Here is a 64,511-nt window from a genome sequence, read left to right as displayed (position 1 = left end):
GCACCCAACCCTCTGCCCCAGCCCTGAGCCCCTCCCACACTCCAAACCCCTCGGCCCCATCCCCGCCACATGAATTTTGTTAAGTGCACCAATATGGAGGTGATGTGTCACACATCACCTCCATATTGGTGCACTTAACAAAATTCATTCCACACGTGGGTGGGAAAAATTAGAGGTAACACTGTCAGATATCCAAGGATTCATAACAGTTTTGTTTAGAGGCCTGCTAAACTCTGCATCTGGACCTCCTAAACTTCATAAAATGCCCCTCCAATTGTAATCTAGCATGTGACTGCTGTTAAGGATATTAACAAATGTACAGCACGCTGTATACTTTTACACATTCAATAAGTGAAGAGCTAGTTCTCAAAGATATTGACCTTTGTTGTCACTCTTAAAATGTCTGCTAGCCAAAGAGAGGTGTATATTACGAACATGTGATTTGTCAGTGTTGCACTGCATGCTTGAAAGAAGGTCACCTGCCAAGGTCAGTAAAGTGCAGAATTAAAAGAGTATGTTCTATAGCTTGTCTAATTGTTTAATCATCATGTTAAATGATCAGTAGAACACTAGAACTACCTCCCACCTAAATATTTTCATTTGACCTCAATAATCTCCATAGCAAAGTAACAACAGGCATGTGGGGGGATACCCACGTGAAGAAGTGTTCTTATAAATAAAAACATTGACTTTCCTGTTTCGCTGAAAGTATTTCAATGAATGTTTGCAGAGGAAGTGATCATACATTAACCCTAAATTTTAAATTTATATTAAGAAAAGTTTGCACGTGATTGGAAACATTTACCTGGTACTGAAAGAGTTTAAGGATTGGAATGTCCCTAATGACATTACAGTGGACTAACACTTTCGTCCAAGGCTCTGAAAGCACTTTTACACATAATTACTTAAACTCACAACTTCCCTGGGTAGTAGATGTATATTATTATCCCCACCTAAGAAGGGGCAAATTGAGGCCCAAAGAGAAATGAGATACACCAAAGTCACACAGTGAGGGCCCAGTCCTATAAACCAAAATTCACTTGAGTTCAGTGGCAGCTCTGCACACAGAGTACTTAGCAGATCATGCCCCACGTCAGTAGTGCAGCTGTCCCCGCACTATCCTACCAAACTTTAGCTGGATAGTTAAGTAAAGTCAGTCCACGCACATTTACCTCTTAGTTGAAACAGTCAGTTAGTGCCATTTGTGATGGCAGTTTTATGGTGAGGATGTATCTCTAAAGGGAAATAGATTCAGTTCACCAGCTCACTTCAGAGAAGATGCAAAACAGCGATCAAGTGATAATTTTTGGTCATACTTTCTACAAAGCTGGGCTGAATTCCACCAAAGCCCCGGTGGACATCACCCTGTCCAGAGTACAAGATTGGGGAAAAAAGAGGTGCTTTTCCAGGCAAGTGGAGGAAACCCAAATGTCTATGTCAAGGAGGTTTTGGGGTGGCTGGTGGTTGAAGAGCATATCCTGAGTGGAGAAGTTGAGTGAGATACCAGGGCAGTCAGAGTAAGTTTGCCCTGCCAAGGAATCTGACTGACAAGCTGCAGTACTTTATATATGAAACATTTTCAAGCATCACCTTCCAGGAGTGGAAGAAAATTAAGGTGAATATTAACAGCATACTGCGTTAGGCTGCTGAGAATTGCCATCAGCAGAGTGCACCTCCCCCATCCTCTCATCCTCCCCCTGCCTGTAATGGACAGGTTGCTGCAAATGGATAGAGCAAGAGAGATAGACACTGAGGACAAAAGGACCTTTGCCACATCTTGTGGCCCCGGGGATTTAGAATCTATGCTGTCTCCTTTAGGACAATGATGTGGGACAATGTTTTGATAGGCTAGGTACAAACATATATAATCAGATTGGTGTGACTGGGTTACTAAAAGGCAATATATTTATAAATATGTGTTCGTGTTTGCCAGACATGCAGTCCTTTAAATATTGTGCTAATATTTACTGCAACAATACTCTGAAAGAGCCACTAATGATGTGTGTAATTTCCCCTCCACCATGCATCCATGTGACTGGGGGAAGGGACAGGCACAGGAAAGGGGGGTTATGGGAATGCATAGTTTCCACCCGCAATCAAAGCTAAACACACCCTACTAGCATGCAATATCCTCCATAACAATAATTTTATTGGTCATGACCAAGAAATCCCTCCTTTTTAAGACTATAATTTCCTACAATACTAACCAAGACAGTGGACAGCACTTACCATGCACAGATCTGACCCCCAGCTGTTCACCGCACCCTCCCCAGGCTGTTCCACAGGTCTTCCCCCAAACAGGCCCACAGATAATTGCCTCTGTATGGCCATTTGCCTGTCTGCCCACATGGGCTTACCCTAAGCTTCCAGTTCTCAGTTTCATACCGGCTCCACTGGTCTCTCCTCCACTGCTATTCCCCCTTCCTTCACTCTGTAAACAAGACCTCCCTCATGCAAGATGGTGACCTCTTTGCTCAGGGTGCTGGCAAGTGGGTCCAGCTCATCACAAAAAGAGTAACTTGTCAGCGCAGTGACCAACCTGCTGCTCCCTTCCTTTGCTTTTCATCCAGCTGCTTCAGGTGCTTCATACACTCCCAGTCCTACACACCAGGCTGGTGGGTGCCCAGCTCTGCCTGCCTCTTTGAGATGGTCTCATAGAGGTGGATGTTGCTGGAGCTGTGGATGTAATCATGATCTTTGGAGTATTCACACCAACAGTAAACTAGAACCCTGGGGTGCTCCTCCATCTAGCTAGCAGCATGCTCTGTGGCGGGTCTCTTGCTGTTTGGCAGAGATGGGCTGAGCTGTGCAGAAACTGAATTAAACTGAATGGGAAAAGACAGGTTAAATGCCATGTAGCTGCTGGTACACAGAGGGCAAGTGAGAAGTGAGTAGGTAGAAGGGCAAGAAGATACAAGTTCAGGGAATTGTGGCAATAGCTGTGTAGGATTATGTTGGCTCAAGGTCAGGTGGTACCCCCTTTGCTATCTCCACACTGTAAAGTGGGAAAGTAGGTAGGGATGGGTCACTGGTCAACATGTGTTCTGCTCCATACTCCGCTGGATGAGTATGTGAGGGGTTTGGGCAAAGGTGCAGGAGATAACACACAGCAAGCCTGCAGTGTAGACAAGTCCTTAGACATGAAAGGTTCTGTATCCCATTACTACTGCTCCGAGCCATCCATTGCTAACAATAACATGAATATGCCAAATATATCCATAAGCCCATGCTAGTAAAGCTTATACACCTTTTGTCCATGAGACCTGACACCGAGAGGATAATTTCTCATGCTAGATACTCTTGAGCACTATTGAAAGAATCCATCTTTCTTTTCTGGACGTTGCTGTGAAGACATTCTTGGATTATAGCTAGAGCATTACTAATGGCTGGAATCTTTTCATCATAGAACATGTTAGCTGAAGTGACTTAGTAAATGAAAGGAAAATTTTTTTTAAAAGATCATAATTTTGCAAATGCTGCCTGGCGATTTCTAGTGCCATGTGACTCTGTTACCGTCTATGAATTATGCATACAGTTCTGTCATATGAGGTGGAACAAAGAAAATGTGCAAAATAATGTGTTTTGTGAACCTTGTGAACTGTAGTTTGGGATAAACTACAGTTTTTGGCAGAAAAAAGGGATAGTTTGCAATTTGTTTTTATCAACTCTGCTAACTTCTACTCTGTTACATTGGTAGTCCTTTGCCACAGACAGTATAAGTGAGAGTACAATTCTGCCCAGCGGTGCTAGAACAATTTGTATAGTCGGATTGCTGAGAGCCATTGAACCAAACTGTAAACCCTGTATATAATAGAGACCACTTCAAGCCTGGGGGTGTGGCAGCACCCCCAGCACCCCTAGTTCCAGCACCTATGAGTCTGCCTACAATATAAGAGCCAAATCATGCAGTTGACGCATGGTAAAGTGACAATGTAGTAGTATTAAGGCCAAAGCCTGTAATTTTTACTGTGCCCTTACTCCCACAGAAATACATGGGGGGGGGGGTCCTGCCAGAATAAGGACTCTTGAGGTGCGACCCAGTTCTGTTCCCATTGAAATCAATGTCAATAGGAGAAGGTCTCTGCTGTTAATGTGTAATATAACGGCCTGATCCTGCAAACCCCTGCTTACTGAGTAGTCCCATGGCCATCCCTACTTGCATGAGGAAGAGCCACTCACGTAGGGAGTGCTGCATTGTATCTTTAGGCCCTAATCCTGCAAACATTTATGTATGTGCTTTGAATAGTGCCACCAAACTCAAAGGGACTATTCACAGGTTTCAAGTTAAACATGTGCCTAACTTTTTGCAGGACCAAGGCTTTAGTTTGTAAAAGGCTTTGGGATTCCTCTAGATTAAATGTGCAATATGTGATACCATTATTAGCATGATGAATTCGAAGAATTCGTAACCATATGGAAGAGCTAGAAATCATAAAAAAGTGGCTAGAGTCCTGAATATTTGGAGATGGTTTAAAGAACCACAAAACCAAACTACTTCTGTAATAACACATTTTATTTATAGCAGGATTTTCAGAATACCATGTATTCCCAGCCTTTGACACTTTCAGTTGCTTTTATTTTGAGAACCCCCGGTCCCCACAGAAATACTGACGTGCTTACAACAAAAAGCATCCCATGAATGGAAATAAACTATACAGCATTAGGCAACAATGTTTTCTATGTATTTCATACATTTGTATCTGATGAGACGAATATGTTTAATGTTGTTTGCAAGTGAGCTTTTACTTGTTTTGCTGTTTCAGGTGAAATAAAAGTGCCTCCTCTAACCAAGAACGTTAAGAAATACCATTATGAAAATATAACGTAAGCATTGCTATAAAAACTTTGCAGGAAGCCACTTGTTACAGCCTTCTGTTTACTGCGTACAATGTTTACGCTAGACAAAAAGCTAACCTGGTAACAATATAATAAAAAGTCCAAAAAAGTACTAAAATGTGTCAAGAATGCTTTAGTTAAATACATCTCGCAGCAACATTATTCACAAATATACAGTTTAAAAAGCTTTTCCTTTATATACATAGGTTGAAACGCGTGGATTCCACGTGCATAGTTCATTCTCCGAGAGGCACGGCTGTTCATTGCGTGAGTTTCTTTCTCCCCACGTAAAAGCAGTGGATGGAGTTGGTTTCAAGTCTCAGAGCTCATAATACGTGATAGATGAGCCTGGAATGAGGAGGGGTCCTAGGGGTGCCTGGCTGGGAATCGAGGCTGGCGTTTGCAGGGAGGGAGGCGGTGTCCCGAAGCGGCAGCGCAGCTTGATCGGAGGTGGAAGAGATGCGATCCACGATACTGGATAAACAGTCCAAGCTGGACAGGGTAGTGCTTTTGTCTGTGGAACAGAGTAAGGCGAAAGTAATAGATAAACACTTACATGCATCAAGAAACGTGAATTAGCTCACTAATTAGCTACGATTTAATTTCCAACTCATGTACCTATCCCCACCCAGCCCTTTGGAGTCCAGACGCCGACACTCAGCACACCTCGTCGTTTGTAAATATCACCGCCTGGCATAGAGATCGGGAGTGTGAAAACTCATGGCAGATGCTGCCTCTCCAGCTACATCGATGCCACCTTACTCACGCCGGAGTTGCGCTATTAAGAAACTAGCTGGCCCGAGCCCTGTGTTCATGCTTACCGCTGTGTGGGTCCGGGCAATAGACAGTGTCAAACCTGCTGTTCCGCCGGGACCAGGCAGGGCTGTTGCATTCGGCCTAGAACAAACAAGAAATGAGCGCACAGAGCTTATGGGTGCGCGATTTTGCCCGCTGACTTCCAACGGGCTGAGCCTAGGGCCCTGCTAACTCCGCAGTGGGACCCTAAAACCCCACCGCGCCTTCGCGCTTCCCCGGCACATTTGCTCACATTAGCTCAGTTTCCAGCGGCTCTTTGCGTGAGGGGCAGCGTGGCAAAAGGCGAACCCATCAGCAATGTGCACCGCGTTAACCATGGAGAATGGATTGGTAGCAGGCGGAAGGCACAGCGAGTCAGTAAGAGGACACTTTCCCAGAGCTAAAGCACATTAAAACCTGGCACTGATGGAGCAAACGCGCTCGGGAAAAAATGCATCCACAGCCCCTCTGGGCCAGGCTTCAGCTGGGTGGGTTCCCCTCTATTTTTTTCATGACGACTGTAACATTGCTGGGGGCTGGGGAGCGAGGGGGTAAGCAAAGGCTTCACTCCCTAGTCTCAGTTCTCCATGGTCCATGCGGTACTTCATAAGAGCTTGGCTACAAAACACGAAGGAGAATTGACGGGCATTGAATGGTGAATGCTATGATCACTACCCAGGAGCTTGTTTTCTAGTTATCTTCATCCCCTGCAGGGCGACAAAGCTGCCCCCTTTGCACATATGAAGTCCCCCACCCCCACAACACTGCAAGGCTGTTTGCATGCAGAACCATGTGAATTACATCCTGGAAAGGGACCATTTCCCTAAGCGCACTTAACGTTTCCGTGGGATCTTAATAAACGCATCCCGCTTTCACTCTTCTACCTTACAGCAGAGCCCTGAAGTAACGGAGTAACCTGCCTATGTCGGCACGTTTACAACCCAAAAGCCTTTTACGTGATCGAAATGTCCCTCTCTTACCATCCCGTCGGAGCAGCTGGAAGTTGGGCTGGTGGGTTCAGAGCAACTCTGTCCTGGCAGGCTGTAGTAGTTCTCTACCTGCTCTCTCAAGACCTCCTGCAGGCTTTCGATGTACCTGATGGCGTTTCTCAGGATCTCCACTTTGGGGAGCCGTTGGTTGGGGTTGGCAGTGGTGCACCTCTTCAGCGTGTCGAAAGCCTGGTTCACTTTCTTCAGTCGCCTCCTCTCGCGCATGGTGGCTGCCTTCCTCCGGTCCATGGTAGTGGACTTTCTCTTGCAGGCTTTGCAAGCCCACATGAGGCAGTGGCCGGCTTGATGATGCCCAGTGGGGGCTCTGACATGCTCCTCTTCGTCGGACCACGGGCCGTCTGTTTGGTGGGCTCCGAAGGCAGCCAGCCCGTGTTCGAAATCATCCCCGAGCTCGCCTTCCGGGGAAGAGATGCAGGAGCTGTCATAGAAGAACTCGGATGGAGAAAACTGGCAACTGTCCATCACCTCCATCTTTCCAACAGCTAATACAGAGCGGTGCAAGGTCTGGGCTGCAGCGAGCCAGACTCGGCAAGTCACACTGCAGTTTTCTTGGGCAATTGCCTAAGTAATTAGGGATGCGAGACAAAGTGCCCTTTCTCTGGGGCACGGGGCTCTTTATATATACATGTTGTTATGGGAGGCTGGTCCAGAGAGGCTAGTCTTTATTAGCATATCCCTCCACAACCCCTACTGGGGCTGTCTGGGCAAACCCCCTCCAATCCCCAGGAGACAACTTGCTATGCACCGCTCCTTCTGACTGTCTGATGAGTTTATTACATTTTAACATAAATTTTTTCGAAGTAGTGATTGCAACAACTCAGAAGTTAGACTAAAGTAGGAGATTCGCAATTTGGTGTGAAAAATAAAGAGCAGGAACGGTGGGAAAGAAACCCTAAAACGTGACATTTCCTGCATAAAAGCATCTTCCAACACATTATGGAGTAAATAGGATACAGTCTCGCCATATTCACGGGAATTAAATGGTGAACGTTTTTAATAATTTGATTTTCTCACAATCAGTGCTACAGTTCGAATCAGACTGGCTCACTTTGTTTTTATAGGTGTGATCCGTTTTCTTCATTTTCCTGGGGGCTGTTTTGCCCTTTGATTCGATTAAAAGACATATATATAAAAGACATAAAGCTAGAAAATCATCCCTGCGAAACAATAACATTGTCAGTTAACAATGAAAGGGGGGAACATTTCCGGTAAACTCCAGGTTTTAGTGCTCCCTGATCATGTCAGAAACAAGACAATTGTATTTGTTTGCCTAAGAAAATCTCTCTGCCCCCCCTTTGCTCTCTTCCCTGTGGCCTGATGGTGCTAGAGGCAATAGTAAAGCAGTGCTTTGCTAATTTTCTGCTTTCAGACAAACTTGTACCGTTACAGATGCGTCCCAGCTGTCAGTGCAACAAACCCCTCCTGGAAGTGTAAAATTTCTAACCCCACAATCTCTGAGTAACTTTACACAAGTCGGTGACAAAAGCCTTCCAGAGACCTAGTAGCAGATCATTGAAACTGTTAAAGGGCCATTAAAGTGGTAATGAAGCCATTTAACAGGCATTTGCCAAAGCGCAGGAACCCTTTGGCCACATTCAGCTGGCTTTTATATGTTAGGAAAATGTGTTATTCGGGTTAAATAAAACGGTTTCCAAAAGGCTCCCTCAGAAAAGCCCAGGGTATGCGAGTTATTCTCAGTACCCAGCAGAAGTATTTTTGACTAACCTCGCTCAAGGAGCAGCAGCTGACATAGCCAGTGAGTTTACTTCTTGGTCTAGTCATTTTATTCAAACCCCCTTTAAGTAAAGGAGTCTGGCGGGGAATTCTGTGTAAGAAAGGTTATTGAACTACTGCCTTGATGCAGGCTGTGAACCTCAAACACTTTGGAAAAGGAGAGATTAGGCTTCAGTTTGGAGCAGGTAGGCTGAAAAGCCACGTCTCTCTTTATACAGTATACCCCGAGCTCCAAGCCACCCAGAGGAGAATCCATCTGATAATTGATCTATAACTGTTCAGTCCTCTTAGGGGAATGTTGTTATTGCTTTCAGGTGAACCCCCACTTTAAAATATATCAGAGGAAGAAATAAAAGGTTGAATAAATAAAACCCTGCCCACACCCCTTCAAAAAGTTGGTATATAATTATCTAAGCGGTTGGAAAGGCTACATCTGTCCTGTTCCAGATATTTAGGGCCATAAACGGGCAGCGAGCCCCCTTTGAAATGAATACTGTATTAAAGCCATAGCGCTGATAAAGGAATAGAGTTACAGAAAAGGAAAGCTCTGAATTTCAGCTCTCTCTAATGAAGTCCAGGTTGACATTCAGCTGACCACGTTTGAAACGTTGCAGTTCTCGGTGGTTTTGCAAGAAATCATCAGCCAAATAAAGCGGTTCTGTCAGCGGTAACTTGAAGACTTTCTTGGATTGTATCACACGGATATTTTAATGTAGCATGTTCTCGCTGGCTGAAATAGACCTGTTTACAGATTTATGTTTTGCGCACAAATAAACTTGGTCTTTAAAGTGCTAGGTACACCGTTCTGATCACCTTTCGGTGATTTCTCTCCAAGTGTGTACAATATATCTTGTAGTAACAATGCCCACTCCCTTTGGTATGCCTTACAAAATATTGTCTGTGTCTCTCCTTGCATTCGAATCTGTAGCTCCTTATTCAGAGTGTTTGAGGTTGTTTAGAAATGTGCCCTTCCCAAGAGTCTTAGGGGAATTCTGAGGATTGTTTCCCTTCTTCCTGAATCTTTGGAAAAAAGATGCTGTCACTCAGGAAAATCTGTAATTAGTATCCATTAGAGGTGCCAGCTTCCTTTTGTAAAGTGATCTCAAAACAAATTTGCAAACGTGCAGCAAGCCGGCGAGTAGAACTAAAAGAAGCAGGAAAAAACACAAACGACAAGGTTGGTTAATGAGGCTGCTGCGAGCGGGTCGGGGTGGTGGGTTTTTGAGATCTGGGGATTGAAATGCCGACAATGGGACAACACAACTTTCAAACTCTTGTTAAAACAGAGAACAAAATATAGAGATTTTTTAAAAACTAGCAAGAAATCTTCGCAGAAAAAAAGAACACAGCATTTCAAAGGCGTCCCTCAGCCAGTAGGAATCGCACTGTTATAGTTACTTTTAAAATATATATATTTCAAACACATTTCTGACTAGTTTACGATTATTTCCCCCCACCATAAAAGAAGGAATCGTTTTTTTTTAAAGAGCAAAATTATTGATCAGCAGATTTTATTTCGTGACTTTTCTCCCCTCTTCTGAAATGGCTTGACTTTAACTTTACTTCGAAAAACGGAACAAAACAATGAAACACCAAACCAACCAAGGGAAGTGTTACATAGTTCAATTGACAAAATGTGAGTAGAACGTTTAGGAATGAAATGTAAATATCGGTGTATGAAAATATGATCACATACTGCTACCATCTTTGCAGATATGACCCAAAGTTTAACCACTGAGGCGTGTGAAGTGAAGAAATTGTGTGCCAGTGACTGTGGGGTACTGATTGCAGAACACAATTTCCCTTGTTGGGGCTGTATTAATGTTGTACTTTAAAAGCACCAGATCTTATATATAATTAATTGTAAAGACAGCTGAAGCCAAGAGGCAGTTACTGTAGTCTCCACTTTAAGCAAAACTCACATTGAGTTTGCCTGAGCAACTCAGGGGTCAGGACTACAAAATTTAACAGCTGAGTCTAAACTTATTGAGATTTTATTTTGGGGCATCCTTTATTAAAAATACACATTACAACCCCAGCCAAGAAAATACAGAGGAAACTAGCTGTTCTCGAAAATTCAGACAAAATTCCAATTGGGGTCGGTGGAACTTTTGCCTGAGTGTAGACTGCAAGATAAGGATTTGTTCTAGTGTATATCAATAATGGTTTGCAGGATTTATTTTGTGACGTGTTATTCCATTAGTTCAAATTGCTTTTAGGAATGCTAAATCCGTGGAAGTTTTAGCTCCTGGATAAATAGCCAATTCAGTAATAACCTGCCATCCCAGCTCTCCTTCAGCAATCCGCCTCCAGAACTAACTAGAACAAAAACTCTTTCCCAGTTGGACCTGTATTAAGAGGACTCCAACAACGTGCTAAACTTTTGGTTCCAACAAGCTCTGGGAACAGCGCGCACCTAAGTAAACACATTAGTACCTGCCAGAGCTGCGGGAAGGATTTGTATAGAAGCCAGCTGAAGAAGACATTGGCCTCTGCTTGCATTCTGAGACTCCCAAGAGAGATCAAAGGGACACGAGGGTTTTTAGCAGCCTTGAGAATGGGAAAAGTGGCTAGTTCCTGCTGCTACAGAAGGGGAAACCCAAGCGAGCACATGGCTGAGTTATTCAAGCCCTCCCACACACCTCCATCTCTCTCTCCTCCCGGTGAAAACAGCCACACTTGCCATAAAAGGGCAAAGCTCTGGCAAAACGCTATCCTGGGTCCCCACAGCCACATAACGATCCTATCAAGTGCTTCTTATGAATGTTCGAGTGCTCGGACTTTCCCCTTTGAATATAGCTGCATCGCACCAGTGTGCATTGGTCTTCTCGGATTTCATCAACAACGCTGGAGCCAATCCCCGTTCTGCTACTCTGCCCCTGAAGTTGGTGGCAGTTTTACCCGACCAAGAAGCGGGCCCACTATCTGTTCATCTAAATATATTTCATTTCGTTTCATCCTTTCACTTAGGAAGAGAACACTACATTTGTCCTTCAGTAGTTAGTGGGGATTTAAACCCAGTCTCATCTACCTTTATCTTTCCCCACTACAATATCCACATTTCATCTGTTCCATTCCACCAGGGTATTCTAGTCCCCAGGGGAACCTCAACTACAATGATTGTCTATAGTGCACCAAGTGAATGACCTCACTGTTTCATTCCATAGTATATTACAATGGCTGTTGGATCCGTGAAATGAATGGGCCCATCAAGTCCTCCTCCCCACTACTCTCAATATAAATAAATACACAGGCTATGAGTTAAGCAATACAGGTGAAGCTGCAGGAGCCAGGCCTTACAAGGGACATTTGGGGAGTCATGTTCCAGGAGCTTTGTTCCACATTTAATAAAATGTGGGCAGAAAATCACTTTCATTAGTTTAAACCTGATAACTTTGCGCCCAACTCCCTCTGGAAAGAGGCTAGATTAAATCACAAACTGCTTATCTTTACCGAGTTATTACCTCTTGATTTTGTGCTTCCAGGGCCCTGTTTGCTTTGGCTTTAGACTTAGGTAAAGATTATCGTTATTAATATCAAACAAAAACATTTTAATTGCAAACACACTGAGGACTTTCATTGGGAAGCCTTGCATGTCAGCGACAGCCATTGAGGTCACAAGGAGTCTCTTGGGGAAATATTTTCTTTATTTAATGAAAAACCTTCTTTATTCAAACTTACTCCAAACAATTTCTCATGTTACCCCGTTGCTGGAGACGACACGGATTTCGGGGTCCAAACACAGCCGGACAATAGAGTCTCTTGACGTCAATATCAGGATGTGAATAAAACCTCCCCATTAGGGAGAGGAAGAAAGAGCGCTTTTTTCCCCAAAGTATGCATGAGATGCTTATGAAATTCCGACCCTCTGTACTCAGAAAAAGTAAAGCTGGTGAGAGTTTTGCTTGAGTGGTACTAGATGGGGACCCTCCTCTTACTTGTTTAGGCATTGAACCAGATTATTAAGAACACTAATAGCTTCTAGCGTGGTTAAGTAAAAGCTTCTTTGCATATTTCTGATCAAGCTAAAGCTCTACATGAAAGCCAGGGCAGCAGCCACCCTCTCTTACCAAAAGCAATCGCTTTTTGTATGGAAAACCATATTCTTTGGAAGTGTAGATTTCCAAAGGTCCTGCCTTCTGTTATTTCCATACAGCAGAGCGTTTCTTTCAAACGTGGAGGGGAGGGGGGGGGGGATAATGAAATTACACCCTACCAATCTTGTTTCTATTTATCACTGCTTGAGACACACATATCCCAGCATTCAATAACTGGAAATGCTCTTGTTTAAGTGGCAGACTTAAAAAAATAAAAACCACCACCGCCCAACCGAATAACAACGTGGGCCCCGGCGAATTGTGATGGCAGGCGACGCAGCCAGCATAGGGAGTGGGGAATTGCAAGTAGTTCTGTAATGGAGAGTTTCTGGCTGCAGCTGAGTGAGCGCTTTCCCTTTCGCCAGCCGTTGCCCCCCACCCAGCATGCTGGCTAAGAAGGAACATGGGAGTGACACCGTATTTTTAAATCCGAAGGATTCAAGTTAGAGCGGAGGTGACAAAGGGACATTTTAACTGCTCGGCGATGGGACGATTCCTCTTGTTAGTTACCATAAAGTGGTGGGGAGCTGGGGGGAGAAACTCAGCAGTTTAGTTTCTTGGTGGTCGCCTCTTCCCGAGATTATAAACAAATCGGTTACAAGCCCTAAAGTCCTTACTGGGAGTAGCTCCTGTTTTTCTACCCTCAGCTCAAGGGTTTGTTTTTCTACAGCACTGACTGAAAGGCTTCACGTGTTGTTTTTCCTCCTGGTCCCCACTTTCAGCCACTTAACTCTTTCCGCCCCTGGGGGCCCTAAGCTCCCCCTGCAGGGTAGGAGAAGGCGGTAGGAGTCACCTTTCTTCGAAAGAAGTCTCTGCCCTCTAGACCCCAGAGGAGCTGGCTCCTGTCAGAGCCCTTTGCTGTCCATTAGGAACCAGCCAGGCCCATAAATTCTGCTGCAATCACGGGCTGACTGCAACTCCTCCAGCTCCAAAAAGAAAATCGGAGAAGAATTCAGGCGACATAGGGAGCTGGTTCAGTAAGGACTCTACTGACCCTCTCCCAGACATTGCTTGGTATAACAGGCTTCCCCCTTCCAGGCTCCTCCAAGCATGTGCAGCTCAGCAGGTCAAACATGCAGGGTAAATATAGCCCCGAATAAGTCAGGAGCCGAGTGGAAGCGCTTTCCCAAGCGATTTAACAAAATGGACTGTAGATCCACTGCGTTTTCCACCGAGGGAGACCGAAGGGAGGTACTGGCCTGGGTGAACGTAGGCGGCCTACACACAGCAGCAGGTCACAAATCCCAGCTGTGGAAGGCTGCTAGTGCAAAATAAGAGGGAAAGAATTAAGGCCTTCTGTGCGGTTCTGAGTAGAAAAGAAACTGTTTAAACAGTCAAAGAGACGCTGCCCTGGCTGGAAATATTTGCAACCTCTTAATTTAAAACACTTTTTATTTGGATTGACCGAATTGGGTCCTGATCTTGCTGAAGTCAGTGGCAAAATGTAATTCTAATGGGAGCAGGATCGGGCCCACAATTTAAAGTAACAATGGGTCGCGGGGCTGGGACCTTTGTAACACAAAGAACTTTATTTTACATACCCATGAAATCTGGCCGTTCTGATATACAATATCACATTCCACAATTTAAATATATATATATGGATCCGGTTTACATAAAAAAGTACTAAAATTATGTACAAAAACACAACCTAAGAACTCTTTAAATAATACTAACAGGAAATCCAAACAACAGCTTCACTCAGACAGGAATGAACTTTTTGTTGAATATTATACAAAGTGGATCACCAGAAAACAAGTAAATATATTAAATAAAAAAGGAGTGGTCTATACAACATAAAAGAAAGAAAGAAAGAAAGAAAGAAAGAAAGAAAGAAAGAAAGAAAGGAAAAGAATTGGATTGTACAATTATCGGAGGAACATTTCTTTTTAAGAAGATTCAACTTTATCTGCCTACCAGTGCCTTTAACAAGGCTCCTGTCTGGGATTGCTAAAATATTAAATTAATTCATTATTTCATTTATAGGTTGTGGGGTGAGTTCCTTGTTATCTGCGTTCAAAATACTACCAGGCCAAATGCAGATCTACTTCTCTACCACTTCCTCCACGCTGGGAAGTTTGGGATCTTCTGAAGAAATACTGTCCACTATCGAAGAAAGACAACGAAGGCTGCTAGAGGCTGAAGATTCAACGATGGAGGCTCCTGGTTAATAATTAAAAAAAAAAGATAGAGTGTTTGGTTTAGTTTTTTTAAACAGGGATCGATACACAGAAGGAAATGACAGAAAGGAACATAGCCCCAAGAAAGAGAGGATCTAACAAGGACCGATATTCACATATTAGGAAAAGGAAACACCACTTGTGAGCAAACTTACAATATCTATATAGAAGCGTACAATATAGTAACAGTGTTCATTTTTTTCTCAGCACTGTCAGTAAGATTTTTTCCCATTAACGGAATCGATCCATCTCTCTTTCTCTCTCTCACACACACACAGATATATACATTATGCACATGTAAAGAGAATCCTGAAGTTTACCTTCTTTGGCGTTGATTGCTAGCACTCTGGAATGATCAGAAACATTTTGCCAGTCGGAGCTGCAGGTGCTCAGGAAATCTGAACTTGGGATCGGAAGTAAACACGCAGAGCGGAGAGGAAAGGGGGGGGGGGGGAGAGAGAGCGAGAGAGAAAGAGAGAGAACATGTATTAGCAAAGAAGATCGCTGCTCCTCGGGGCAGCCTGGGTGCCTGCTGGACTTCTCAACAACGATTTACACTTCCCTCGCGAAGTCTGTTAAATGCTCGCTAGTGTGCCCGGCGCTCTGGATTGACAGACTATATTAAGGAAGGGGAAGAGGGAGAAAAAAAAAGTGGAAGGCGGTTTCGCAGCTGACTTTCAGGGGGCAGGAGGGGACTGAGTACAATCGCTGTGCTTACATTTCCCTGCTTGGGGCTGAAGCTAAAAGGGTCTCCCCCAATCTCCTGCATTTTCTCCTGCTGATCCAGCCTGTGCAGGAGATCCTGCAGCTTCTCTATGTAGCTGATGGCACTCCTCAGGATCTCCACCTTGGGCAGCCGCTGGTTGGGGTTTGCCACAGTCCTTCTTTTCAGAGCCTCGAAGGCTTCGTTGATCTTCTTCAGCCGCCTCCTCTCCCGCAGGGTCGCTGCTTTCCTCCTGTCGGTGGGGGCCGATTTCCTCTTGCAGGTCTTACAAGCCCAGATCAAACACTGGCCGGGGCAATGAGGGGGTTGTAGGCCCGGGGGTGCCAGCACATGCTCCTCTCCACTGCTGTCACTCCCAGCTTCTGGGGGCATTTGGTCCTGACAGGGGGACAAAGTGCCATCGCTGCCTGGGTACAGAGGGGACCCCTCTGCCATCTCCAGCTGCTGCAGGGCTCCATTTTCTCCGTCCAAGTAGAAGAAATAGGAGCTAGTTTCAAAAAGGTCCATCATCATGCTCTCCCCTTGGCCTCTCTGCCTGCTGGAGTTGGGTGATAGGCTCAAAAAAACCCCCAGAGGAGCCACCCAGATGGAATTTAATTAGTGCAGTGACATAAGTCCCCCTGCTTTATATATAGTAGCTGCTGAAACTCTATCCAACTTTTAGCTGTCGCGGTGCATCACCCTCCAAATCTGATTCCAACCAGTATCCTGGGCTCCGTCTGGGGAACATCTCCTGTTTGGCGGGGAGGGAGGAAAAGGGGAAGATAAAAAACGCAAACCCAGCTCGTGAACGCGGGTCCGCGGGATGAAGTGGAAAAAGCAAAGGTGGATTTGGGGGAATAATTCCAAAGGGCAGCGGCCACACCTCTCTGTGCGAATCTGCCCTGTTTCAGATGGGGGGAGGGGTTGATTTTAGAGCAAACAGCGGAGCTTAAAACTGAAACCTCTTCTCCTTCCCTCCTCTCGTGCTAAATATAGGTGTATAGAACGAGGTTTCAAAGGCAACGGTTACTCTCCAAATAGACGGGTTAATATTTTCAGAAGAGTCCATGCTATTTTTTTCCCTCTTCGAAACATGCCATTCCTGTGACCCAAACCATTAGTGCCAGCCCAAGGTTATAAGTGGTACACACTCTTCTGCAACATACACTTGCAGGAAGGCTGCCAAGGCATAGCTCAGCTTGGACGACCAGGCAACCTCTCTTCCACTGATCATTATACATTATTGGCACAGTTACTAAGTTAAACATTGTACTTACACACATTATAAGTTTCAGTGTCTGGTGATCACAGTTATTGATCGTAGAGCAAACTGAGGCGCTCTATATCCTAAAAAGTGACACACCCAGCTGTCCTGGAGAAGGGATGTATCAGGAGCAAAGCACAATCTTACCCTATATCCACCACTCATCCCACCGAGTCTCAGCCCACCAGATGCAAAATCATGTATAATTTCTTTCCTTGTTTGATTACAGTTTGCAGATATTAACAACAAATGTAAAAATAAAGAACTAAGCCCATGAAATATCACCAACTCTATCCATGGGTCCTTCAAACTCAATCCTTTGTGAAGGGAACCATTACCCGGCTGCTAAGTTCCCTGATATAATGGAATTGATCATTGGATCGACTGATCCTCAGAAACTGATTGTGAACTGATACTTCATTGACATTAGGGGCTCATGAATCAATGGGATTTTGGTTCTGACTGAGTCAATACTGCAGGATCAGGTCCCATATCCCTCTTAATAAATCATGGCAACATCTGGTTTTAAATGGATCCACAAAAGTTCAACATGCTCACTTAAACTACTAGTTTTAGTACAAAAGAGTACAGTATTTAGAATGTAAGCTCTTTGGGCCAGGGACTCTCTCCCATATGTTTGTACAGTGCTTAGCACAAAGAGACCCCGATCTCTATTGTGTCTGCTAGCTGCAACTGTAATATATGTAATAAATCATAACATGCTCTATATAGATAGATACATATTGTTTCAAGGGATGCTTCAAAGCAAATGTAATTATATTTTGATTCCTGACCAATGGAACCAACTCTAAGTCTGATTGTGTTTAACTATTGAAGGCTATATTTAATAAATAGTACATACGTTAAATATGTTGTAAATATATGTGGGTTTTCCCCATTATTCTTCTTTCCTTCCTTCCTCCATCAGAGGGAATGCTGGGGGTTGGCACTGCAGAAGAAAAAAAAATGGAAGTTTTCCAAACTAAAATGTCCTGGAAAAAAAATCCAAACAAACTGTGATGCAAAAGAAAAGATAAAAAATAAATGAAATGGAAAGTAATTGATATTAAATAGAGCACTGAGGTGGGAAGTTGGCTTTCGGTTACATTGAACATGTTAATGTGACCAACAATATTTCATTTGAATGACAGCAAACTAGTGAATATCACCTTACTAGTTTGAAATCTGTTGTCCCAACTCCCTCTCCCCACATTAAACATCTATATATGAGAAATGATACAAGAGTGCTCTACAAAACAGATATACTTATATACTGAGAGCAGGGCTGCTGAGAGCAGGTTCGGGCCCCGGTGAAAAATTTTTTTCGGGCCCCCCAGTAAGGGCGGACCGGCTAAACAGGGCCAACGAGGGGGGGGGGGAAGCCGGGCCCCATTCTGGACCTCCGGGCCCTGGTAATTTGTACCAGCTTCTCCCCCCCCCCCATTGTCCCTGCCTATATATATGAAAAAGTTAGAAAGATTGCTATTACTGGCACATATTAATAGGTAACATTGTCTATAAGTTAGGAGGGTCAATAAAGTTGTGCACTGCAAATGGCTTCTTCAATATGTACTAGAAATTCATATTTTTGTGATTCCTTTTGCTCCAGAACAACTGTATCTCTTTTATACAACATTTGCTGTCACACACCTACGGGTATGTTCTGATGGCCCTGAACTCACTAGCTGCATCTACTTGCATTACTACAACTTACACCAGCATATTGCACCAGCTCAAGTGGCAGTGGTGCATTGCAGCTACACTAGGCATCCTATTTCAGGTCCACACACAGCCATTCCCTTTTTAAGTTGTAGGTCCTATGGACTGTTGCACCTGTCTCAACATCCATGGCAAAATTCCTTGGAGCAAGTAAATAACATCTATTTGTACCCTTGAACTGTTTGGTTTGGCTGAGCACCATGTGGAGGTGAATGCATTTTCTTGCGCTATTGGGGCTTGAATATATCATTACTGTGCTACTTTTAGCTAATAGCTCTTGATCTGTCTTGTCTCTAATAAGTCACCAGGTCCAGATGGTATTCATTCAAGAGTTCTGAAGGAACTCATATATGAAATTGAAGAACTCCTCATTATGGTATGTAACTTATCGCTTAAATCAGCCTCTGTATCAGATGACTGGAGGGTAGCTAAAGTAACACCAATTTTTTAAAAAGGTTCCCTTGGTGATCCTGGCAATTACAGGCCAGTAAGCCTAACTTCAGTACCAGGCAAATTGGTTGAAACTATAACAAAGAACAGAATTATCAGACACATAGACAAACATGATACTTTGGGGAAAAATCAATACAGCTATTGTAAAAGGAAATCATGCCTCACCAATTTTTAGAATTCTTTGAGGGTGTCAACAAGCATGTAGACAAGGATGATCCAGTGGATATAGTGTACTTGGACTTTCAGAAAGCATTTGATAAAAGTCCCACACCAGAGCCTCTTAAGCAATGTAAAAGTCATGGGATAAGAGGGAAGGTCCTCTCATGAATCAGTAACTGGTTAAAAAGATAGGAAACAAAAGGTCGGAGTAAATGGTTAGTTTTCACAACGGAGAGAGGTAAAAGCAAGGTCTGCCAAGGATCTGTACTAGGATCTTTGCTGTTCAATATATTCATAAATGATCTGGAAAAGGGGGTGAACAATAAGGTGGCAAAATTTGAAGACAATACAAAATTACTCAACATAGTTAAGTCCAAAGCTGACTGCCAAGAGTTACTAAGGGATCTCACTAAATTGGGTGATTGAGAAACAGAAATTTAATGTTGATAAGTGCAAAGTAATTTCCATGGAAAATATAATCCCAACTATACATACTAAATGAAGTTACCACTCAAGAAAGATCTTGGAATCATCATGGATAGCTCTCTGAAAACATCTGCCCAATGTGCAGTGGCAGTCAAAAAAGCTAAAAGAATGTTAGGAACCATAAGGAAAGGGATATCATAAATATCATAATACCACTACAGAAATCCATGATACATCCACATCTTGAATACCGAGTGCAGTTCTGGTCGCCCTATTTCAAAAAAGATATATTCGAATAGTAAAGGTACAGAGAAGAGCAACAAAAATGAATAGGGATATGGAACTGCTTCCATATGAGGAGAAATTCAAAGGACAGACTGTTCAGCTTAGAAAAAAGATAACTAAGAGGGGATATGATAGAGGTCTATAAAATCATGAATGGTGTGAAGAAAGTGAATAGGGAAGTGTTATTTACCCCTTCACATAACACAAGAGCTAGGGGTCACCAAATGAAATTAATAGGCAGCAGGTTTAAACAAACATAAGGAAGTACTTCTTCACACATACACAGTCAACCCGTGGAACTCATTGCCAGGGGATGTTGTGAAGGCCAAAAATAGAACTGTGTTAAAAATGAATGAGACAAGTACATGGAGGATAGGTCCATTAATGACTATTAGCCAAGATAGTCAGGGATGCAACCCCATGCTCTGGGTGTCTCTAAACCTCTGACTGCCAGAAGTTGGGACTGGACGACAAGGATGGATCACTCAGTAAAGTGCTCTGTTCAGTTCACTCCCTCTGAAGCATCCGGTCACTGTTGGAAGACAGGATATTGGGCTAGAGGGACCATACATCTGACCAAGTATGGCCATTCATATGTTCTTATGGCTTTTTCAGATCTCAGAGGGATTTAAAGCTGCTGAGACAGTACCCAGACTACTGTGGCAATCTTCCATAGACTAAGTACATTGGTGGTTTGTTGTACGTTTATGGAGTGGCTGCTGACTAGCAAGTGATTTTTTTGTCTTTTTTTTTTTTTTTTTTTTTTAGGTAAAAAGAAGGCTGACCTTGCAGTTCAGGCATGAAATGGAACTCAGTAGCTCTGGAGCCAATTCTCTGCTCTGCCACACACTTCCTGCGTGACCTTGGGTAAGTCACTGAGGTCCAGATCCTCAAAGGTATTTAGGCACCTAACTCACATTGAAATCAGTGGCAGTTAAGCACCTAAATACCATTAAGAATTTTTGCCTTGATCTCTCCACAGGGGCACCAGAACAAAGGGGACCAGGGGGCCATGGGTCTATCACTTTTTACCAGCTGTAAGGGTGAGCGATGGGGGTGGGAGGGAGTGGAGAGGAGCCAGCAGGGGGATGGGGTCTTGGGGAAAGAGGTGGTGTGGGAGCAGTGCCTCAGTGAAAGAGATGGCTGGGGGGCTAGGCCACACGGGGAAAGGGTGGCATGGGGTGTGGAGCCACGGTTTGGGTGCCGGTGACACCCTCCACTTTTAGGGCACTTCTGTTGCCCCTTTCTCTCGATGCCTCAATTTTCCATCTTTAAAAGGAGATAATAATCCTGACTTTCTCTCATCCTTTGTCTTTCTTGTCTGTTTAGATTTCAAGCTTTTCAGAGGATGGCCTGTCTCTTTTTTATATGTACTGTATGTACATAACCAAGCACAATACGGCCCTGATCTCCATTGGGCCCTATGGCTACTAGCATAATACAATAATAATAATAAGCTCACTGGGAATTAAAAAAGGCACATTTTGTAGCTATTACTATTGCTGTATTTTCTGTTATCTTCTTGTGTCCTTCACTGCTGCTCTGGGGAGCTTGGGGGCTTCAGAGGAGGGGCCAGTAGAGCCAAGACCAACCAGCTAGAGTGGCTGAAAAATTAAAAACTATAATAAAAAAAATCAAAATTCAAGTTGGTTTTTGTTTCAAAGAGTTCAGAATGGACCCATTTTCCATTGTTTGGACATTTTTCACATTTTTAATTTTTTTTTTTACCACAAACATGAAAAATGTTCCCAAAATGGAAACCAACATTTTTTGTTTACTAAAATCTTGGGTTTTGATCAATACATTTTTTGATAATTACTTGAATAGTATTTTTAACAAACATTTATGTCAACAATTTTTTCAATGCAGCAGGGTGCACTCCCCTCCTGCCTTCTCACCCTACACAAAGGGCTCAGATGCCACCAATTAGGTATCCATGTTGTGCAGTTTAGTTCAGATCCCTCCACTAACATCTTTAGAGTCCCAGGCAGCACTGCTATTTACACCATCCCCTGTGTTTGCGGCCCTTCCTCCGCGGCCTGAGAGGAGCAGAATTCTCCCTTCACCGAGACTAGACTCAGCCAGCCCTGTTCTTCTCTCCCTCACATCCTTCCTGTGCCTGTCTTATCAGTCTTGAGCTAATGGGTTAATTGACTCTTTAGTTCACCCAGTCCCCCACCTGATTAGGTAGTTAACTTCAATAACCCCAGACAGCCTTCTCCAGGGAACTAATGGGTGGCAGAGTGATCAGAGTGCAGGCTCTTCTGTTAACTCCCTGCAGTCTGTCACAGTCAATTATTTACAAGTAAATGTTGTAGACTAAAAACCCATTTTTCATCAAAATACATTTCAGTTAAAAACCTTTGACCAGTTCAACAACTGCCCATCACCGTGGCAAACCCCAGGCCAGCCCTGAATTGAGTAGCCAGCAGCCAGGCAAAGTCTGCTCTTGGGCCTGCCTGCAGCCAGCTTCTCAGGTGACAGGACCAGTGCTCTGAGCTGTCAAAGATGGATGTTCAGGTGCCTGAATGCCCCCAGAAGCTCTCCTCATTGCTGCTGGGTCTCAGATATCCTCCTGGGCTTCACTAGCCTTTGGTGGTTCTCCACTTGGCTCTGTTTGCTCCACTTGGCTCCACACTGCCTTGGGTTGCTGCCTATGGAGCTGCTCCTTGCAAGAATGAGAAATAATAGCCCCAACGAGGTTTCTGTGTAATTTTCAACAGCTGCAGATGAAGCCTTTATATTATACCATGCACTCATGTGTTTTGTGTATGCCCCATGAATTTTAGAAGGAGCATTTTAGAAACCTTGAGAATTTTAAATTATTTTACTGAGGTTAGTTTTCTTATTCCTCTGTCTGCAAACCAGTCTCCCTTAGTTACCATGGGTGGGGTTCTCATCCCCACTATGGCCTCTTTGTGCCAGGTAAAAGGGCCAGAGGTGTAAAGGGGCTCTAACAGCACTGGTTCTCATCAGTGAAGGATTCCCCAGTGCAGGAACTGCAGAAGAAGGCTGTCTTCTGAGGACCACTTGCAAGTCCTGGTATAGGGAGCATTCCAAGGGTGGGTCTAGAGGCAGGTCAAGGGTGAGGTGATAGCAAACAATGCTGTAGAGATTCTGAGCAGCACTCCTTCCCAAAGGTTGGCCTGAGGGGGCTGCCATAAGTTATACAGGCTCCCAAGGCTGTCTACTTTGTGCTGGGGCTACTCCAGCCCCCAGAACAACCAGAATCCAGAAGGGGCAAAGGTAGCTTAAAGACACTTTAGCCCCCATTTTCCCTGGCTTGAGAGTTCTAGGCTCCAGAAAGCACATCACAAAGTGTCACCCCATGAGTCCAACTGTACAGAACTCACTGGGGCAGAGACAAGATGGGTAAGGTAATATCATAGAATCATAGAATATCAGGGTTGGAAGGGACCTCAGGAGGTCATCTAGTCCAACCCCCTGCTCAAAGCAGGTAATATCTTTTATTGGACCATCCATTGGGAGGTTTTCCAATGATATACCTGAGATACATCAATTATATTTTCATCCCCTGGATAGACAGCTTAAACTCCCTCATAGATTTCCACTGCAACTTCAACAACCACCACCCCTCCACTAAACTCTCTCTAGAACACTCTCACACCAGAATCAACTTTCTGGACATCACAATCAGCTTCAGCTATGGAACCCTACAGACACCCATATACAAGAAACCCCTGGATCACCACAGTCACCTTCATAGAGCCAGTAACCACCACAAATGCACCAAGAAATCTATGATCTGCAGCCAGATGCTCAGATACCACAGAATATGCTCTGAGGAGAAAGTCCGGCATATACACCTTAACAAACGTAAAAACGCTTTCACCAAACAAGGACACTCCACCTGAGAAGTAGATTGGATCATGGAATGGGCCACCCAAATACTCCAAGACAAGCTGCTTCAATACAGAAATAAAACCCTCTCTGACTGCACACACCTAGTTGTCACCTACCATCCCACGCTGGAACCCATATGCGGCATCATCAAACAACTATATCCTATACTCAATGGGAACCCTATCCTGAAATAAATCTTTCCTGAGCCCCTTTTTCTGGCCTTCAAACAACCCCTGAGCTCTCCAAGTTCATCATCAGAAGCAAGTTTCCCACAGATCAGGACACACCAACTCAAAGCATCACCAGACGCAAAACCTGCAAACATATTTCCACTGCTACAATGATCAACTCTCGCCCTTCAAGATCCATGGGTCCTACACATGTGGTGTACCTCATCCGGTGCACTAAATGCCCCAATAACAACTAATGAGTGAAACCAATCACTGCGCTCTCTAACAAACTCGCACAGGAAAATAATAAAAGACAATAACACCATGTCACCTGTGGGTGAACACTTTTCACAAACCAATTCCCCTATGTCTGACCTATCAGTCCTCATCCTCAAAGGAAATCTGCACACTACTTTCAAAAGATGAGACTGGAAACTTAAATTCATAACTCCGCTAGACACTAAAAATCATAGACTGAACAGAGACACTGAATTTATGGCTTATTACAACAACAATCTATAGCCCACTAACCCCCTCTCTTTGTCTTACGACTGCAGGGGTGTTAATGGGCCACTCTACCTTGAATGGTCCCTTAGAATATGTGCTAATCACTTACGCTAAACAATTGGTTCCATCTTGCATGTAGCTGTGACACTTGGAGTACATTTCCCAGACCTGAAGAAGAGCTCTGTGTAGCTCAAAAGCTTGTCTCTCTCAACAACAGAAGTTGGTCCAATACAAGATATTACCTCACACACCTTATCTCTCTAATATTCTGGGACTGACACAGCTACAACTACACTGCATACATCAGTGGGGCAGAACAGATACAACTAATACATTTTGGACACTTCTAAACAGGATATAAAATAAATTTCCATATACAATAATGTTGCTGATTTAAGGTCTGATATCTCAGGACCTTCCTGTCCTTTTAGGGTCATGAAATAATAGACCTTAAACTTGTAACTGGGCTAAGCCTGAATATTGCCGCATCTTGGGCCTCAAACTAGTGTAATATTCCTGAGGGTGGGGGAAGGGAAGGATGGAAACATTTCTTTTGTTGTTTTTTTTATTATTTTTAAGTGGCAGCTGTTTGAAGCTGCTTGGATATTTAGAATACTACAAGAGATGGATTAATGGGCAGACTACAGTATTGCTGGTCAAAGGCCCATGCTAAATGTATTTATCACCTGGATCTACAATTTATCTCCATCATACATATGGTGTACATAGATAGATTAGATAAACAGACTAGATAGGCAGGCAGACAGAAAACAGACACCAAGGGGACCCTGAGTAAAGGTCAGAGGCCTGATGTCTCTGTACAGAGGGACCTAGCCTCCACAAGTTTCCTGAGGCCTGTTGGTATTCGGGGCTAACCCCCCTGTTTGCTCTGTTAGGGGACAAACCCTGTCTATGCCATGGAATGACCATGGGGAAAAAGCACAAGGAGAACTTTACTTACATGTAGGGTAGAATAATTCCCCCAACTGCAGGAATGCCTGGATGAAATTCTACGGCCTGTATTATGCAGGACGTCAGACTAGATAATTTTAGTAGTCCGTGCTGGCCTTAAAATCTACCCCAGCAACCTGTAGGGGGCAACCTGGCCCAGAATTGGTGCATGATTTACACTTGCAAATTCTGTAGTTGGATGTTCAACTGATTTTGCTTGCACAAAGCTTGCTTACAGGCACAAATATTATTATTTACATGTACCTAACTACTTTGTTTGGGCAGGCAAATCCTGCTTGTGTGCATAGATTACATGACAATTTGCATGTGCAAATAATGTATGCAAAACTACATGCATGTGCAACACATACAAGCTCTGATTCTGCAACTTAACCCTGCACCTGGATGGAACCCAGCTGAAATCAATCATCTCAATTCAGACAAAGAGGTCTGTCCACACAGAAGGTGATGCAGGAGTTGGGCTTTAAGCAATAATTAGGTGAAGGTGTGTGTAGCCTGCATGTATGTGTTTGTGAGTAAAAATGTCAATAGCCAAGCAACAGCACAGATATAGTTATTGTTTTAGAGAACTGAAATTTAGGTGGAAGCTATAATCCCTCTAACTCAGCCTGGCAAATGATCATATGCTTTGGGATAGTTTCAATGATAGTCTAGGAGTGGGAGTGGAAAATGCACATTCAAATGGCAGCCATCTGAAAAGTTAAATTATTTTTTTGAATTATTTTGGGGAAGAATTAAAAAAATTGTCTTCATTGAGGCCTTTGCTGAATGGCTCTTTCTAATTATTGTTGTTTTCCTTTGATTCGATATGGAGTTTGGTGTTCAGATCAGTTACATGTCTGATAGTTGTCTAGAGATGCAATCTTGCTAACTAAACAGACATTTCTAGTTCGGGATAGGAAGGGAGGATTTTATTACAGCTCTCATATTGGGTGGTTATGACACATAGTTCTAAACGGCAGATGCGTTAATGCCTGTGTCAGGATCTACAGTGACAAATAGCCACCACTGCACAAACACATTTATTCTACTACAAGACATTTTATTGGGGGGAAAACTGCCCAATCTGAAACAGAATGCTCACTGCACTGTTACTGAGTGGAACTGTGCAACCGTTGGCTGTGCAATCCACATATGACATTGTATGTGGTAAATGATATGAGGGTAACTAAAGATATTTTTCTCCTTGTGATCAGATATAAGATTGGGGTCATAGGTTTATACAAAAGGCAGCATGTATATAGGACATTTTGTATACTATAGTCTTAAAATCACTTATTTATCTATCAGCTTAGATGGTAACCTCTTTGGAGCAAGGGCTGTATTTTCATTGTTTGTGTGAGTAGTGCTACTAGTACAAGGCCCTGGATCTTGATAGGTGTTCGCTCAGCATTACCACAGTACAAATAAATACGCCCTTCATCCCCTTAGTATTTGCGCACATACTTACACTATAGACTAAGAGTGATGCTTTTGTATACTGCCGGGCAAAGCTGTTATAGTTTAGCAGTTGTCATTGGTTTCATTAATAAACATGAGGTTTATGGGACTTATACATTTCAGTTCACAATGGACTAAAACATAGTATTCAGGTTCTTAGCCTCTCTCTGTTGTGCAGAAAAACTGATTTGACCCACTTTACACAATTTTGATTTCCAGATACACAAATAATGTAAAAATCTCAGTGTTCAACTCTCTTTTTTTTGCACAGCAAATGAGTTCGGAATCCTTTTGTATTTTTGATGGGGATGTGGGTGGGGAGGGGAGGAAGAAACCTTGCAATGGTATGGTCTTTGGAGTGAATGTAATACATTTCCTATTCAAGGTATGTATAAGCAGTGTGTTGTTGAACTTAGGAAACTGCACAATAGAGCAACTTTTTCTATCAGTTAGTGTTCCATACTACCTCTATGGAAAAATTTAACACATGCAGAAGTAAATGAGCATTGTATAAGGAACTCTAGCAGGGCAGGGGATGGACTTCATCTCCCCACCCACTGGTAGGCTACAGGGCTGTAGGACAGCCCTTCTGGGACTCGGTGAAATAGTGGCATGGCCTTTGTGAGAGTTCGGGGCACAATCTACATAACCATGTATTCTATGGACCCTGTCCCAGCAAGTTCACCCCAATGACACTCTTTGTGTCAGCGTATTCAGAGCCCATCTTTGCAGCTGCTCTGCCCAGAGAGGTTCATTGGGGGAGATAATGTTGTGGGGAGGGCTTTTTGGAGACCTTGGTATTGGTGTGAATTTCACCTTCTGTGCATAAAATCCTATTAGTTAATGAACTCATTTCAGTGGCCTTTGTACAGTAGGATTTCACATCACCAGCAAGTCCATCCATATGGTCATACAATGGTAAACAAGTTAATTTCAGATTGCTAGCTAGCAATGGCCTGAAAGAAACTGGTCAAAGCAAAATCTCACTGAAGCTGCCATTTCCTCCTTGCCTCATTCCTTATGTCCCCATGCTGGGTGATGTTTTATTTACCATCTTGTGTTACAATACTAAGGCACAACAAGTTGAGCCAGAAAATATTTATGCCTAGGAAGATTTATCTGTGAAGGGGTTTCTTTGCAGGAAGGTTTTCATTGCAGTGGATTGGTAGTGAATATAATGGTCAGTGGCATTACAGCAGAAAAATCATCCAGTTGACAGGAACACCCCAGCCATTGATTGTTAGCTATCTCTATATCTCTCAGGATGTCTCCACCCACTCCTTAGGTAGAGGGAGAACTGTGCTATTGGAAAACTACAATATAGAATAATCTGGTAATGAATTTAAAATTATACTAAATGATTTTCTTCTCAGCTGACTGATTAGTCACCAGTTTCACAAATGCTGAAATACTTAGTCATGAATGATCTGATCACTAAATATTTCACCTCCAGTAGCACTGTCTAAATGCGTAGCTGTCAACTCAGAGTGACTAAATATTTAGCTGCCAAAAACACGGAGACAAATGAGACTGGATGATGACAAATGGATGGGGAAAGTCTATTTAGAGCTAGCAAAGGCGAATGAAGATCCTAGTCAGTGGGGGTGCCTGCCTGGGGGGATTTTCAGAGCATGCTGGTGTGAAGCAGGTGCCTACAGATGGAAGGTTAATTTGGCAAGTCTCCAGGTGCACAGGGAGCCTGCAAGAGCTGCAGTTACAGTAAGCCCCCTTTGGGCAGAGCAGCTGTCTATGTATAGCTTATGGGGGGACATTGGGGCAGAAGGGTGCTTCCTTGAGAAGTCTCTGGTTTTCAGAAATCTACGTAAATCATTAATTTTTACATGATAATAGATGGAAACCTGTCTGCCATTCAGTTCAGATAGTATCAGAACACTGAGAATGACAATGAGCGTTACACCTAATCCCTATGGAAAAGAGAAACCTCAATGGCTAGCGCACATTAAAACAATATTCATTTTTAATTTAACAAACTAATCTGCAATTTACAGAGAAAAAATACTTTTTCTCTCCACTACTATTACTCACCCACTATTCCCCTACTGGGAATACAGGGTGTTATAAATATGATCACAATTTCACAAATGGTGGAGAAGAGGAGAGAAAAAGGGACCTGACTCCCTTCTTCTCCACCTACCCCTCCCCCAGTCTAACAGTGGGCCCAGTCATATCTCTGAGATCCACGTGAGAGAGAGGCCTTAATGCACAGAAGGTGGTGGGGAAACCAGACACCTATATAACTATATTCCGCCCCCCAGCCCCCAGGCTCCATGGAGGACTCTCTGCAGATCTGTGGAGGGAAGGAGAGGCAGTGCAGGATGGGTAGATGGACAGATGCACCTGATGATTACCTGTTCTATTCATTCCCTCTCAAGCATCTGTCATTGGCCTCTGTCAGAAGACAGGATACTGGGCTAGATGGACCATTGATCTGACCCAGTATGGCTGTTCTTATTGTCTCCCTCCAGCCCTGTAAAGATTGTCATCCTTCGGACATGTCTCATATTTGGTTGTGACTCTAGGTGTCCTGTATTCACACCCTACACACTACTGTGATAATATTTGTACAAAACATGCCTTGTGAGGTATCATGTGAAAGCTAATAACATTCTGGTTATTAATATCATTGTAAAATGCACGTGTTAACATTACGTGTGAAGTTTTGAGTTCCCTTTGTATGATGTTATTAGAACATGTCCCAGGCCAGACAGCCTAGTCTAGGTAAAGATGATAAACAGGTCTGTCCTAGACAAAGGAATGTGGGTTTACCTCAATTTACATATTACCAGTAACTAAATGTATCAAGCTAAACCAGCTGGGGTTATCCTGCTCTTGAACTTGAGACAGAGAATTAGCATGTCTCTTGCACTCCAGAAAGAGTCAGGAGGCTAAATCCCCAGGAGGCCTTCCTGACAAAAAGCAATCCCTTTAGGAATATAAGGAACAGAGAGTAAGACTCCAACTTTATCCTTCCTGAGGAGATAAAGAAACCCTACAATTTGATCTCAGTGATGGGTCCTGGCCAGTGAAAAGCTAGAAAGGAGACTGAGTGCAAAAAAAAAAAAAAAAAGAAAAAAAAAAGAAAAAATAAATAAAAAAAAACACAACAAAACCAAAACCAACCACTCTATCTGGCAAGATTAAGTTTTAGACTTTTAGGTGTGTGTTTTCACTTTTATTTGTGCATTTATTATATTTGTAACCATCTCTAACTTTATCCCTTTCATTTGGTATCACTTAAACAATGCTTTTTGTTAATAAACTTGTTTTACTTTCACTAGAAACCAATTCAGTGCTGGGTTTGAAGTGACGGGTGTATTTACCCCGGTTCAATTAATAAGTTGTAATGTACTGACTCTTTAAGAGAGGACCAAAGTTAATATCTTCTCTGAATGCACAGTGCTGGGTGCTGTGTATTGCATCTGAGGAGCTTGGGGGCTGGAGTTCACTGATTGGTTCCTGCTAGGCAACGTCTGGGCTCTAAGAGACCCTTGAGGAGTTTGTTGGTAGGGAAGACAGACTGGTAATCATGTATTTACACATTTCTTTTGTATAAACTCTGCCAGTGATTTTCTAAATCACAGGATTCCTCCTTAGTTGTGATTGCTAAATACAGATCTTCTTTTGCTTTTTTGAACAAGCTCTTCATTATATGAACCCTCCATTCAATGAACGCAGTTGCTTGAGTGTATCTAGATGATTAAGAAGAAATTCTTAAGTTTTAGCACAGTCCTGCAATTCCTTATTCTTGGGCTGTAGCCTGTTGCCCATTATAATTGCCCTCAGAATTCTGTGATGTGCAAACCTGGATTTAAAGTGCTAGAACACAGCTGAAGTTGTGGTACCCTGATGTGTCACTACTTTTGGCAAGCTGCTAGGATTGTCCATTATGATCAGATGAGTCATGTCTCTCCAGAACAAACAAATCAATTCTGTCTTTGTGCCATGGACTTGCAGGTTGTTAAAGAGATATCAGAGGTTCTTCCTGCTGTCCATTTCTGTAATTTGGACAACTCTACACTTACTCAATTTCATGAATGCCATTGTTCATCTGTGGACAGAATACAACTTCTCCAGCTCTTGATTTTCGAGAAGTGTTGATTTCTCCACCCATGACTTGTAATTTATGCTCTTGCTTGCAGTGTATCATCCTTAGCCCTTTGCTTTCCAGCTCGTCCCATAATCCTGCTAGTCTAGTACATGCTGCTTTTGTCATGTTCACATGTACTGATCTGGGTTGCCAGAGAATATCTGGTTGTGTCACCAAGAACAGAATACCAACTTGACAGCATGTTGCAATTACTAGGCACTGTTCTGCTTTTGTATTTACAGAAGCATTTGCTGTGTCCTCAGTGGTCCTTCTTCAAGTCCTTTCTTGAGTTTTGCATTAGTGATGTACAATGAGTCTATGAGTCACATGTAGGCCTTCCATGCATATGATTATATTAGCCCAGCTTTTATGTTTCTCCACTGTGCTTAAAAAGAGCTCTTCCGTTCATTTGAGGAATCCTCATAATTTAGCTTTTGCCTGTGTTTTTCCAGATTTCTCTGCATATTTTCCCAAGAGGCCTATTTCATTTATTATATTTTTTCCTCAAAGCTGGACATTTCCTAACCTCTTGCCAGCTGTCACATTGCTGATATCCCCCCTTTTTTGGCATGTTTCTTTCCTTTGCCTTTTAAATTCCTGTTAATAATTTCCTTCCTTGTTTAACTATGGTGTTTGCATCATGTGCGTTGTGCTGCTTTGTGCTTGGCATATGAATATTGATTTTCCAAGTGTAAAATCCATCTCCTTGAGTAGCTTTTCACAAAGCTTTTGAATGTTGCTTCCCCCAACTATGGTCTTTAATGAGGAAGTTTTTTAATATTAAAAAAAATTCAGTGTTAATTCTGGACAAACTCCTCGGTTGTTTCCCCTTCTTTCTGAGTCTTTATCCAGAAAATATAGCGTCCACAGACCTGGTCACATTTTTTCCCCTCAAACATTTTCATTATCTCGTCCAAGGTTTTTTTCACTTTCCTCAGCTTTATCCTCAGTATGGAATGAATACAATGTTGTGGAGATCTTGGGGGTCTTTTTCTGTCAGCATCCTCCCAACCCAGCACATATCCAGAGCCTCCAGCACATGTTGACCTTTCATGAGCTGGGCCTATTGCAAGAAAAGTTTGGTGATCCACCCCCACCCGGGTGACAAGCAACCCAGTTTTCCTTCCAGATGGAAAAAAAAAACCTTTTATCTCCCCACCCTCCATATTGACAAAGAGCCCCAAACCCTCACAGATCTGATACAAAGGAATTGCCACACATTGTTAGAACAGTGGTCTGTGTAGTGCAGTCTTCCATCTCTGAGAGTGACCAGCAGCAGATATTTCAGAGGAAGATACAAGAACCCTGAAGAGGTTTCCGATGGGGGAGCTGAGGTTTCCTCCTAGCTCCCTCAGTTAAGTTAGTGTATGCCCTGAAGCATGAGGGTTTATATCCCTTCCAATTTTTTTTTTATCCTATGTAACATAACTAGATGTGGTGCAAGTGGGCCTGAAGAGAGATTCCCACACATCTTAATCTGAAAAGCGCTTCATAATAAAACTAGCTCTTCCTCAAATAAAATGGACACCTTTGAACAAGATGTTCCTAAGAAGAAGTTTGTTCTGTATTAAGAAGCAATAATGACCTCGAACCTGACCTACATTATGCCATGTTATCAGAACGTCTTGCATAGCTGAGAACCTGTTTTGAAGTTGTCAAGGTCACCATTCTGCTGTATATTACTCTGGATATAAAGCTTTGTAACTGAGGTTACTCCAGATTAGCCTGTCAAAAAATTATAGCTGCTACAGGGGTCCCTTCATTTCTCTGCTCCCTTTCCCACAGCTTCACTCAATACCTTTTTACACATGACTTAAGTCTTAAGTTCTCAGCTGCTTGAGAGCGCTTTGGGTCTCAGAAATGTGTCCTTCAAACTATACTGGAATACAGAAGCTGTAAAACGGCTGCCTACAGCATACACATGGGAAATTGTGAGACTATGGATATTTGCTCAATTGTAGTTTTAAAGCTTCCAATTTAAATGGCCTAGAGTTTTAGGGCCCTCACTAAGTCCCCTCCAGTGGCATAAAGGACACTTAAAGTGATCCTCAATGAGCATCTGAGGATTCCAGTGGTGTGGGGGAAACTTTGGCTGGGGTAAAGCTCAAAGCCACTCTGACCCGGCCCACATAGTGCATGTTGGGGGCAGAAGAAGACTGACAAGAGAGCATAGCATTCTAGCAATCTTGGATCAGGAATAGGGAGTTGGAAAGCCACCTTTGCCTTCATGGAATGTGTCAAGTGCAGCCTGTCTCACTTGAAGAGTCAACTCTTACAGTTTGTGCTTGCGAGGCCCTATACTCAATTTAATGGCATTTCTCTGTAACACGAAAGCTTTTGAAACATGCATCCAACCCAATCAGACATTTCAGGGATTGTTCTAGGTATCAATTGGCAAAACCCAATTGATTTTGGTGAAAAATCAGAAACCTGATTTCCACTAAAAAATTAACCAAATACTCTACAAATGAGAACGCTTGACACACGTCCTGTCTCTGTGAGTCATTACAAGCAATAGAATTGTCTATATTTGCTGTAAAGAAGGGTGGTGTTTGGTTGAGTTTCTCCTGATGACACAGTGCCCGCAGTTAAGAGCCATGTGAATTGTTGACAAGAGCCTACTATGCCCTCTTATAGGCTGTGCCCTTTACTCCCACTTTACCCAAGACTCCCACAGCTGGGCCTCTCACCCATACTTCAGTGAGCCCCCTGACTCCACTTTGGCCAGCTCTCCCTCCCGCCAGAACCCTCACCCATACTTCGGCCAGGCCCCCTCCCCCCATTTCAACTGGGCTCTTGCCTCCCCACCCCAGTATCCTGAGTGACTACCCATAGGCACTCAGGATATGGGGCTGGGGGAGTTAGAGACCTGGCCATAGTGTGGTCAAGTGGCCTAACGAGGTGTACAGCTCCACATACAAAAGCAATGCAGTGTGCTACCCTCTAGTATCATTAAGAGACTATAATCTAACTCTATGAATCTGCAAGAAATTAAGAAAGATTCTTATCTGTTTCCAGGATCCAATCCAGACACCCTAATGAAGTCCTAATGAAGAACAGAGGGCAAGAAGGCAGCTACATGCATATAAGAGATGAGATCCTGTTACTCATTTATAGAAAACATTTTAGATAAACTGCATTGACCATAGGATGTCAGCTGTTCACTTTGACTGAAGAATCAACAAAAATGGTGCTCCAAGGGTGCCGGGATTCTTGGTTAAAATAATATTGGGGTAGTGTGGGCTAGTCTGAGAGTTGGGAGTGCCAGACAGGGCAAATGCTTTCTGTTGATTGCAAGCACAGTGGTCCCTCTCTCCATGTCTCGGGGGGCTCCTTCTTTGTGACTTAGCCCTCTGGTCAGGTCACTATTTAGTCACCGCCGCTTCCCGAGTAACCAAGTCTGACTCGACAAACTGTCCATATGCCATTTTAGACAGTCTTGTGTTCCAAATCCAGGTCCAGTGCCACTTTGCCATTGGCTGGTAGGGGAACCTGCCTGCTACTCTGGGTTCCAGCCCAGGCACCCTATGATTAGCAACCTCGGTCTGCTCAGTCTCAAACCTACTTGCTGTTTCTCTGGGCTCCTTCCTACCCCACCTTTCTATCTGCTTGCTTACCTCTGGGTTTGCCCCAGAGCTTCCTCCGCCTCTTGTGGGCTACTTTTCAGCCTCTTATCAACCCCCCTAATCCAGGATAAGAGCCCAGAGCTTTCTCTTCCCCTGCACTTCCTCCTTGTCCCTCCCCAACTCTCTTTCATTCTAGAGAGTGACTACAGGCCCTTTCCTGCTCTCATTTCCTAACATTATACTTCTAGCCCAGCTGGGCTTCATCTGCAATTAGAGTTTATCAATCCCCGGCTTCCCTCCAGATGCAGCATATAAGGTTAATAATTGGCCCCTTCTGGCCCAAATTAACCTGCTCAGGGCTTGTGTAAGAATGGCCATATTGGTCCATCTATGCCTGTATCCTGTCTTCCGACAGTGGCCAATGCCAGGTGCTTCAGAGGGAATGGACAGAACAGACAATCATTGAGTGATCCATCCCATCGTCCACTCCCAGCTTCTGGCAATCAGAGGCTAGGGACACCCAGAGCATTGGGTTGCATCCCTAACTATCTTGGCTAATAGCCATTGATGGACCTATCCTCCATGATCTTATCTGTTACACTCTGGTAACTAATCTCTGTCTTCCAGGTGGTGTCAGGAATTAAATTAATTGGAGACAAAGCTACTTCGTCTGATACATGATTGGTACAAACAAGAGTGCTTTCACTCAAAGCTCCTTCTTTATTCACACACGTGTGTGCAATAGCAATAGGCTACACTAGACTCTAGAGCATCCCAGATTTAGTTACCCAATGTCTGAGGTGGTGTTGAGTGTTCAGCAGCAGGATTCTGGTGATCAGCCGTCCTTCAGCTGCTGGGGAGTGAGATGTCAGTCTTCTAGCTCTTAGAAATCCTCCTCCAACTGCTCCAAATTGCACATTCTCAACTAATCTTTTATAAGTTACTCAAAACAGAGTGCATACACATAATTAATACTAATCTCTAATAGGCTAACCATTTCCCTAGCAACAGCAAAAAAACTTATAATGCTACTTATCAGCAAAGCAACTCCTAGTCATAACAGTATGGCACATAGATTTAAGATCCGTTATCCACACTCATTATTTATTCTAATAAATCTGTACAAAACTGCAGCTGTGCAGCCATTTGTCTGCTTTACATAACATAAACATAAGAACATAAGAATGGCCTTACCGGGTCAGACTAAAGGTCCATCTAGCCCAGTATCCTGTCTACCGACAGTGGACAATGCCAGGTGCCCCAGAGGGAGTGGACCTAAGAGGCAATGATCAAGTGATCTCTCTCCTGCCATCCATCTCCACCCTCTGACAAACAGAGGCTAGGGACACCATTCCTTACCCATCCTGGCTAATAGCCATTAATGGACTTAACCAACATGAATTTATCCAGTTATCTTTTAAATGCTGTTATAGTCCTAGCCTTCACAACCTCCTCAGGTAAGGAGTTCCACAAGTTGACTGTGCGCTGCGTGAAGAAGAACTTCCTTGTATTTGTTTTAAACCTGCTGCCCATTAATTTCATTTGGTGACCCCTAGTTTTTGTATTATGGGAATAAGTAAATAACTTTTCCTTATTCACTTTCTCCACATCACCCATGATTTTATATACCGCTATCATATCCCCCCTTAGTCTCCTCTTTTCCAAGCTGAAGAGTCCTAGCCTCTTTAATCTATGGGACTTGTTCCAAACCCCTAATCATTTTAGTTGCCCTTTTCTGAACCTTTTCTAGTGCCAGTATATCTTTTTTGAGATGAGGAGACCACATCTGTATGCAGTATTCGAGATGTGGGCGTACCATCGATTTATATAAGGGCAATAATATATTCTCAGTCTTATTCTCTAGCCCCTTTTTAATGATCCCTAACATCCTGTTTGCTTTTTTGACCGCCTCTGCACACTGTGTGGACATCTTCAGAGAACTATCCATGATGACTCCAAGATCTTTTTCCTGACTTGTTGTAGCTAAATTAGCCCCCATCATATTGTATGTATAGTTGGGTTTATTTTTTCCAATGTGCATTACTTTACATTTATCCACATTAAATTTCATTTGCCATTTTGTTGCCCAATCACTTAGTTTTGTGAGATCTTTCTGAAGTTCGTCACAATCTGCTTTGGTCTTAACTATCTTGAGCAGTTTAGTATCATCTGCAAACTTTGCCACCTCACTGTTTACCCCTTTCTCCAGATCATTTACAAATAAGTTGAATAGGATTGATCCAAAGACTGACCCTTGTGGAACACCACTAGTTATCCCTCTCCATTCTGAGAATTTACCATTAATTCTTACCCTTTGTTCCCGGTCTTTTAACCAGTTCTCAATCCATGAAAGGACCTTCCCTTTTATCCCATGACAGCTTAATTTACGTAAGAGCCTTTGGTGAGGGACCTTGTCAAAGGCTTTCTGGAAATCTAAGTACACTATGTCCACCGGATCCCCCTTGTCCACATGTTTGTTGACCCCTTCAAAGAACTCTAATAGATTAGTAAGACACGATTTCCCTTTACAGAAACCATGTTGACTATTGCTCAACAGTTTATGTTTTTCTATGTGTCTGACAATTTTATTCTTAACTATTGTTTCGACTAATTTGCCCGGTACCGACGTTAGACTTACCGGTCTGTAATTGCCGGGATCACCTCTAGAGCCCTTTTTAAATATTGGCGTTACATTAGCTAATTCCAGTCATTGGGTACAGAAGCTGATTTAAAGGACAGGTTACAAACCTTAGTTAATAGTTTCGCAACTTCACATTTGAGTTCTTTCAGAACTCTTGGGTGAATGCCATCTGGTCATACAGTGACTTGTTAATGTTAAGTTTATCAATTAATTCCAAAACCTCCTCTAGTGACACTTCAATCTGTGACAGTTCCTCAGATTTGTCACCTACAAAAGCCGGCTCAGGTTTGGGAATCTCCCTAACATCCTCAGCCGTGACGACTGAAGCAAAGAATCCATTTAGTTTCTCCGCAATGACTTTATCGTCTTTAAGCACTCCTTTGTATCTCGATCATCAAGTGGCCCCACTGGTTGTTTAGCAGGCTTCCTGCTTCTGATGTACTTAAAAAACATTTTGTTATTACCTTTGGAGTTTTTGGCTAGCCGTTCTTCAAACTCCTCTTTGGCTTTTCTTATTACATTCTTGCACTTAATTTGGCAGCGTTTATGCTCCTTTCTATTTGCCTCACTAGGATTTGACTTCCATTTTTTAAAGGAAGTCTTTTTATCTCTCACTGCTTCTTTTACATGGTTGTTAAGCCACGGTGGCTCTTTTTTAGTTCTTTTACTGTGTTTCTTAATTTGGGGTATACATTGAAGTTGGGCCTCTATTATGGTGTCTTTAAAAAGCGCCCATGCAGCTTGCAGGGATTTCACTTTAGTCACTGTACTTTTTACTGTACTTTACTTAGACAAAGGCCAATTTATTTCTAATTATGTGGTGTTCTCATTTTCAACTAATGGTGGCTGAATACATAAAATGACTGCAGTTGTGTCAAGTCCAGTTCTCTCGCAACATTATCTAGTTCTTTTTTTTGAACAGTGTTATAGTTTTGGCCTTCACAGCATCCCCTGGCAAGGAGTTCCACAAGTAACTGTGCATTGTGAAAAAGTACATCCTTTTGTTAGTTTTAAAACTGCTGCCTATTAATTTCATTGAGTGACCTGTGGTTCCTGTGTTATGTGAAGGAGTAAAAAACACTTCCTTATTCACTTTCTCCACACCAGTCATGATTTTATAGACCTCTATCATATCTCCTCTTAGTTGTCTCTTTTCCAAGCTGAAAAGTCCCGGTCTTTTTAATCTCTCTTTATATGAAAATTGTTCCATACCCTTAATCATTTTTGTTGCCCTTCTCTGCACCTTTTCCAATTCAAATATATCTTTTTTGAGATGGGATGACCAGAACTTCATGCAGTATTCAAGGTGTGGGCATACCATGGATTTATATAGTGGCATTACGATATTTTCTGTCTGCGAATTCCTAATGGTTCCTAACATTGTTAGCTTTTTTGACTGCCACTGCATATTGAGTGAGTGTTTTCAGAGAACTTAGTAAGAAAACACCCCATCACACGTAGTAATAAAAGATTCAATGATTAACTTCTAGGAAAATTCTTAGCAGAAACAATCTCATAAGAATATATTTCTGACTAGTTAAAGAAAAATTCTGACAGAACAGTTTTAAACAAGTATTATGCACCTGGTAAGTAGATAACTTACATCTATGTTTATACTTAGAGAAAATAGCAAGAGACTATTTTAATCATGACATGTGAAACAGCCGGTTTACAGCCCTTAATGTCACTATATTTAAATGCACTTATGGCAGGTTAGACTATTCATAAATTTTCATAGATTCACAGACTCCAAGGCCAGAAGGAACAATTATGATCACCTAGTTTCACCTCCTATATAACACAGGACATAGAACTTCTCCAAAATAATTCCTAGAGCAGATCTTTTAGATAAACATCCAATCATGGCTCATAAATTGTCATTGATGGCGAATCCACCACGACCCTTGGTAAATTCTTCCAATGGGTAATTACTTGTGCTATTAAAAATTTATGCATTATATCTAGTGTGAATTTATCTAGCTTCAACTTCTAGCCTTTGGATTGTGTTATATATTTCTCTGCTAGATTGAAGAGCCCATTATTAAATATTTGTTCCCCATGCAGATACTTGTAGACTGCAATCAAGTCATCCTTTAACCATCTCTCTGTTAAGCTAAATAGATTGAGCTCCTTGAGTCCATCACTATGCGGCATATTTTCTAATCCTTTTATCATTCTTACAACTCTTCTCTGAACCCCCTCCAATTTATTAACATCCTTCTTGAATTGTGGACACCAGAACTGGATGCAGTATTCCAGCAGTGATCACAACAATGCCAAATACAGAGCTAAAATAACCTCTCTACTCCTACTTTGAGATTCCCCTGTATATGCATCTCAGGACCACATTAGCTCTTTCGGCCACAAAATCAAACTGGGAGCCCATGTTAATTTGATTATCCACCATGACCCCCAAATCTTTGTCAGAGTCACTGCTTCCCAGGATAGAGTCCCCCATCCTGTAAGTATGGCCTATATTCTTTGTTCCTAGAATTATGTTTACATTTAGTCATATTAAAATGCATATTGTTTGCTTGCAGCCAGATTACCAGGTGATCCAGATTATTCTGTATCGGTGACCTCTCCTTTTCTTTTTTTACTTCTTCCCCAATTTTTGTGCCAGCTGCAAACTTTATCAGTGCTGATTTTATGTTTTCTTCCAGGTAATTGATAAAAATATTAAATAGCATAGGGCCAAGAAAAGACCCCACAGGAACCCACTGGAAACAGATCTGCTCAATGACAATTCCTTCTTTACAGTTACATTCTGAAACCTATCAGTTAGCCAGTTTTTATGTTAACTTTATATTGTTCTAGTTTTTTAATCAAAATGTGGTGAGGTACCAAGTCAAACATCTTTCAGAAATCTAGTATTTTACTTCAACACTATTACCTTTATCATCAAAATGTGTAATCTGACCAAAAAGAGATAGCAAGTTAACTTAATAGGCTCTATTTCCATAAACCAAGGTTGATTTGCATTAATTACATTACACTCCTTTAGTTAACTGAGTCTCAGATTAGCCACTCCATTAATTTACCCAGGATCAAATGTCAGGCTGAAAGACGTATAATTAGCCAGGTCAGGCCTTTGACCCTTTTTTAAAACTGGCATATTAGCTTTACTCCAGTCTTCTAGAACTTTCCCAGTGCTCCAAGACTTATTGAAAATCAACATTAACTGTCCAGCGAGTGCCTCGCTCCTACTAGAGATCTGTGGATGAAAAGTGCTATGTAAGTGCCAATTATTATCATTATTATTAATGGATTACTATTGACTAACCCTTTCTTTTCCTTTCTATATTTCTTTCACTTTAACAACTTTAAAGCAGCCAAAAATCACTGTGCATCATGAATGACAAACAGAAGCTGTTCAAGTGCTGACACCTAATCAACTAACTTAACATCAACCAATTCACTTCGTCTCAGTAAATGACTTGACAAAATTTTCAAACATAGTGGCCTAAAGTTAGGTTCCTAAATCCATAGCTAGGCACCTTGAGGCCAATGAAAGCTACTGAGTACAAATCAGGCAGGTGCGTAAATACAGATGACCTTGCCTAATCGGAAGAGTTTCTTCTGTCTCGAATGCACAGTTGACCCTAGGATATTTCCTCTGAAAAAAAAAAAAAAAAAAAAAGCTAAAAAGGGGAGGAGTTAAAGAAGACGGGTTCAGAACATTACAAGCTAGATTCACAGAAGGACTTAGGCACCTAAATCCCAGAATCAGGCTTCACTGGGCCCCTCTGGGATTCTCAAAAGCCCCACTCAGCTGCTGCTGAATGCTGTAGGTACCTAATCTCACGCGGCCCCTCAATTATTGCCGTAAAAGTTCCCTAAACACTGATGGTTATGTCTAGACTGCAATGTAAGCCCAGGATTCAAACTCAAGCCTAACCCTCCTTCCACATACACACAAATCATGCTACCCCAGCGCTTGGACACAGGGTCCCAGGACCCCTGGGAGTGGAGGGTCTGAGCCTGAGTCAAGCCAGGACCCAGGGTTCAAGCCATATTGCTTTGCAGTGTAGACACAGCTCCCTTGGACTCTGGGAGTTCACCAAATATATCTCACAATCCTACAGGCCAATTTTCTTCGTCCTCTGGACAGGTACGTTTTCCCACAATGCACCAGGAACAAAGGGCTAGAGCAGCTACACCTTGACAGGGAAGTCTGGGATATGGGTGGTTGGACTCAGGCCCACATAATGCAGTGTAGACACCGGAGCCCAGGGTTCAATAATTCCTAACCTTGGGTTACAAAAGAGTGTAGATGCTCAAACCCCAGGTTTACAAACCCAGAGTCTAGTAAGTCAAGTTCTACTGACCCTGGGTTTAGATTGCGGTGTAGCCATACTCCATGTTTCTGCCTGAATACATGCGCGCTGCAGCCCCAGGCCAGGCATCGGCATATGTAAGCCCCAGTGCTATGCATGATTTGGGAGATGACAGCCGTTGCTCCACTTAACTAACTTGTAGGGCCTGATCCAATGAGCGAGCCTAGGTCTTGCCTACAGGATCACTCTCCCCCCATAGGCCAGCTCCCACAAAATGATGTAGGGGAGGGGAAGAAACAGCTCCATCATAACGTTTATCCCATTGGTTGGAGTACTTACCTGGGATGTGGGCAACCCCTGGTTCAAGCCCCCCTCTCCTCCCTCCACCTGAGGGGGAGAAGGGATTTGAACGGTGATCTACCCCAGCCACTGGGCTATGGACTAGTCTGATGTGAGGCTTCCTCAGTCTCTCTTGTTAAAGCTGTTCCATTGTGGATAAATAATAATTGGATGAGAGAGAGACAGAGAAAGCATGTGCAAGACAAGCATGAGAATGACTCTATAGCCTTGCGTTAGAGCATTCATGTAGCAGACCCAGCATCCAAACCCCTTGCTCCAATGACTATTAAAATGATTTATCCATGGGTCAAGTCCCAGTGTGACTATGGAAAGTTCATAATCAAGCTGAAGGGATAGCTAGCTGCTACACTATGTACTGAACCCAGAGCATCAACCTGCTTTATTTGGCTTATTGTATCTTGCCTGTTTGCTGCTCTCATCTCTGCTGGAAATGAATTACTCCCAGGCTGGCCCCAAGCCTGAGAGTGACCCTCCTTCAGCCGATCAGACTGGGTGCTGCTGAGCATTTAGGTCTAACTGTGGTAGCTCTCTTAGATTGTCCTATGACCTGGTAGAGGAGGCTCAGGCCTATATTCATGCTATTGAAAAAACACAGACCAGCTTCATCTGAAAAACTGGAACAAAGGGAGAACCCGCTGTAGCAAAATACTACTGTTTTGCAGATAGTGAGCTAATCATTTCCAAAGGGTTGCAAGATTACCTCTTCTGGGGCTTTTTCTGAAGGAAGGAAAGATGGGCTTGTTCTGTTCTATTCCATTCTGGTTTTTATACCACACTCATCAACATAGTATCTGAGCGCCTTGTGGTTAGGGCACTGGCAAAGGACTGAGAAGACCTAGGTTCAACTCTAAGCTCTGACACAGACTTCTTGTGTGATCTTGGGTGAGTCACTTAGGCCCAGATCCTCAAAGGTATTGAGCCTCCCAATGTCCATTGATTTCAGTGGGCATCAGGAGCCTCAGTACCTTTGAGGATCTTGGCCTTAGTCTCTCTGTTTCCCATTTGTAAAATGTGAATAATGCTCACCTACCTCAAGGGATGTTGTGAGGATAAATGACTGATGGTAAGGTGCTATGATACCTATGAATAAATAGAGTAAAAGAGCAGTCAGGTGTCATGATTTATCAAAATGGAACTTTATCTTTAATATTAAATGTTATTTCTTTTTTATTATGTTATTTATAATATTTTGTTTAAGCGGGAAAGACTCATTAAACTAATATTTTAAAACAAGCTATAAACACATTTACAGGCTCAGCTATTAGAACACCAAAGAGGAGCCATACGGTCCCAGGAAGTGATTGATATACATCATTAGAAACTTGCCAAATGAATTTCATCAGCAAAATGGAGTTATTTTATTAGCCAGAGAATGCAGTTCCCTTCTCCCTGTTATGCACTTAGGGCACAAGACAACTCTTGTTGATGTTATTCCTTTGCTCCCTCCTCCACCGCCAAAACCCAGGTGGCAGGATAGGGTGAAACTATGTCATGTAGCAAATAAGACAAGATGTTGCGTAATGGAAAGAGGGTTACAGAATGTAAGGTAGAAAATGTCAATCAATTTAGTCTTATATTTCTTCCGTGAGCCTACGGCTTTCATCTGTGGCTGCCAGTCTGATGGGACCTAATGTATTTGAAAATGTACTACATTGGCTTTCAAAAAAATTGACATAAGAAACCACATTGGACTGATTGGCTCTGGCATCCCTTTTCATTTCAGTTTTCATCCTCTGTTATGAATGAAACTTCAAGGATTTAGTAACGGATTTTTCCTCTGAGGTCCAGCACTGTAGCTGAGACCAGAATTGAGTTTGGAATTTGTTTTCCAGGAAAAAGAAGGACACATCATATGTTGTGGAGAGCAATGGAATAAGGCACTTACACGGTCTGTTAATACACCATTCTTTTCTGTTAAGCACTTTAATACAGACTGTGACAAGCATGATGTTTACGATGGATTTTTATTAAGTATGGGGTTCTTTTCCTACAGACAGTGAATGGTCTGTTTACACGGGCTCTTCAAGTTTATGTCTAACTTTCAAATCCTTCTGGAATTGACACCAACTGTCCATTTTGACACTGGTTCATTATTTTTATGTCAATGGAACTATTCTCCTGCTTTCAGCTGTTGTAGCAATTTTATGTTTTATCAAGTTGCCTTATAAGACCCTGCAGGACATTCTTTCTGTGTTTAGAGAACCGTATAACACGAGAGCCTGCCCTGAAGTATTTCACAGTTCCATTAGAGCAGCCTGCCCCTTGTTCCACTGCACACATCACAAAGGGGAGCTTCAGCCTGACCCCTTGAAAAGTTTTTTAAAAAGCAAACTCAATTAGTTCTATAGATCAAAACTAAATGGTCATGATGCCAGTAAATCCAAGTCATACTTCCTTCCCCAACCTCCAGACAGCCACACCTGACCTGAGTGACTGAAACATCTCTCTCTGTTGCTTTGGGAGATGGACGAAGTGGGTTAGAGAAGGGATATGTGTGTGTGTGCTCATGTCATAAAGTTAGACTGGAAGTTAGAAAAATGTTGAGATCATAAACAAAATAATGCTTTGTTAATTTGGTGGTGTTTGAAGCATAGGGCCAGTTTCTGAAGCCCTCCTTCAATTTTTACTTAGAGCCCACTAAGGCAAAACCGTTGTTGTCAAAGGGATTTTGACTGAATAAAGACTGAGGCTAGGTCTACACTACAGCGGGGTTCCGACCTAAGATACGCAACTTCAGCTACGTGAATACCGTAGCTGAAGTTGCGTATTTTAGGTCGGCTTACCTGGCGGTGAGGACGGGGGAAAGTCGACCGCTGCCGCGCTGCCGCCGACTCCGCTGCCGCCTCTTGCCGAGGTGGATTTCCGGAGTCGACGGCAGAGCGATCAGGGATCGATTTTACCGCGTCTCGTGAGGACGCTCCCCGATAGACCGATTGCTACCCGCCGGATCGGCGGGTAGTGAAGACATACCCTGAATAAAAACTGAGGGGCCATTTGTAGCCAGCCCAGTGTAGTTGCATGAGGTGGAGAAGAGAGGTCAAGGAGCCTTTCCCGTCTCATGCCCCCACTCAGGGGCTGGGCTTGGCAGCCCTGGGGCTCCCTCAAGACACTCCTCTTGGGAGTTTTGCCAAAAAGTGAATAGAGCTTTAGCCTAAACTGCCCTATCGAAAGCTCCCTCTTTACAGTAGGACCCTCTGTCTCCACCTTCACAGTAGGTTCTGGGGCAGCCTCTATGGCACCGCACTGCCTTGGAGTTGGGAGAGCTACTGGGGATCCCACAGGTAGAATCACAGAATCATAGAATATCAGAGTTGGAAGAGACCTCAGGAGGTCATCTAGTCCAACCCCCTGCTCAAAGCAGGACCAACACCAATTAAATCATCCCAGCCAGGGCTTTGTAAAGCTGGGCCTTAAAAACCTCTAAGGATGGAGATTCCACCACCTCCCTAGGTAACCCATTCCAGTGCTTCACCATCCTCCTAGTGAAATAGTGTTTCCTAACATCCAACCTAGACCTTCCCCACTGCAACTTGAGACCATTGCACTAGCGTAGCTAATGGGGTGCAGGGGAAGCAGCCGCTTCCCCTCATCACATTTTTGAAAAGCGGCGCCTAGAAGGGCCCCGCAGCTGTCCACCTCTTCCCTAGCTCACTTCCCCCTCCTCCCCTCCCCTGAACGCTCCGCCCCCTGCTCCTCCCCCTCCCCTGCTTCCCGGGAATCACATGTTTGCGGAAAGTCTAAAAACAAGCAGGGGGCAGGCCGGCGGCAGCAGCAGGTAAGCTGGGGGGGGGGGGGGTGAGACGCGAGAAGGAGGGCTCCGGGGAGACGAGACGAGGCATGGCGCGGCCCAGTCCAGCCCTGGCCGAGCGGCTCCCACAGGCCCCGGCCAAGCGGCTCTGGCCGGCCCCAGCGGCCCCAGCTCGGCTTGGCCCCGGGGCGCTGGCTTGGTCCCGGCCTTGGCGGCTCCGGCCGAGCACGCCGGCCCACTCCCGGCCCTGGCGGCTCCGGCCGAGCGCGCCGGCCCACTCCCGGCCCTGGCGGCTTTGGCCCGGCTCGGCCCCAGCGGCGCTGGCCGAGCACCCTGGTGGCTCCGGCCCCAGCAGCTTCGGCTCGGCCCGGGCCCCGTGGCGCCAGCCCGCTCCTGGCCTTGGCGGCTCTGGCCGAGCGCGCCGGCCCGCACCCGGCCCTGGCAGCTCCGGCCCGGCTCAGTCCCAGCGGCGCCGGCCGAGCGCGCCGGCCCGCTCCCGGCCCTGGCAGCTCCGGCCCGGCTTGGCCCCAGCGGTGCCGGCCAAGCACGCTGGCCCACTCCCGGCCCTGGCAGCTCCGGCCTGGCTCGGCCCCAGCGGCGCCGGCCCTTTCCCGGCCTTGGAGGCTCCGGCCCAGCTCAGCCCCGGCGGCGCCGGCCGAGCACCCCTGGTGGCTCCGGCCTCAGCGGCCCCAGCCCGGCTCGGGCCCTGGGGCACGGGCCCCAGGGTGCCGGCCGAGCATGCCAGCCCCGGTTCTGGCGCTGGCCGAGCGGCGCTGGCCGAGCACCCCCGGCCCCAATGGCGGCGGCCCCAGTTCCCAGAATGCGGCCGGAGCCGTGCGGATTTCCCCCCACCTCTGCCATGAGGAGCCCTCCGGCCTCCCCGAAGGCTGTGCCTGCTGCTCCGCCGGGGGGAGCCGCCAGCCCCAGCTAGCCCTCGCCGCCAGCCCGCCCCCGGCCCCCTCCCCCCGGCCCGAGCCCCTCGGAGGGGGGCGCGCAGCATGGCCGCAGTGTGGCTGGAGGAGCCAAGGGGGGAGGGCGCGGCGCGGCTGGAGGAGCCACTGGGGGGGGGGGCGCACTGAGCGGCCGGAGGAGGAGCCAAGGGGGGCATGGCCAGAGGAGGAGCCAAGGGGGGCGCCTTTTTAGGTTTGCTCCCCCTGCACTTAGGACCTGGCTACGCCACTGGACCATTGCTCCTTGTTCTGTCATCTGCCACCATTTTGAACAGCCTAGCTCCATCCTCTTTGGAACCCCCCTTCAGGTAGTTGAAGGCTGCTATCAAATCCTCCCTCACTCTTCTCTTCTGCAGATTAAATAAGACCAGTTCCCTCAGCCTCTCCTCATAAGTCATGTGCCCCAGCCCCCTAATCATTTTCGTTGCCCTCTGCTGGACTCTCTCCAATTTGTCCACATCCTTTCTGTAGTTGGGGGCCCAAAACTGGACGCAATACTCCAGATGTGGCCTCACCAGTGCCAAATAGAGGGGAATAATCACTTACCTCGATCTGCTGGCAATGCTCCTATTAATGCAGCCCAATATGCTGGTAGCCTTCTTGGCAACAAGGGCACACTGTTGACTCATATCCAGTACTCGTCCACTGTAATCCCCAGGTCCTTTTCTGCAAAATTGCTGCTTAGCTAGTTGGTCCCCAGCCTGTAGCAGTGCATGGGATTATTCCATCCTAAATGCAGGACTCTGCACTTGTCCTTGTTGAACCTCATCAGATTTCTTTTGGCCCAATCCTCCAATTTGTCTAGGTCCCTCTGGACCCTATACCCTCTGCCCCCAGCTTAATATCATCCATGAACTTGCTGAGGGTGCAATCCATCCCATCATCCAGATCATTAATGAAGATGTTGAACAAAATCTGTACTTCACAAGACTCCCTTCTCTTCATGTGTCATTATATAATGCCTGCATCTGTAACTTTCACTCCATGCATCTGAAGAAGTGAGGTTTTTTATCCACGAAAGCTTATGCCCAAATAAATCTGTTAGTCTTTAAGGTGCCACCGGACTCCTTGTTGTTTTTGTGGATACAGACTAACATGGCTACCCCCTAATATTTTTATACTTCTCCCTAGTCATCTGTCCAAGTTTCCACTTCTTGTAAGCTTCCTTTTTGTGTTTAAGCTCACCGAAGATTTCTCTATTAAGCCAAGCTGGTCGCTTGCCATATTTGCTTTTCTTTTCTGCACATCAGGATGGTTTGTTCCTGCACCCTCAATAAGGCTTCTTTAAAATACAGACAGCTCTCCTGGACTCCTTGCCCCCTCAGGTAGCACATGGCCCTGACTTCCAGAGGTTGTTGGGCATTCATTGCCTCTTTTTGTATGTGGATGTTGGAGTGGAGGGGAGGCAAAACAGTGTTCTACCCATATTACAATTCAGGTGATTACACTCCACCTTCAGAAATTCCCTTGCAGCTTTTGTTAGACTATATCTTCCCCCCCTTCTTAATCTACCCTATACTGTGGCTTTTGGCACTGTTAATGGATTTCCATGTTTCTCCTCAGAAGTCTTTACATTTTAATGGGCTCCTAATACCAAACTGTATATCCTCTACTTAACTCACCTCAGTGTTGTGAGGATTAGTCTTATTACCACTAATAATCAATAATGTTTATTAAGCACTTTTAGATCTTGGGATATAAAAGTACTAAAAACTAAAGATAGTATTGGTAATGACAGGCACAACATTGGCGGTGAGCAAAGAAAATCATGTGTGTGCATGCACACACACTTAGTTATGGCATTTCACATAAAAGTATTATATTAATTTATCTGGAGCCATCCAAATCTCCAAAGCTCACATTAGTTTTGGCCTATTAATGTGGAATAATTTGAACTAATCCTATAATTTATCATGTCGTCTCTTCTTGTTTTTTTTCTAGACAGTTCTTATTGAAAGGCCTTGGTAAAGTTTATTTACCAAGTTTATTTTATCTCCAGGGTTGGTGAAGCACTGGAATGGGTTACCTAGGAAGGTGGTGGAATCTCCTTCCTTAGAGGTTTTTAAGGTCAGGCTTGACAAAGCCCTGGCTGGGATAATGTAGTTGGGAATTGGTCCTGCTTTGAGCAGGGGGTTGGACTAGATGACCTCCTGAGGTCCCTTCCAACCTGATATTCTATGATTCTATGAATTAATCGATTTATTATTAATAATTTCTGTTTTACAGTATTGCTTTGAGGCCCCAACCCAGCTAAGGACCACTTTGTTTTAGGTGATGTGCAAAGACATAGTAAGAGAAAGTTCCTGCTCTAAAGAGCTTACAGTCTAACCAGATAAGAAAGACAAAGGAAATTTAATATGCCCATTTTTCAGAAGGTAAACTGAGGCGCATAGAAATTAAATGACTTGCCTAGGTCATCCAGAAGTATGTGGCAAAATTTGGAACAAATTTTCTCCCAGTCCAGTGCCTTAAGCACAAGGACACTCCCTCTCTCTATAAATTAGTACATATTCTGCTCTCAGTTACATCAATGCATCCCCCCAGACTTCAGTGAGGATGCACCAATGTAAGTGAAGTCAAAATTTTACTCTTGTTGCCAGTTATTCTCAAATGACTTCCACCAACCCAGCAGGAGCCTGTACTGCTTTACAAGTACTAATAACAGGAGAGGAAGAATTGAAATCTCAAGAACTGAAATATTAAATTCCCTTCTTGACAGTTCAATTTTAGGCCCAATGCAACAGTACATTTTATGGACCTGTTCTTACAATAACACCTCCCCATAGAAAATGAGTTTAATATAAAAGAAATATCGGAACATTACAATTCTTACAGGACATTTTTGTCAGGGCAAAAAGCTTGGTATTTTGTCCTCTAACCATTTCCTTATGCCGTAAAGGATAGCCAAAAGAGAGGGGGAAAGTGTTTTTCACTTTTTAGTGAGAATCATGAAAAGGCTTATATGGCTTGGGCCGGTTTAGAATACTATTAAATGAACGCCCAAGGAAATTGGAGGGAGTGTTGATTAGTGTGATCATGGACCTGAGCTCCTGCAACCCTCACTCAGGGCTTTAAACACATGACTCTGATTGCTGCAATTTATTTGCACACATGTCGTATTTTTCCTTCGGAGGCCTGATGGTGATCGCTCACAAAGCCAGCCAAGATAGCAGGCTCCTTCTCCTCTTTAGAAATTCTCCTTCACTGGCACTTGCAGCCTGGCTTTTCTGCTTACATTATGAACAACCGAAGCTCTGTGTGTTCGAGGTATTACGCAAAACAAGACGAATCGCAAAGGACTCTGTTACAATGGCGTGACGTAAGAGAGCAAAAGCAATGGCATTCACAGTCAGGCAATCCCTCTTCCACTGTGCCCTCTACAGTACTAGGCATGGCTGGAATTTCAGACTGGGAGGGTATTCGCCAACATACACTTGTCTAGCTAGACATGGAAGGGTGAATAAAGGAAGCGGTGACAGCCTTAGCTCTGCATTTCCTTGACTTTGTTTGCTTACAGGAGAGCTGGGCTCAAACTAAACACCTGTGAGCTTGGGGAAAGTTTCCAATCCAAATGCTGCAGCTCAGACACCCTCTAGTTTATGCTAAATCATGCCATTAGTCCTATTGTTCATAGAATCATAGGGTTGGAAGGGACCTCGGGAGGTCATCTAGTCCAAACCCCTGCTCAAAGCAGGACCCATCCCCAGACAGATTTTTGCCCCAGATCTCTAAATGGCCCCCTCAAGGATTGAACTCACAACCCTGGGTTTAAGGAGGCCAATGCTCAAACCACTGAGCTATCCCTCCCCCCTTATCGACTACTTATCACTTGTTGTTATTACAGTTTATTTCTTTTACTTTGCACCACACAGAATCATCTGGATAAAAAGTCTCTGTGCTGACAAACTTACAACCTGTTTGCCTAGCTGGGATGAGGCTACAGTGGCATATGCCTACCTTGTTCCCTAACTGGGATGAGACTGTACAGACGGGTGGGGGGGCAGGTCTCCTTTGCAGGAGCTTCACTGGCTCCCTGCTGCAGTGTATCCTCTCTTCTTACTATCAGACCTTATTTAACAATTCTGGGAACAATGTGAGAGCCCCAAATTCACTCTTTCACTGGTGCATTGACTCTTCAGAGCTAACGAACAAGTAGTAAAACAGTTTTGAACCTACACACATGGAGCAGATCTATGGAGTCAGAAGGGGACATTTTTACATAGCTAATTTTCTGATCATACTTACACTTCAAAGGAAAATCCTCCTCACACATAAGTAGTTAGCTTCATTCTCTACAATCCTTCTCTTGCCTAAAACTATGGGAAATAAATCTAAGTTGGATGAAAAATGCAGCAAGAGATCAGGAATCATACCAAAACTTTACAATGATTAATTGTAAGTTGCTGTAAGGCATACTGCATGGATATAGTTCTGTGTCAATAATTCATTTCAGGGTATTTGAGAAGAGTCCCAGGGGAAAAATACAATAAATTAGGCAATCAGAAAATAAAGCAAACCCATTTAACTTCAAAAACTAGTTAGAAAGACATTTTTGTCCAACATCTAATTCACTCTGAGTCAATGGTAATAATATTTGCAGTTTGTTCTTCACTGGAAGAAATGTGTTTCCAAAAATCTCTTTGCATCCTCATAATGAAAAGAAGATATTACTGATACTTGCATGAGTAACCTTCTATTTTTCCAGATATAAAATAACTACCACAGCTTTGAACTGAACAAATTCAAGTAGCAATTGTTCGGTTAGCCTGAGTTTATCAGGTTAGATCAGAAAACAGTGGTTTCACATAAGTTTGTTCAGTTAGCTTTAAACAGAATTCTGTCCCAGTAGAGTGCAGGGACAGTGTCTATCTCTGGATAAAAGAGCAATAGAAATCAGAGATGGAAAACATTAATCAAGGAGGTCATATCCACCTTCCCATCAGTACAGAATTGTCCCCTACAGTACTTTATCATGATGGTTAGTTTTCTGGTTGTTTTCCCCCCACTATCTGTTCCAAGCAGGTTTATCTTGAAAATGTCTCATGAAATTTGGGATCAAAAAACAAAAAAAACCCAACAACAAACAAACAAACTTCTTCAGATCAGATTGATGCACATTCCCAACGTAGCCTAAAGTAAGTTTTGGATCCAATCCCATAGATGCTGAACACCCTCAATGTCACTGTACTCAATGCACAAATTTCAATAGGAGCTGAGATCAAGCCCCCTCTCCTTCAATAGGCTTAATAACTGTAGGTTCCTGAGCTTAGCCACTTTCTTGAGCAGAAGTTCACTCTTAAGCATAAGAAAAGCACGGGATCAATCATCCTTTTTGGTTCCGTAGCACCAGCTTGAATCAGGGAGACCATGTCGGCGGTCACAACATTCATTTTCGGTGCAAAGTGGTCAAAGTTACATTTTTAACTCCCATTTTACATGTAGCTGCTACAATTTTAAAGAGATCTGGAGAAGTTTTGCAGTGACATTTATCATAATGTTTTTCTGGATTGGGACCAGAAAGCTCTGCACCTTGGAGGACTGAGCCCTACAGTATCTTCCAAATCCCAACTCCGCCACCTCGTGGCCCCTCAATCAGCACCTAAAAACCTGCAGTCAGTTTCCCCAAACAACACTCTTCTAACCCAGGCAAAGCCTGGGAGAACCAGTGGATGGTGCAAGGTGTCGTGAAAACCACTGAATTCATGCTCTGATGACCCCAGGATGAAAGCAAATTCCACAGCTAAGGGCCTCTCACTGAGAAGGTATAGTTGCCAGCCCCTGCTCATTTGTACGGAGATGGGACTGTAACAGGGTTCCCATTATTGTACCCTGCAATTAACTCTGATGAGGTTGAAGAAACTAAACAAAAACCAAATCTGAACCATCTTGAACAATTCATTACACCTTCTCAACTATCAACCAGTCTTGTATGATTTATTCCCTTTTTGCTTCCATCTGGCTGAGCTTTCAATAGCTTTCTAAATTTGAAAAGTTCATGCTACTCAGGCCCAAGAAGCCGATTTGTGTGCTACTATAGGAAAAGTTAAACTACTCACAGTTATCAAGTATGTGGGATCCTTATCTGCTTATTTAACATCACAGCAATCTAGGCATTCAAGAATACAGGTCCTACCTGGCCTAGAAATAGTCAACTCCCAAAGGACAACTGGAGTGCTATGACACATTCCGGTACAGCATGCCTCATGGAATGAAACTGTGACTGTTAAATCTTCAGAGGAGTATTAGGTTTCCACTATCTAAGCATTCTTTTTTTATGCCATACAGAACCCCTACCTCCCACAAAATATTTCAGGAATATCTTATAAAAGTTCCTTCATTTCTCTGTTGATTATAAAGAGCAGTGGAGTGGTTTATTAATAATAGCAGCTAGCAGGTTGCAGCTGTCATCCTACAAAGGGTCAGCATGCAGAAACTGTCTGAGTTTGGTCTTTAAACTAAAACTCAGAGGCACATCATCTTGTCAAAACCTACTCAGTGAACAAGGCCTGTGAAACACACCAAGCAATGCTGTGTGCATTGGTGAAAAGCTATGGGATTCATGTTCTAAGTTTTCCTTTTCATTGCACTGTGGGGTCTCAGTCAGGACCTCTGTTGAAAAGGAACTAGTAGAACACTGTTAAAGTAAGTAATTTGTTCAATATAGATAGGGCGAGGTCAGAGGTGAATGACAGATTTATCATGAATCATTAGAGCCCTCTTCTCATCTTGAACACATCAATCATCATCAAAACCTGTAGCAGCAACATCTTTTGGATGGGAAGTGTGCATTCCCTCTTACTTTTAAGAATGTGTTGCACTGAGAAGACATACAATTGATATCACAGTTCAGCTCTTAGTTGAGTCACAGGAGTAAGTTTGCATCCAGTCTGGTGCCTCATAACTATAGCCAGATAGAAGAAAGAAGTGTGATCTGGGGAAGAGCCAGTCCAACTGGCTCAGCTAGTGTTCCCTGCTGTCAGCTGCAAGTCATTTCAGAGACAGGAAGGACAGACAGCAGGTTAGGAATAAGACTATTGTACAGTTGATCTGGGAATGATGTTTCTATCTAGTACTAGTCCCAGAACATTTTTAATACTGTGTATTTAATTAATACAGTGTATGGCTTCAGATGGTCCCCATGATCATGTACCATTTACACATTCTTCTTTTACATAGTCAGGTACAGACTATGGTTTCACACAAAGGTAGTCATATATTCCTTAAAGCAAAGGTCAATAACTGGATATTTTCTATAATTCTTAAAATTAAGAACTGAATTTGGACTTGGGAATTTTATTTTATTAATTTCCATGTGCAAAATTTGCCCCTCTCCAACGCACTAGGCATATGTATGATACACTTTCTAAAAATACATTTTTTAAAAAGTTTAAAAGTTCAAGTTAACCTGCTGTCAACATTCCCAACTGAGCCACTTTCCACTCAGCCTCCTCCTCTTGTTTGCATTGTGCCCTGAATCTCAGCAATCTCAGGCTGTCAGAGTGGGGTCAGATGTGGATGTATGTTCCAGAGTTTAGAGTCCTCCATTGAGACTGTCTTGCTCCAAGCTTAATACACATAAGTACTGTAAGTTCAAGTGGTCAAGCTGATTTCAACTGGATGGTTTAGGCACAACAAATCCTGCATCTTGGCATGGGGTTAGACTAGATGACCTTTGGTTCTATGATTTTATAACTGCTGCACATAAGTGGTTTATTTAGTATAAGGCATGTTAATGTATATATGTTATATATATCTCTTGGGCTAAGAAATATGCAATCTTCACTTTTTGCTACAACTAATTTAAATTAAAGGCAAAACTATCACCGTTACACTGCTATAAAACCAGTTTTGGTTCCAAGTGTACTGAATTGTAAATATGAATTACTTAAATAAAAAGGAACTGTTAAAGGTAAGCACTGGCACTGTGGTACTCACAGGTGGATTTCTTCACAGAAAAGGCAATGAACGGCGTGCCACTGTCAGATATTTCATGTTTGGAAAGACTTTTTTTTAATACCTTCCCAAAACAAACTGAAGTGGAGCTTTGTTTTCAAATTACTCAGACATTTTTTAATCTAATCCAACTCTGAGAAGCTTTGTACTTTTCTGCATATAACTGGGAAAAAAGGCTCACTGTCACGTGTGACCTTGGTATGAAATATGGTAGGCTCGAAGCTATATTTGCTGCTTTTTTAACAATTGTATACGACCATACAATTTATATTGTAACTCAATACCTAGATGTTCTACATTATAGTCTTTCACACAATATTATGAAATTAAATTACTGTGTAGCTTGATGTACCTAGTGAAAGTGCAAGGTTACAAGTGTTGATTATTTTTCTTATTAGGTCCTTGCCTTGTAACGTCACAGCAAATTATAACAACGATTTTAAAAATACATATAATCCAAATTTGACACTGATTTTGGTATTCAATTGTTTTTGTTATAAAATCCTTTCATCTAGAACACCAGTGTGAGAATAGTAGCCATCCAGATTTCAGTTTCTTGCTTTACTTCATCATGTTAAAAGGAAGCAAAATGACACCTTCCTTTGCTAAGCAACAACCCATTTTGCAAATATGTTAATGGTTAGAAAATGTTTGTAATTCTCAGAGAACTCTGTGTTATGAGTACAGTTCTAACTTTATTGCACACACTCTTTCTACAATAAAGGGGACTGGGGCATTTCTAAGAAAACAGTCCTAAAGTGGGGCAGGATTTATTTTTATGTTATTCATTTTTAAGAAGTGTCAGTGAACTGATGAATACTTTAAAACTTAGAGATCTATGGGTCTCTTTCACTCTGGATCCCTTTTCACTATTTTGTACTCTCTGGAGATAAAACACAAATGGATTCAACCAGGGGCGGCTCCAGGCACCAGCGCACCAAGAGCGTGCCTGGGGTGGCAAGCCGCGGGAGGCGGCCTGCCGGTCGCCGTGAGGGCGGCAGGCAGGCGGCTTTCGGCGGCATGCCTGCGGGAGGACCGCTGGTTCCGCGGTTTCGGCGGCAATTCGGCGGCGGGTACGCAGAAGGCGCAGGACCGGCGGACCTCCCGCAGGCATGCTGCCGAATCCGCGTTACCAGCGGACCTCCCGCAGGCGTGCCGCCGAAGGCTGCCTCACTGCCATGTTTGGGGCGGCAAAATACATAGAGCCGCCCCTGGATTCAACATAGACAGAACCTCTAGGGGCAAGAAGAGGCCACAGTCTATGAGCTGTTTCTACATTTAGAGGAACAGACATCTGTTCACACATAATAAACTCCTGAGTATGTAAAGGAAACTGTCCTGACACCTATCAGAGGGTGAACTCGACTGTTCTAAAAGCCAGAGGCTGAGTTGCCCTAATGATGGTTTTAAAGTAGAAGATGGATTGATGTGTGAGTGAGAGGAACAATTTGGGAGGACATCAACAGTAGATATCGGCCAAGAGGCCTCATTTACAAACAACCTAACTTATCTCTTTCCCTCTCTTTCTCCCACTCTGCCCACCCCAAATTTATATTGACTTCCCCTTCAGTGTCCCTTCTGAAGATGTGCTACAGACTTTAATAGAGATTAAACAAATTGGTTCTTTGAAATATAATAGGTTTCTATAGAAATTATCTGTATAATTGATAAAGCTTAATATCCTTTCACTAGTTTTTTTAAACCATCCTATAGAAATTCATAGCGTGGCTATAATTCTCTGCTCACAGAATATTAGGGTTAGAAGAGACCTCAGCGGGTCATCTAGTCCTATCCCCAGCTCAAAGCAGGACCAACACCAACTAAATCATCCCAGCCAGGGCTTTGTCAAGCTGGACCTTAAAAACCTCTAAGGATGGAGATTCCACCACTTCCCTAGGTAACCCATTCCAGTGCTTCACCACCCTCCTAGTGAAATAGTGTTTCCTAATATCCAACCTAGACCTCCCCCACTGCAACCTGAGACCATTGCTCCTTGTTCTGTCATCTGCTACCACTTTGAACAGCCGAACTCCATCCTCTTTGGAACCCCCCTTCAGGTAGTTGAAGGCTGCTATCAAATCCCCCCTCACTCTTCTCTTCTGCGGACTAAATAATCCCAGTTCCCTCAGCCTCTCCTCGTAAGTCATGTGCCCCTAATAATTTTCGCTGCCCTCTGCTGGACTCTCTCCAATTTGTCCACATCCCTTCTGTAGTGGGGGGACCAAAACTGGACACAATATTCCAGGTGTGGCCTCACCAGTGCCAAATAAAGGGAAATAATCACTTCCCTCAATCTGCTGGCAATGCTCCTACTAATACAGGCCAATATACCATTGGCCTTCTTGGCAACAAGGTCACACTGCTGACTCATATCCAGCTTCTCATCTACTGAAATCCCCAGGTCCTTTTCTGCAGAACTGCTGCTTAGCTAGTTGGTCCCGAGCCTGTAGTCGTGCATGGGATTCTTCCTTCCTAAGTGCAGGACATCATATAGGATGGGTAAAAACCTAAAGAAAAGTTATCACTATCTATTAAATTCTAGAGGACTATTCCAGAATGGTAGGTTTACTTTCACAGGTTGGTTGGTTTGATTTCTGTTTTTGATGCAGTAGGTTACACTGACTACTTTAGCAATATGGTGCTATCATAACATCTCTACTCAAATACTATCTGAAGAGTCAGTAAAGCGTCATCTGGAAAATTAAAAATAAAAATGCCATGTTGTGAAATAGAAAGACAAGGTGGGTGAGGTAGTATCTTTTATTGGACTTACTTTTGCTGGTGAGAGACAAGCTCTTCTAAGAGCTCTGTGAAAGCTTGTCTTTCTCACCAACAGAAGTTGGTCCAATAAAAGATTTTACCTCACCCACCTTGTCTCTTACTATCTTGGGACTGACATGGCTACAACACTGCATGCAGCAATGCTGCAAAATAGCCATTTATTCACAAAATGGCCAAATTCTGATCTTGCCCCCATGGTTCCCCTGGCAAAAGATGGGGATGGGAGGGCAGGATTTATGGGTGATGTGGGGATTCCTTGTCAACGTATGGACAGAGGGTATATTGTGTCAAGCATGGCATTCATGGGTGGGTCTGGAGGATCTACTGTGACATGGACATCTTCCCTTCCTCATTCCCCATGGATGGGTACATATAAAGGTTCATGGATTACTGCAGTACAGATAGCAGAGCAGTTCCTTCTCAGCTGCTCAGGGAGCATGAGCAATTTCCTTCCATGTGCAGAAGTCCTGTGAGCTGTGCCCAGATTGGGTTGGCTACTGGCTGTCCCTGCATGAAGAGATAACACTGAAATCTCCAAAGGTAGATTATCAGATTGCCTACATAAAACTGTACAATGAAATATTTAAAACATTTTAAAGTTTTTGACTTTAACATAAAGTAATCACAGGAACATAAGAAGTGTCATACTGGATTGCCAGTCATTGACAGCAACTGATTCCAGATGCTTTAAAGAAAGATGCAAGAATCTCCATAGGAGTCATTTTGATAAAATACAAAAAATTATAATCACTTTTGGAACATTGGAGAGTTCACCTTTAAGCTACACAGGACTAATTAGTTCTTGCAAAAAATTTAATTATAGAAATTACAAACATACTTTTAGTCTAGCACTGTGGTTAAAAGACTATGGTTTAATAATGTCATTTTATCACAGGGTTACATGTACTGCTACCAAGTACAAATACAATCATGAAAAACATCTGTAAGACCCGTATAAGCAATTTGTCAAAATACTTTAAAACATATGTATAATAAATGAAGACCACATGTTTCATATGAACCAAATGAAACTAGAGCTGTACAGAATGGTTCGCCAGAGATTTGAACAGCTGCAGACATCACCTCTCCTTCTGTCCGGCTTTAAAAGGCATTGTTTTTCCTTTAGGTTGACAGGTGACACTGCAATACTGTCGGTCTTCCTGAAAGACAGTTTCCCAAAAATACTTCTCTAAAATGCCCTCAAACCCTCTTCCCCTCCCTCAGTGCTGCTTTTGATGGTCATTTGCCTATTCACAAAAGATCTCTTTTAATTTACAATCTGTACCAAACCCATCAGATTGTAAAAAGAAACCAGACCCTTACTGAAGTTTACTCCTGCATAAATATCAAGTTATGTACCGTACAACACTGTCTGTTTGTATATGAAGTAGGTAAGAGTCCAGTTAACTTCCTGTTACATACAGATCATGTACATACTCACACTGTATATCTTCCTTGCCGGTGTCCCAGGTTGCAGAGGGATTGGCCTGATTTACCTGAGGCTCCTCAGAGTTGGAAAGTTGAACCACTTGTCCCCTCCACAAGGCTGGAAGCTCCTTCTCCCCAATGTGAATATGAGCTGGGCGTTCCACGAAGAGAATCTTCTATAGTTTCCTTACAGTTTTTTGTACTCAGGCAGGTTTCTCCTAGAGTACTTAGGCCACAATTTGATAGTATTATTGGTTTGTAGTAGAACATTTATGTTTCCTCACATAATATTTAAAAATGTATCAATGCAAAGCTATGAGAATGTCAATAAAGCACTGAGAACAGGAGTACTTGTGGCACCTTAGAGACTAACAAATTTATTTGAGCATAAGCTTTCGTGGGCTACAGCCCACTTCATTGGATGCATAAAATGGAACATATAGTGAGGAGATATATATATACATACAGAGCACATGAAAAGGTGGGAGTTGCCCTACCCACTCTAAAAGGCTAATTAATTGAGATGAGCTATTATTAGCAGGAGAAAAAAACTTTTGAAGTGATAATCAAGATAGTCCATTTCAGACAATTTGACAAGAAGGTGTGAGGATACTTAACATGGGGAAATAGATTCAATGTGTATAATGGCTCAGTGTGTAATGGTATCATCAACTTAGGTTTAAATAGAAACTGGGAATGGCTGAGCCATTACACACATTGAATCTATTTCCCCATGTTAAGTATCCTCACACCTTCTTGTCAAATTGTCTGAAATGGGCTATCTTGATTATCACTACAAAAGTTTTTTTCTCCTGCTGATAATAGCTCATCTTAATTAATTAGCCTCTTGGAGTGGGTAGGGCAACTCCTATCTTTTCATGTTCTCTGTATGTATATATATCTCCTCACTCTATGCATCCGATGAAGTGGGCTGTAGCCCACGAAAGCTTATGCTCAAATAAATTTGTTAGTCCTAAGGCCTTGGCTACACTTGCAGATGTACAGCGCTGTGAGTTAAACCTGACTTCGTGCAGCTGAGTAGGGAAAGCGCTGCAGTCTGTCCACACTGACAGCTGCCCAGCACACTGTCGTGGCCACATTTGCGGCAATTGCAGCACAATTAGGAGCGGTACATTATGGGCAGCTATCCCACAGGGCACCTTTTCCCATTCTGGCGCCATGGGTTCTGGGAAGGGGGCGTGGGTGCGGGGGATTCTGGGTCCTGTCCCAATGCCCCGTGATGCATCGCTTCGCATCCCAGAAATCCCTTTGTTTCTGTCCACCTTTCAATGGTTTCTGTGCAGTGCGATCTGTCTGCGGGAAATGGAGTCCAAACTGCTGAGGCGTATGCTGACTTATCTCGCCAGCACGTCACGTTTGGCTGTCGAACTATTCCTTAAGATCCAAAGTGACAGTGAGAGTGAGGGTGAGGAGTCCGACGATGCTATCGAGCCGCGTAACGCGTACGACACGAAATTGCTTGTGGCATTCATGGACATGCTCAGCACCGTGGAACGCCGCTTTTGGGCTCGGGAAACAAGCACCGAGTGGTGGGATCACATCGTCATGGAAGTCTGGGATGACGAGCAGTGGCTGCAGAACTTTCGGATGAGAAAAGCCACTTTCATGGGACTGTGTGAGGAGCTTGCCCCCACCCTGTGGTGCAAGGACACGAGATTGAGAGCTGCCCTGCCAGTGGAGAAGTGGGTGGCTATTGCAATCTGGAAGCTGGCAACTCCAGACAGCTACCGGTTGGTCGCAAACCAGTTTGGAGTGGGAAAGTCGACCGTTGGAATAGTGTTGATGCAAGTTTGCAAGGCCATTAATCACATCCTACTCAGAAGAACCGTGACTCTGGGTAACGTGCAGGAAATAGTGGATGGCTTTGCACAAATGGGGTTCCCTAATGGTGGAGGGGTGATAGATGGGACGCACATTCCTATTCTGGCACCACCCCACCTAGGATCCGAGTACGTTAATCAGAAGGGGTATTTCTCTATGGTTCTCCAGGCGCTTGTGGATCACCGTGGGCGTTTCATTGACATTAACACAGGCTGGCCCGGAAAGGTGCATGACGCACGCATCTTTCGGAACACTTGGCTGTTCAGGAAGATGCAGGCCGGGACTTTTTTTCCCAGAGCAGAAGATCATGGTAGGGGAAGTTGAAATACTCATTGTGATCCTTGGAGATCCCACTTACCCATTAATGCCGTGGCTCATGAAACCCTACACAGGGAGCCTTGACAGCAGCAAGGAACGGTTCAACTACAGGCTGAGCCGGTGCCAAATGACTGTGGAGTGTGCCTTTGGCTGTTTAAAGGCCCGCTGGCGATCTCTGTATGGGAAGCTGGACTTGGCTAAAAACAGCATCCCCGCGGTTATATCCGCGTGCTGTGGCCTCCATAATATTGGTGAAGGGAAGGGTGAAAGCTTCACTTAGGCATGGACCTCTGAGGTTCAACACCTGGAGGCTGAATTTGCACAGCCAGAGAGCAGGGCTATTACAGAGGCCCAGCGCGGGGCTGCAAGGATTAGGGATGCCTTAAGGGAGCAATTTGAGGCTGAAAACCCGCAGTGATATCTGGTGCCCTGCACGGGAGTGAAGTGCAGTAGTTCCAATCTTTAGGAATCAGTGTTTGCTAAGCAGACAAGCAGACTTGCAGTGCCTGTTTATTTCCTGGGCTAAGGAGTCTTTTACTTTATGCAATAATAAAGAATGTTTTCAAAGCCAAAAAATCCATTTATTGAAAAGAAAAAAAATTATTTATTGAAAAGAAACAAGGGGGTGGAGTGGGGAACAGTACAATCACAGATTCACGTATGTCCTGTCTGGTGTGCTGTGCAGTGAGTGCTGCACTTCAGGACAGCTATACTGCATGGTGATGGGGGTTGAGTGCAGAGGGTAAGGGTCGTGGTTTTCAGGGCTGGGTGGTGAAGATACTGGTGTTGGAGGCAGCGGGTGGCGTGAAGAACACGGAAGTTGGGGAAAGTGGGTTGGAGGTGACAGTGGGGCACAACGGAAAGAGTTTTGGGACAAGGGCTGTGGGGGGGGATGGCGTTTGCGTTTGCGGTACTGCTCCTCTTTCTGCATGGCTACCAGCTCCTGGATAGCGTCTGCTCGGCACTCCAGGATGCTTATGAGCCTATCAGTGCTTTGCTGCCGGTGCGCGGTGCTTTGCCGCCGGTGCGCTGCATTTTCTTGGCGGATCCTGCTTTCTCTCTCCCTCCAGTTCTGTGCTTTCTCATTCTCTTTAATAGATTGCCGCATCACTTCTTGCAGCATGTCTTCTTTGCTTTTTCGCGGTCTCTTCCTGAGTCTTTGCAGTCTCTGAGCAGGCGATAAGAGGGACGGCTGAGGTCTCAAGGTTGATGCAGCTGTATAAGCAAAATGCAACATTTAACAGAGGCAGCATTGTTTATACCAGACAGAGTAATGATTCCCCCCGCACTTAAGGAGTAGAAAACACACAGGGTCTACACAATAGCATAATTTTCCCGTCCGAAACCAAGCACACATATCTCATGGGAGCCTCAAAATGGTGAGTAAGGGGGACTGATTGTTTCAGGGCTGCACTGTCCTCTGGGTTTCTGTGCCTTGGGGAGAGCCAACAGCTTCAGGGGGCATCTACACTGAACAGTGTCCCAATATTTTCCACAGGAGTTCGTCCTGGACGATATCTCGCTGCTGAGGGTGACTTGGGAAGCAAGGGAGGGTCTTCTACTGCAATGCGGCTTCCGCCCTGGCCCATAAGCAGCTTGCCTGTGTGCAGCAATGGTCCCCCCGCCCCTCGCGGCACAGTGGCGCAGACACGTTAGCCTGGCTGGGACAAGGACCACGGTGGCCCTCCCAATAAACCTGTGCAAGCGCATTGCACACGTTCTGGATGAGACATTCGAGGAGATTACCGAGGCCGATTACCGCGATGTGATAAACCACATCAATGCACTATTCCATATCTAGGCATGCATACCTAACCCTCCTCTCCCAAAGAGCCCGCACCGAAAAAATTCCTTCCCAAAAAAAAAAAAAACGCTTACCGGGAACCTGCTCTTCTGTTTGTCCTCCACCAAGTACCGGCCGCTGCGACTGGCTACCTTCCTCCTGGCTCGAGAAGAGCTCCTGGCTGCATGGCTCCAGGGATTCCGGGGTGTCTCCATCTGGCCCACCACCATCACTCCCGTTTTCCTCCTCCTCCTCCTCTTCCTCCTCCCCCCCCCACCGGCTCTGAAGTGTCCATGGTGGTGCTCAGAGTGGAGGTGGGGTTAACCCCAAGTATCGCATCCAGCTCTTTGTAGAATCGGCAGGTCGCAGGGGGAGCACTCGAGCGGCCGTTTGCATCGCGGGCTTTGTGGTAGGCACTCCGCAGCTCCTTCACTTTAATCCTGCACTGCAGGGCGTCCCGGTCATGGCCCCTTTCATGTCCTTTGATACCTTCCCGAAGGTATCGTAATTCCTACAGCTGGTGCGCAGCTGGGACTGTACAGCTTCCTCCCTCCAAACACTGATGAGGTCCAGCAACTCGCCATTGCTCCATGCTGGGGCTCGCTTGGCGCGTGGAGGCATGGTCACCTGGAAAGATTCGCTGATAGCACTCCACACCACGCTGGGCTGAGCAAAAAGGGGATTTTTAAAATTCCCGGTGAATGTAAAGGGTGGGTCACATGGTTGGTTACCTGAGGCCAGGCAGTAGAGTTTGAACTGATGACCAGAGTGGCTAGAACAGGCATTGTGGGATACTGCTGAATAATTCTGGAGGCCATTCACAGTGCATTGGGCGGCCACACTGGCGCCGCAGCGCTGCAGCGGCAGCGCAATACTCGCTATTCCTCTCGGGGATGTGGAGTACATGCAGCGCTGCAACCACGGAGATACAGCGCTGCAAATGCCTTGCCAGTGTGGACGGGGAGTGAGTTACAGCGCTGGGGGAGCCTTTACAGCGCTGTAACTCGCAAGTGTAGCCAAGGCCTAAGGAGCCACAAGTACTCCTGTTCTTTTTGCGGATACAGACTAACACGGCTGCTACTCTGAAACCTGTAATAAAGCATTGGGCTTCCTAGTAAAATCCAAGTGCATGGTAAGATTATTTTCCTATGGCCCTCTATTTATCAGTCTATGCTTTGCTACTTGACTGAGAGCCTCCTGACTCTTCCATTCCATCTTTGGATCTATCCTTGATGATGCAGCAATAGGAGCTGTGGATTTGGGTTTTATTAATCAGTGCTCTCTGGAATTGTGCCAACACAAAATATTGTCAGCCATGCATTTCAAAAGCTTCAGTGACTTATTTCATGCCAATGTGAAGGCAACAAAGTTTCATTTTATACACCTGAACAATAAAATATTTTAATATTGAATTTCTGAGTATTCCTTATGAAGATACTGTATAAGATTGTATTAGGTCATTTGAATGAAGGTATACAGTACATTACTCAAATCAATCTACCATGCATTATAATATGTAATAAATTTAAAACTTTATTATTTTTTTTTCCTTTCAGTTTTACAAAAGTAGCAGGAATGTGAGATCCTTTCTTCATCATCAAACGTGCAATCACTAGCAACATTTAAAAACAACAACCGAGTGATCACAAGTTAGCTTAAATAGCCCCAACTATCCCTGAAGAGCTACTGTGTGCTGTACAAAAGCTGAATAATCCTCGCAGTGTCAGGGGGTGACTCTTCAGCTGTTCAGGATCATGAGATGATATCCAGCACTCATAAAACAGCAGATTTAAAACACAAGAACATACACTTAGGTAAAGATCATCGTGACAGTATTGGAAGTAATCCACAAGAATTGTCAACACCCTGGAGGCCAAACTAACATGACTGAGTCAAAGAATTCAAGCTTTTACTCAAAACCAAACAAAAGAATACAGCAAATTCACACTGAATTATGCACATTAGGAATATGAACATTTTCCTTCACATTTGGCTAATTTTTAATCTTTTACAAGATAACTGGGGAAAAGGGGCATTTGTTGAGAGCACACTTTCAATTTAAATACATACTGAGTTATTTACATAATAACAGAACTGCAATCTGGGCAAAAGTATTGCTGATCTTTATTGCCTAGTGAT

The 64,511-nt window shown here is 43.8% G+C and overlaps 3 protein-coding genes across 3 annotated transcripts in view; all 3 read right to left on the bottom strand.

Moving 5' to 3' along the window:
• Nucleotides 1–4,508: 4,508 nt before the first annotated feature.
• On the bottom strand, nt 4,509–7,248 carry MYF5 (myogenic factor 5). Its single transcript, XM_024196685.3, has 3 exons — nt 6,612–7,248; nt 5,658–5,733; nt 4,509–5,350 (listed from the first exon to the last, which is right to left on the bottom strand). Exons 1-3 carry the CDS (start codon nt 7,110–7,112, stop codon nt 5,163–5,165), a joined length of 765 nt encoding a protein of 254 aa, XP_024052453.1. The 5' UTR covers nt 7,113–7,248; the 3' UTR covers nt 4,509–5,162.
• Nucleotides 7,249–14,309: 7,061 nt separating this feature from the next.
• On the bottom strand, nt 14,310–16,142 carry MYF6 (myogenic factor 6). Its single transcript, XM_024196697.3, has 3 exons — nt 15,371–16,142; nt 14,973–15,063; nt 14,310–14,635 (listed from the first exon to the last, which is right to left on the bottom strand). The coding sequence occupies exons 1-3, from the start codon at nt 15,887–15,889 to the stop codon at nt 14,517–14,519; spliced, it is 729 nt and encodes a 242-aa protein (XP_024052465.1). The 5' UTR covers nt 15,890–16,142; the 3' UTR covers nt 14,310–14,516.
• Nucleotides 16,143–63,837: 47,695 nt separating this feature from the next.
• The window catches only part of PTPRQ (protein tyrosine phosphatase receptor type Q), a 160,971-nt gene continuing 160,297 nt past the window's right edge, over nt 63,838–64,511 (bottom strand). Inside the window, exon 45 of the mRNA XM_026648947.2 lies at nt 63,838–64,511. This exon is cut by the window's right edge and continues 212 nt beyond it. The gene's annotated coding sequence lies outside the window, so the exon portion shown is untranslated.

The sequence above is a fragment of the Terrapene carolina genome, unplaced genomic scaffold (genome assembly GCF_002925995.2).
Source record: "Terrapene carolina triunguis isolate 2854851 unplaced genomic scaffold, T_m_triunguis-2.0 Scaffold68, whole genome shotgun sequence".
Classification (NCBI taxonomy): Eukaryota; Metazoa; Chordata; order Testudines; family Emydidae; genus Terrapene; species Terrapene triunguis.
Note: the sequence above shows the minus strand (reverse complement) of the source record. Positions and strands in the feature narration are given on the sequence as shown.

Excerpts from the sequence above, each read along its gene's own strand:
- MYF5 (XM_024196685.3), bottom strand. The coding sequence starts at position 7,112 with ATGGAGGTGATGGACAGTTGCCAGTTTTCTCCATCCGAGTTCTTCTAT. Across the intron at positions 5,734-6,611 it reads CCAGCTGCTCCGACGGGATG|GCCGAATGCAACAGCCCTGC; the intron begins GTAAGAGAGGGA and ends TGTTTGTTCTAG. Across the intron at positions 5,351-5,657 it reads TTGCCCGGACCCACACAGCG|ACAAAAGCACTACCCTGTCC; the intron begins GTAAGCATGAAC and ends TCTGTTCCACAG.
- MYF6 (XM_024196697.3), bottom strand. The coding sequence starts at position 15,889 with ATGATGATGGACCTTTTTGAAACTAGCTCCTATTTCTTCTACTTGGAC. Across the intron at positions 15,064-15,370 it reads TCAGCCCCAAGCAGGGAAAT|ATCCCAAGTTCAGATTTCCT; the intron begins GTAAGCACAGCG and ends TGTTTACTTCCG. Across the intron at positions 14,636-14,972 it reads AGCAATCAACGCCAAAGAAG|GAGCCTCCATCGTTGAATCT; the intron begins GTAAACTTCAGG and ends ATTATTAACCAG.